This window comes from Salvia miltiorrhiza, chromosome 1, assembly GCF_028751815.1.
Source record: "Salvia miltiorrhiza cultivar Shanhuang (shh) chromosome 1, IMPLAD_Smil_shh, whole genome shotgun sequence".
In the NCBI taxonomy this organism is placed as follows: Eukaryota; Viridiplantae; Streptophyta; class Magnoliopsida; order Lamiales; family Lamiaceae; genus Salvia; species Salvia miltiorrhiza.
The window spans coordinates 64,612,803-64,684,687 of record NC_080387.1 but is presented as its reverse complement, the minus strand read 5'-3'; the positions used below and the strand labels follow the sequence as shown (position 1 = coordinate 64,684,687).

Below are 71,885 nucleotides of genomic sequence, written 5' to 3'. Positions count from 1 at the left end.
TATGCCAAAGGTTTTCAAAGCCACTGTTGCAAGTAGGGCACTCACCGCCCACCGTAATCCCTCGAGAGAACAGATTCTCTTTAGATGGCAGATTGTTCCTAGCAGCACATCACAGGAAGTGTCGAACCTTGGGAGGGACATAAATTTTCCATAAACCATTCCAATTCCCATCCAAGCTATGGGAGACATCAAGAGTGAGTGAGCTCGCAAGATTGTAAGCCGATTTCACAGTATACACAACCAGAATCTGGCCGAACACCGACGGAATATTCCGTCGGTAAGAATCAAAATTCCGTCGGTAAATGGAGATACCGACGAATTACCGATGGATTTCACCCGTCGTGAAAATGTTCGTCGGTAAATGATTTACCGACGGATTTTTTCTGTCCGTCGGTAAGTCTCCGGCGCCGGCGTTGGCCGTGGTAGGTGGCGCGTTTACCGACGGAAAATTCCGTCGGTAAATTATTTTTAATTTTTAAATTTTATTTTTTTTATTTTTTTTATTTTTTTTATTTTTTTATCAACCTATCTTCGTATTCTACAAGTATTTCGTATTTTTAATGTATTTTGAACTTAATTGCATATGATTTGGCCAACTTCCCAGTGGGTCACCCATCTTACTAGTGCTCTGAGTCAAGCACGCTTAACCTTGAAGTTTCTTTCGAGTGGTCGCCAGTAGAGAACACGCGTATTATTGATATAACTAGCACCTATTAATTCATTTAAACTCTATTTCAATATACAATATCATTTATTCATAACCTTAGAATATGTCGAGATGATATCTAAGACTTGTGGTGCCGGCGAAAAAATGACGGTAAATATATGATCGAATTTAAGATAATAAAAAAATTAATATTATCGTTTATTAAAAAGAGAAAATATTATTGCTAAAAATAACTATCAATTTTAAAATATTTTCTATAATTTAAAAATAATAATAATATAGAAAATTAATTTAAAATAATTTAAAATAAAAAAATAAATAATAAATAATAAAAAAATATAAATAAATAAAATAATAAAAAAATAATTTACCGACGGACTTTATCCGTCGGTACTAATTTTAAAAATAATTTAAAATAAATAAAAAAAATAAAAAAATAAAAAAACAATAAAAATACAAATAATAATATTTATTGAAATTACCGACGGAATATTCCGTCGGTAATCCGTCGGTAAAACATAAAAATAATCCGTCGGCGATGTTGCCGGATGACGGTCCGTCGGGGATCCGTCGGTATCTACCGACGGAAAATAGTCCGTCGGTGATTTCCATCGGTGTTCGACCAGTTTTCTTGTAGTGATAGTTCCCGTTATCAGAGTAATGCTAGACCAAAGTATCCTTACCTGCATTAGGGAGAAGATGAATGCTGATAATATTGTGAAAATCTTCTTCACTGACCACAGATTTAATAAAATCAAAATCCCAGCTGTGAGAATCTGGAAACATCATCTCCTGAACTTTTAAACCAGCATAACTAGGAGGACAGGGGGTGGAGACACGAAAAGAGCCCTCCTTACGCAGCCATGGATCTTGGAACACACGAACTTGGGCACCGTCACCAATGCGCCAACGGACACCACGTCTCACAAGGTCCTGCGCTGAACAATTGCTACGCCAAGAGAAACTTGGACTGTGACCAACTTTGGCATTAAGAAAATCAGAGTTGGGGAAATACTTCGCCTTTAGCACACGGTAAACAAGAGCACCTGGGTCATGAATGAGTTGCCAGCCTGTTTTGCCAAGAAAAGCGATGTTCAGCAACTGCAAGCTACGAAAACCCAAACCTCCGAGATTCTTATCCACACATAAACGCTCCCACCTCATCCAATTAATCCCCTTACCTGCACCATCTTTATTACCCCACCAAAAAGTGTTTAAGAGCCGCTCCATCTCATCAGTTAAGCTTGTGGGAAGGGCGAAGATCGCCATGCAGAACGAGGGTATAGATAAAAAATGTAGACTATATATAGAAACTAGTTATTTAATCATAACCTTATTTATAGGGAGGCCAATTCAGCCGTCCGAATTTCGTCATTTGGTCTGATGATGTAATAGTTTAGAAGTCAAATTTTTTATTTCGATTCACAATTATTGTTCATCGTGATTTAATATGATTGTCCCCCTTCCACTCAAAAAAAATTATAACCCTTATTTATTGGCCATGCAAGTAGATAGAAAACAGATACTACTAATATTATGTATATTATATATATCGGGATTGCATAAACTTTATATCGAACTTAAATTGAGGGATGGAGACTTCCATTCACTTTGAGTTTGAGCGTTGTGCCATTTGTTTGTCGTTTATAGATCCACATTTAACCTAATTAACCCTGTTTTCAGCTACTCTCGTTCTTTACATTTGGATCTTCAATTTCCACCTGAAATAGGGGCTGTTTGGTTTTCCATTCAAAAATCAGTGAAATAAAAGACAAAAGCAAGAATCAACTTAATTACACTTTATATACATTAGAGTACTGTGACATGCCAAAAGTCAACACGGAAATCTCTCCATATGTCTTCTATTTTCTTTTATTTTTCATTGAAGAAATAAGTTGGTGAAATAATTATGCGGGATATTGGGAAGAAAATAAAAGTACATACTGGGCACGTTTGTTTACCAAAAAAATAATGTGAATTGGGAATATTATTTTTATGAAAATGATTATGTGGAAAATAAATTCTATTAATAGATTCATTTTCTAGTGTTAGGAAATAACAAAAACGATTATTAGGATTTTAAATTTTTATCATTAAATAAAAATAATTAATAAATATGTATAAGAATCCGCATCAAAAAAAGATGTATAACAATTAAATCGTAATTTATTATTCATAATAAATTTCTTTAATCAATTTTTTTAGTAACAACAATGTCATTATTAAGGTTAATTATATGATTTATAATTCTAAAATTAAATTCAGATTTTCTTATATAATAATAATAATAATATACAAAATAAAGTATGATTCATAGTTCTAAAATTAAATTAAGATTTGTTTATAATAATAATAATAATAATAATAATAATAATAATAATAATAATAATAATAATAATAATAATAATAAAAATAATACCTACTAAATAAAAATTATAGTTTCCATTTTATAAAATAATACAAATAATATTGAATATATACGTAAATAAGAATTTTGAAAATGACATCGAGAAAAAAAAAAGAATTCTGAAAATGGGGAAAAAGAATACCTAAGAAAAATTAGGGAATAAGAATCATGAAAAATTCATTTAAAAAAAATTCCTGAAAAATTGCACTACTTTCTTGTTTTCAGGATTTTTATTAAATTTTCTATTTGATAAAAACTTAACCAAATACCAGAATTTACAACGAAACGCAGTTAAATTGGTAAGACGCTTTCCCTTTTATCCAACAAGTCGGGGGTTCGAGTCATCAAGAGGGGAAATAAAGAACCATTATTAATTCTTTTTTATGAAAAAAAAATAGAATTTAATATTTTAAAATCAGATTAATTTGCCAAACAAACAAACAGTCCGTAGTACTTATGTTATTCATTGATAATTAGAAATAATTCTCCACTCTAGCTGCTGCAATTTCTGGAATTTAATGTTACGATACATGACATGTTATGAGAGAAGGAAAAGAAATTCATATAAAACCAAGCCCACGGGTCATATATAGACACGCGTACAAATCAGAATTAGACAAATGTGGAAGCTTATTAATGACATGTGTAGTGTAGATTGAATACCCCACGCCACGCACATGAATTAATAAAAAATAAAAAATGTATGTAAGCAGTCATGTGACCAAAGAGTATTTAAGGATCATCTCATGTGGGCGTAGGAATTAGTTGCCTAATCCTAATCTTAGAACATTAATATTTGGCAACATGTATGATGCTCTCATTTAATTTGTGGGCACCTCTTTTCTCAAACTAGTGATATGTACCATAAAATTATAATTCTTCTGAAATAATGCTACAGTACTGGCAAATAATTGCAATATGGTAACAATTAAATGAGAGGATAGGAACGATATGAATCAATAATGAATTGTGGCATAGGTAGTCGCAACAAGCTTTTTAAATTGTGATTGTATATATGAAAATATCTGTTTGTTGAATTTACTGGATAATCACAAATGAATGCCAACCAAATTTCTCCAACACTCTATCCCAATCCCATCTCCAAGTTACAAAAAGTTGCGGTAACTGGTAAGGTTACCTAACTCAAAAATTAGAAATGAGGGAAGAGTTCTTTTCCTTATTTCTGTTCCACGCAATAGACTATTTATAGGTTGTACACTTGTGTGTATGTATAACTATTGATCTTTAATTAATACTTATGATTATCACAAAAGAAGTATTATTATAATATATAAAAATTAAGTATATATTATCATATATAATTAGGTAATTTCATAAAATTTTCATTATTAATTATATGTATAAATAATCATTATTGTTTATACAAAAAATAAGTATGGTAACTAAATTACTACTAAAAATAAAATTTCTATGAAAATACATAATCAATTGTTTAAAATAGATAGTACAATCAATAGGTTGAAAGATCGAGTCACCTCGATGTACATACGAGTGTAGTGTGTGACTTGAAAATGATAAAAATTTACACGCATGGCGTCATCGAGCCTACATATTCATTTTTCAAACCTTACCCTCCACATAGTGAAATTATATTTTTCACTGTAATTTTGGGGATTCAAAAATATGTCCTACATAAAAACAAACAAGTGGACATAATTGGAGGGACTGCCAACAAAGATTGAAATCAATATTGTACACTGATACAATAAATGGTCCTTTACTCATCAATAGCAGTCATGAACTTTAGCAGTGAATAATGTTGCCTCGACAAAAATTGAGATTAATCAATTTTTTTGTAAATTTATTGAGCATTCCCTGCCCTTAGAATGGAAGGTAATTTAAGTTCCATCAGTTTGTACATTGCTCACTCACTCCATTTCTATTTTCTAACTATGAAAAACTTTGTAAGCAGTAGTAATATTAGTAATTACTTTCACTCCATCACTTTAAATTTATTTCGCTAACGAAATGTTTAAACTAATATACCAGCTGATATTAAGCTTACCTCGTATAATGATTCAAATTATGGTAATTAACGAAGACATCGAATATGTTAAATCCTATGCTTTGTGGATTATTAAATAGTTAACGTGGTTTATCTATAATATTTGCTATGCATTGCATAATGGTTGAGGATTGTTCTATATATGCATAAATAAACTAAGCATGTTTCAAAGCAAATATTTTTCTATATACGTAGGTTGAACATGGCTCCCATCTAGACACAAGAAAAATATATCTTTATCAAAATAGCATGTAAAATATATACGGGAAAGACAAATTAAATGAAAAATTGAATTAATGATTTTATTTTTTTTATATATCACGAATTATTAATTTTAACATGATTTTTTTTTCTTTTTGTATTAATCCCACGTCACTGCCTCTAACACTATAACAAGTGAACACTTTCACGACCCTCTATCTATGTGAATTTTTATTTGAATAGGCGGCACAAACTTTTTTTCAAGTACAAAGAGCAGAAGTCCATTAACAAACAAAATTGCAGGAAAAAGTGCTACTTTGAGGGTCCATTCAAACTTCCAGCAACTCTCACATTGACCCCAAATCTTTCCAAAAGTTTTCACTTTTACCTAGCTTTGACTTTCAGCATAAGCCAGTTTTGTCTTTCCCACAAAGGGGCTTTCATCGAATCAAATGACAGAAAGGAATAGAATCGAAGCACTGAAACTAGAATTGATTACATGGCAAAACAATCTACGCTAATGAGTTTTAAAATAATAAATTCGGTAATAGTGTCAAAGTGCGCTGTTTCAGTTCACAAGAAAAAGGTTTTGTATCAATTGTTTACTGCTCGAGATTAAATAAATAAATTTGGATTTAGGAGACTTAAATGTGCATTGGGTTCATGAGATGGGGTTCATTTTTTCCAAGTCAACCCAGCTCTAGTTTTTTGCATTATTTTAGTAGGGTGGCATTGGATTTGAGTAGCATTTTAATTTTCTTGGGGTTAATTAGATCCAATATTAATGGGGTGCTGTTGTTCGATTTATTGTAGCCAATTCAAATCTTTACCTTCTCTGCGACACATTTATTTCTCTTTCATCAATTTTTCTTGGCTCTCTGTAAATTTGACCTTGCAGGTTCCTCTTTCTAGTTAAAAGATAAACTGGGATTTCCTGATTTTTTTATCTGAGAGGCTGCTTATATCTCACTGCATTCATATCCACTCCCATTTCCTCTTCCTTTCAAACCCTCTCAAATGTTTGTGGGAACTAAAAATCCTCCTATATACAATGTGGGTTTAGCATAAAGTTTCAATCTTTGTCAAAATATCTCAAGAAACATGAGGTGGGAAAGCAAAGAAAAATCGTTTGTTTCTCCCTCCCAACAGCCATACTTTATGTTTGTGTCTCCTCCACCCCCTCTGCCAGCCTCACAGTCAGATGGGTTCAACTTGAACAACAAGGTGAGTCCGAGTATGCTGCTGATAATCATAATCTTAGCAATCATCTTCTTCATTTCTGGGTTGCTACATCTTCTTGTAAGATTTCTGTTGAGGCCTCCAAATAGGGATCCTGATGAAATGGACGATGTGACCGCGCTTCAAGGGCAGTTGCAGCAGCTCTTCAATCTGCACGATGCCGGTGTGGATCAGTCATTCATTGATACTCTCCCTGTTTTCGATTACAATGCGATTATAGGAGTGAAGGATCCGTTTGATTGCGCTGTGTGTCTGTGTGAATTTGAGGCCGATGATAAGCTTAGGCTGCTTCCGAAATGCAGCCACGCCTTTCACATGGACTGCATCGACACATGGCTGCTGTCTCACTCCACTTGCCCTATTTGTAGGGCCAGTTTGCTTCAAGATTTCCCCTTGAACAACACCCGATCTCCCATAGTTCTCGTTCTTGAATCTGGGAGTGAGAGCTCTAGAGAGATCGTTTCTGACAGAGAGGCCTCGGTCGCACGTGTCAACTCCCATTTGAGCGATGGTCTGTTTCCACGTGCGGAGATAGTGTCTGGTGAGATTGAAGCAAATGAGGAAGATCGTAGTAAGAAAGTTGTGTCGGTGAAGCTGGGGAAATTCAAGAATGTTGAGGGTGGAGGTGAAGGGAGCAGTGATGGGACTTTTGATGCGAGAAGATGCTTCTCAATGGGCTCCTTTGCTTATGTAATGGATGAGAAATCGTTGCTGCAGGTTCCGATTAGGACGCCTATGAAGAAGCCACCAAGCAAGAAGCCGCCGCTGCCGCTCACGCCGGGCCACCGCCCGGCCATGTCGGAATGCGGATGTGATTCGAGGCGGGAATTCAATGATTTCGAAGCGTTTAAGGTTCTTGAGATTCAAAGTGGCGATGATGCTAAGTCCATTGGTAGTAGAAGCAACAAGGAGAGCTTCTCGGTGTCCAAAATTTGGCTAAGGGGGAGGAAGGATGTGCCTAATGCGGCCGCGGTGGAGGCGTCAAGGCGGGCTGTTTCGTTCCGGTTTCCTGTTGCGGTGGCGGGCGATGAGATGAAGGGGAGGCGGGTGGCGTCGGAGATGGGGATAAGTAGGTGGGGAGGTGGAGGGAGTGAGGATGAAGAAGTAGGGAGCTGCAACAGTTTGGATTCTCAGACAACAAATCCTCCATCATTTGCTAGGAGGACTCTTCTCTGGCTTATGGGAAGGCCTAATAAGGTTGTCCATTCATCGTATTCCACCGATGTTTAGCCTTAGCTTCCCTTCTTCTTTCATATTTTAGTAATTGGTAGTGAATTAGGCAAACTGGATCATCAGTACAGAGGCTTCATTTTGTGGGGAGATTTCACTGCAGCACTTGTTAAGCACAATTTTTTTGGCTTTTCTTTTAACAAAATCTTCGAAATTGTTTCTACATGTATGATAATTTTATTGGGGGATATAACAAAGTTTGGTTCTTGTTCTGTCATTCAGTCTCAGATCTTGTGTGTAGTGAGCTGGGTTTTCTGTTGTATTGATATTTGATGAGTATATGACTATATGAGTAATTAATTTACCACTAATTTCTGGCAATATATTCAATGATTCTGCTCCCAAACTTGCCTTGCTGTACGCATGTGAGCATTTAAAGTTGCATTGCGAAAACTGTACCTAGTTAGTTTGGAGCATTTATTCTCACCCATTTATTTGATTTGAACACTCAGTTGTCTTACCCTTCTTTTTCATTGATTTGAAAAAAATCCCTAATTCTTTTCTTTTTGATAAATTAATAAAAATTCCACCAAATTCTTCCAAGGTTTGGTAATTGTGTGCATCAAGTCTAAATTTATATGTCAAAATTTGGTAGTTAATTAGAAATTTGGAATAAAATATGCAGTTGAAGGGGGAAATATTTGGCGTGAAAGCAGTTGATTGCTAAGTCGGTGGATGAATTTCAAGTTTAGGTGTGTTGGGAGTTGAAAACAAATCGGTCCAGCTGCAACAATGGCTACTGCTAATTCTTGATTATTGGATTCTAAGATCTCATTATTCATATTTTTACTTTTGAATTAACTAAAAGTACTTGTTTTGCTTGGCATTTATTTCTATATGGCCTTCAACAAGTGTGATGTCGAATGTAACATCATATGTTGGGTTATGAATATCAATTGGAAACAAACTCCCGTGGATCCTATTTGTTAGATAAGTTCTACACAAATTATCTTATAAAGGTATGTTCCACAAATTTATCAGGAAAAAAAATAAGAATAACAAAAAATTAAGAAATAACAAATATTTCATCTGTCTCATAAAAATATGCATAGTTTACATTTTTCGTCCGTTCCATAAAAACATGCATAGTTTATTTATAGTAAAAATTCTCTCACTAAACATCACAATGTGGAACCATTTCTCCACTCACTATATTTTACAGGATTTCTTAAAACTCTTGTCGTCCCATATTATGCATATTTTTGTGGGACAGATGGAATATTCAATGGTCCTTCTTGTGTCAGAAACGATTACAGAACCACTTGCAGGCTGCAGAAACGATTATGAGACCACTCATAAGTGCACCACGTAGTATCAGCTAAAAAATACTCTCTCCGTCTACGAAGATTGTGTGTTTTCCTTTTTTAAAAACATCCTTTATACTTTAAACCTCATTCACACTCAATATTTACAAAATATTCACCCTTTACTTACAATTTGGTAGACCCAATACTACCATTGAACACTAAAATCATATATCTTCCAATTTTTTCATTAAAACCCGTGCCCTCCACTCAACCACATACTCTTTGTGGACGGGAAGAGTACTTTTATCTTCTTCTTTAAGTTTGAGTATCAAGTGTCAGCGTTTCCAGCTTGCATAGAATCTCACATTTCTTTTGATTATCTTCTTCTTCTTCTTCGATTCTCTTTACTTTATCTTCAACTCTGCTTTCTCGAGCGCTTATAGTAGATCCGGATCAAGGGCCTTCAATTCAATTTCTTATATTTTTCTTTTTTGTCTTCTTTTAGCTTAATTTTTTATTTGAATGAACTCGACACTGTTGAATATCTCGAGTTTTTTTTTGTTGGGTGGACCTCCATCACCTTCATTGGCTTGCACTCGAGTATTTAGGCTTATCTTGTACTCCCTCAAGTCTCACATTTTAGTTTTCATTTGAGAATGACATAAGTTATAATAAAGTGGTTGAGTGTTTTGAGTGGAAAAAAGATTCCGCCTTTATGAAAGTGTTAAAGTAATTAAAGTGGAGAATTAGTCTTACCTACTTTTACTAAAAAGAAAAATAAATACAAAATTGTGTGAGACTAAAATATAGGATGAAGAGAGAAAATATATAAGGTGTGCTAATACCATCCTTATCATGTTTTTCTATTACGTTATCCCAACTGATCTCATATATGATACGAGACAAGTAGCATGCAAGTATTTAGGAAAATTTAATTATTTAAATCTTTCTTTAATTTAAATTTATTGTGTTTTAATTATATTGATAACTATAATTTTGGTTCATTATATCCAATTACGGTGTATAATTATTTTTACTCCCTCCGTCCATGAAAGAACTTCCTATCTTTATTTTTTGGGACGTCCACAAAAAAACTTCCTACCTATTTTTGGACTATACCCCACCACTCATAATTACTCTTACTTTCATTTTTTCACAACTCTCAATAGTAATTATAACAGTTTTTCATCACTCCCAATACACTCAACAATTTTTTCTCCACTCTCAATACACATAACACTCTTTTTCTTAAAACATGTGTCACTCCCTCCTAAGAAGTTCTTTCATGGACGGATGGAGTAATTTTTAACTCGTATTTTTATTTAATAATTGATTACTGAAATTGAATATTCCATAATAAGGTACATACTCTTTGAAGCTTCAATGTGTAATAATAAAAGTTAAACTTTTTAAACTAACAATATATATTTATTGAGAGTCATTATATTATTATAATTTTTATTTTTATAACACATATTATTAAAATAATAATTTAATAATCGAATCTCACACAAACAAAAGATTTGAACCATGTTTAGTGCCCACTATATTTTGTTCAATTTACAAAATTGGAGACAACAATGCACACGATCCAAAAAGAGTTTCTTCTGTCAAATAGTAAATGTGAGAATGTATGATTTCCACGATTGATCTTAAATATCATGTGACGCTACACATATCACAACTGAGACCAAAATTTCCATTCAATAAATCAGTTGCGAATTGCGATTCTGTTACTACTAAAAATTAAATCGAAAAGGCAAAAATACGGATGACTAAATGGACATACTTGTTTAACCATGGCTACATGGAGTTATTAGATGATGTGTCACAGTGTCAGAAGACTAAATAAATATACAATTAAACATGAAGAGAAAAAAAATCACAATTTATAAGACGTAACGTAATAATCTCCAAATCTAACGGTAACCCATTTGAAAATACAATAAATCTATGCAGGAGATTTAAGAGGAAAAAATATTTATTGGGATAGATTATAATTGATTGGGGGAAAGTATGGAAATGTGGTCACAAGCTCATTAAATGAAATAAATAAAAGTAGTTGCGTAAGTGCGTAGAGATTTTGGAGGGACGCTACCGTCACGGGTATTAATGTTATACGTATGAGTGTCACCCAATCCTACCTCATTTTGTTTTGTCCCCACTTTTACCTTCCAATCTACGTACATCTTCATATTTTATTGTCCTAACTTGGATTTCCTCACCTCTTTATATTATGGTTTTATATCGTATTATTATTTGGGTCAACGTACTCCTTCCCACAAATGGACCTCTACTGCCATCACAACAATTTCAATACTCGTTTAGTTATTCTGGCCCAATATATATTGTCAAAGCCCAGCCCAACTTTTGGTCCAATCCTTGCTATGCATATGTCAACTTCTCAAATTAATTAACTAATTAATTTTGCAGAATCCCATTGCCAAAAGAGTGAAAATTTAAATTGCCCCTCATATGCCGCAAAAATGATATTGCTAATAAATTCGTCTATCTGTTCAATAATTTATTGTTTATTATTATAATTATTTATATGAAAAAAGAATAGTTGAAAGAAATAATCGAAAACAAATAAAATTACAAATGTGTCATTGAATTTCGATTTAAATGCTTAGATATCCAAATATTAATCTGACTTACAAATTTTGATGTGTAGATATAATAAGTGCACCTCTTATTTACATTTAGCCAGGTCACATAATGATTTGCGTTTACCTTTTCAAATCAATTTTGTTTCTAGCCCATATAATATAAGACTGCTATGTTCTAGTCGTAAAAGGCGTCGTTATCTGTAGTTTTTATTAATTTCGAGATTGCATTCAAATTGGCGTTTACTGGCAGCCCTTAATTTTCGGGGGAATCGATCCAAATAATATGATCCAAGAAAAATTAGGAAAAACAAAACCGTCGCTATTGTCGCAAGGGTTTCCACGCCTTACTCGTTGGCTGCTACATGCAATTGGTCGCGCCGTCAGATACATTGTCTTGTCTTTATTTTGCTGGCTAATTGAACCACGACAGATATTTCACATTATAAGAAATCGCATCCGACACAGATGGTGATTATTTTCATCCGTAATTTTTGACGGATTACTAACGTTCCGCTTGTATTGTGCGAATCCGACGTCACCATCGACAAATGGCGGTTGTTCCCGATGGTACCGTATAATTGTTCATTCAAAAAATTCATGTAGCTATTGATTTCACAAGATCAGAGTGAAGCATCCCCAATCTCAAAAAACACATATATTTTGACTCTCTAAATTAAATTGGGATTGATAACTGGGCATGAAAAAGTAGGGCTATTTTGTTTTCTAAATTAGCAAATTAAACGATCGAATAGCTGTTGCTGAGGCCGTCAGTGATCATCGACAATCGAAAGAGACTGTCAACGTGCGGGTGAAGTTCGTCTAAAGTCTATCAGTGTCTTACTTTACCGACGAAATTGTTGGGTTTACTGACATATATTTTCGGTGCTATTCGATCAAAATAGTGTTATTGTTCAAAATAGTAATTTATGTCGTATTTTAATCATCATATTTCCGTCACGATTATTTTAAAAAATTCATTACAGTTGCAACATACTAGAAGCGATTTGTAAAATTTAATACTCAAACAATAGGAACCAATCAAAGCTGACTCGATTTAACTTGTCCATTGTTGGACATTAGATATGAGATACTCCATTGAAAAGCATTTTTCTATTTTAAAACTGGAATTTGAGATCTTCAATTGAATTGGTTGTTGGATTTCCAAACACTCCAAATTTTTTGTTGTATTCGCATGTAATGTTCGAGAAAAGCAGAAGGCAAAAGGTTATTGGTTTGCTTTGATATTATTTAATAAATGCTCCATGTTGGTTTTTTTTATTATTATAAATTAACAGTATTAAATAAAGAAATTTAAAGACCACAAGGGATTCGAATCAAAGACCTTTAACTTTAAGCATTAACCATTTATCGCTTGGCCAACACACGCACACAATACTCCATATTGTTTCTCTCTCACATTAGTGGTAAGAAACTTTAATTAGGTTGTTTACGTAACTTTCTGCATCTCAATTACTATATACGAGTAAAACTTATTTATTCACTACCATACATGTTATTGCACTTACTCCGATACGATTATACATCATACATGTCATTGATGACTTGCTGAACAGTGCATGCATGCATTCCTCAATGATCTGTAGCGTTTAGTAGTGATTAATTTAATCAAGATTGTGGAACTATCAAGGTGACTAGATTTTAGTTTGTCCCCTTCTTTATTTTGTTTGTTATTAGTAAACGAACAAACAATATCTGGCGCCGCACATATTCAGACTTCAATAAAGTTACTATGATCTTCACAATATATTGCTCATTAGACTTGTCAGGTTGCCATCATTTTATTCAGTTTACATCATAATTATTTAATGCATTTAAAAAAATTATGGTTTTGAATTCGACTCTTGAAATACTCCTCATACGTACATTCGGTATTAATCATGAAATGGTTTCAGGGTGTTTGACTATGCTTATTTAAAGAGCTTATAAATTCTTGAAGCATATAAGATGTTTCAAGAGCTTATAAGATGTAGTTATTAGTAGCTTATAAGTTGTCAAATTGTTTGGGTAATTTAACTTATAAGGTACTTCAAGAGTTCAATTTTTAGTTAGTGATAGAAAATTTTTGTTAAAAAGAGAAAATCGGAAAAAAATGAAATTAAAATGATATATAATGAAAATAAAAAATTATAGTTGAATTATTTTTATAAAATGCATGTTGCTTATAAGATAATGAGAAAATAAGTTGGGGTAGAGGAACTTATTTTTTTGGGAGCTTATAAGCTCTTAGAGTTTATTAATTTTTGGAGGCCAAACACTTTGAAGGAGCTTATAAGCACCTAAACAGCTTATAAGCTGTTTTAAAGAGCTTATAAGCTCAGCCAAACACCCTCTCAATATGTTCGAATTCATTTTATTCAAGTTTCCAAATTGGGAATGTAATTATCGGTCTGAACTTGACTTGGAAATTTAGCGGTCAACAAAGTTTCATTAGGCTGCGTTTACTTTGATGGGTAAATTAATCTATGAAAAATGATGGATAACAAAAATTTATGTCTTTAAATGTCTCATTTCTTTTCCAATATTTGACACAAAAGCAATTTTCCTTCCTTATTTTCACTTCAAGGATGAGTAGTGAAAATAAGGAAGGAAAAATGGTTGATGTGTGTATTTTGATTGTTCATACTTTTGAATTATTTTATACTTTAATCAAATTTAATATACACAATTAGATGATTTTTGGTGCAGGATTCGAAGAGCTAGCTGTGAACGGAGTCGAATAGAAGAAGGACGGAAGAAACGAGTTTTTGTGAAAATTCTAATGATCTCAATTTTATGGAGGATGAAAGCTATTGAAACTAGCTATGGGGTGCATGAGCTTTAAAGATAAAAGGAGATTCTGAATTAGTTTATTTGATAAATAGATAAGCATATTTGATTATTACTTTATTAATTAGTGGGCTAGGCTGTGATTTGATTTTATAAAATGGCCCATGAACTAAAGGCTTGGGTTGGGAGATGTGAGGTACTCCCTCCGTCCTATATGGATAGGTAGGCTGATTGGGATTTTCACAAATATTAAGAAAAATCATTGGAAATGAAAATATATAAGTAAGTTTTCTAATATGCTCATATTTATTATTTAATGATGTATTAAAGTGGGAGTAAATTAAAGAATTAAATAAGGATATAATAGTAAATGAGTAAAAAAATATTACTTTTTATGGAAACAAGCCTATATAAATGAGACATTCAAAAAAGAAAAACAAGCCTAAGCATATGGGACAGAGGGAGTATTTGAGAGCAGTAGGTTTTGGGAGCAAGGAATCAATTTAGGGAATTAGCTTGGGACGAGGAGGAATAATTAATATAGTTTATAGTTTTTTATTTCTCTTTTCTTATTCAGCAAAAAAATGAAGGAGACTTGGTTCTTGCTTGCGTTTAATTGTTTTTCGTAGTTTAGAATTTGAATTGAGAGTTTGAAGGCTTCGATTGATAGTATATAATTGCTCAATCGAAGTTGGAGTTTCGGTGACAATTTCTGTTTTACTTCAGTTCGTTATTTAGTAATTATATTTACTTTATTTGATTTTATTGTATTTTATTTGAATAGTAATGAAGCACTAGTCTAAAATTTGTGAGACCTAATTGTGTGTTTAATTGATTTAATTGAATTTTGATTTGTTCCCTAAATAGAGAGTTTTAATCTGATTTTCTTGAGCCTGCAGATCACTTTAGGTTAATTTAGATTAGTGTCAATTAATTCCCCCAATCCGTAATTGTTGGAATCGGACTAATTAGTGGCGAAGCTATCGTATTAGTAATATGGAATAAATTGGTAGACGAATAATTACTTGCGTTTCTTGGGTAATTTATCTAAATCGAATTCTTTCATCTTAATGCTATTGAAACATTATTTCTTAATTATTGACAAGTTCCTTAATTATATTTAAGCCAAAAAACAATAAATTTCATAATTTACCGGAGTACGTATTTCATCGTCGTTGTGTTATGATATATAAAGTTAACTAACGGAGCTTACAAAGTTTGGATCGATGGTCAACAATAAAAGATTATATATTCCGATGATCTAGTGCACAAAGCACACCAATAAAAAGAGTAAAAGAAAGAAATTAAAGCTGAAAGAGATTAGAGATGTATAACCTAAAAATATATGAGAATTAAAATAGTAAATTTAATATCTCCCAAATTAGAAATTATTAAACATTAATTACTATGCTTTTGTAGCCGCTACCTTTAGCAGCTATCAGTTGTGTGTGTCTCTATTTAAAAAAAAAAAAAAACTGTGACTAACTTCTTTTAACACATACGATGAGTGCCAAAGATATGAGGACAACAATAATTAGGATTATTTTGTTGGTGTATCCACTACTCCCTCCCTCCACAAAAACTCTTTCTATTTTGTTTTTAATTTAAAATTAATCTCACTAACTATCACTCTTAAAATTCTCATATATTTACACATTTTGTGACTAATTAATCCACATAATGAAACCCATTAGAGTTTAAATTTATTTAAGGCCATTATCTTAGGGCTATTTGCAAAAATAGGCCACTATTTTTCGGACTTGCAAAAATAGGCCAATTATTTTAGTTTTTGGTATTTTTAGGCAACATGTGTACCCAATCAGGCTATTTTGGGCCATATTTTTACCCCAAAAGTGGCCTATAAATGCCAAAAACTAAAATAATTGGCCTATCTTTGCAAGTCCAAAAAATAGTGGCCTATTTTTGCAAATAGCCCTAAGATAATGGCCTTAAATAATTTTAAACTCAACCCATTAACTATCACAATTTTTCTAATTTGTAGTTCATTAACCAAATATACAATTAACTTTTCTTAAAACTCTATCCACTTCATCAAGGAAGAGTTTTCGTGGACGTAGAGACTAGAGAGTACTTCCCTTGTCCCCCAAATAATTTTCTATATTTCTTTTTTGCGACGTCTCTCAAATAACTTCTTATCCATTTTGGGACATTCACCACTAAAAATATTTTATCTATTTTTACTTTTCAACATTTCATCATTCTCAATACTAATTTTAATAAGATTTTCATCACTTTTAATACTAATTATAATATTTTTTCTCCACTACCAATACACTTAACTTTTTCTTAAAATTTGTGTCTTCCCGTAGTAGAAAGTTATTTGGGGGATGGAGGGAGTATTTGTTTTGAGATCCAGATGTGACGAGTGTTAAAGCAAAGATTATTTCTATCTTAATATATATAATTTGTATACATGAAAAAACGCAAGGAAATATTCATATAATATTGTTCTACATTATATGAATTGAGCTTGATAGTCCATTCGCATTACGAAAGTGTTTGAACAAATTAAATTTCTTTTTAATTTTCAGGAAAACGTCGGAAGAAACACGAAATAATATATGGTGTCGCTTTACTGCGATGGGATAATTGTAATTTAATTAGTTCTGGACTTCATCTATAAAAAGGGCCGGTATCGTTATTCATGTTTCTTCACACAGGTAACGCTGAGATATCTTGAATCCGAAAGAAAAAATGTTTAACGCCGGTGGAGTTGTGATGATGGTGGCGGCGGCTGCGCTAGTGGCGGCTTCAGTTGCAAATGCCGAGCAAGGAACTGCTACTTTCTACACCGCTCCTTATGTTCGTGAGTATTTCCAACAATTAATTAAAAAGTTGGTTGATCAATTTCATATGAGTATTTTGTAGGTATAATATTGAAAGTATAGCCTAAAACAATTAACGGTAAAGTTGTTTGATGCAAGCTTAGCCTCATCCTGCCATGGCTACTCGAACGACGGGGTGATGATCGCGGCGGCGAGTGACGCCATCTGGGACAAAAGAGCGGCGTGCGACAGAAAGTATAAAGTTAGATGCAGTGGCGCTACTAACAAAGGCGACCCCCACCCTTGCACCGGCCGAACCGTCGTCGTTAAAATTGTGGACTACTGCCCAGCCGGCTGCCGCGGCACCATCGATCTCTCTCAAGAAGCATTTGCCATTATTGCCAATCCCGACGCCGGCAAAGTCAACATTCAGTTTTATCAGTAAGTCTACCTCCATCTATTTCACATGATACAAAATCTCACTGTTTTTCTAACTTATTTGGTTTGGTGTGCTGCTTAATTCTTTCTTTTCAGGGTTTGAAATGTTTACCCATGGGAAGATGTACTAAGAGGCTCTTGGGTTGTTGGAGCTACGAATAAAATAGAAATAGAAATACGTGATGTCAAAAATATGCATGTCTGTGCATGGAATTAGCTATCTGTGGCGTGACTTATGTTGTGTATTTCTGTGATTCGAATCTCACGTAGATGCCATTTCTAAGATTTTAATTATTAGCCCATGTTTTATGTATTATATTTATACTACATGACCACCCGAGTGCTGTATTGGACAATTGTGAAGAACCTAATAATTACACGGCTTCATTAATAGAAAATTATTTTTAATCTGATCGAATATATAGGATAAAATATGAACAGTAGTCATTGGACTAAATTTAAAAGAAAATAAATTATTACCTTATTTTCCTTTTCATTTCGATAATAAATTATTATATATCTTGGTTTTCTTATAGTGAAGGAAATTTACGTAAATTAGAAACTATAAATTAAACTTATCGTAATCAAAATATGACACATCCAAACTTGTCATAACGATGACATCGCACGCAAGGAGTGTTACAAAAGTAAATTTTATTTTCCAACTATACCCGATATTTTACAAGTTGCATCGTTTATTCTTGCATATATCATTATCATCAATATGCCACTGTAACCGGACAAATAATTTATTATCACTAATAAATTACAAGTACACAACATGACTGGTAACTAGAAAATCCAAATGGGTCTTGTCTAAAGCCAACCGGAATATTGTCGATTCCAAAAATCTCTTCAGGAAACCGCCTCCCTTATTCAAACCAACAGCTACATACATCGCCCTGAAATTGAAAAGCTTATTTTTCTTTGTGAAATTGGAGTTTGTGAATATAACTCGGTGGTCCCACTTACACTCTGCAAATTACAACATCATGAAAATGAATTGTGTCAGCACCACGCTATATTTTTTTCAAATTCATCAAATAATATTGCAACTCATGGATGAAAACAAAAATAAGGACAAGTCCACAAAAACTAGACAAGTAAAAAAATAAAAATAAATAAACGATCACCATCATGCACCTGCAACGAGACAAATTAAATTAGGCAAACAAATTAAAACTACGTAGCTAGTTAGACTGGACAATTCATTGCTGCATGCAGTCAAATTGCACGCCCAATCCAAAGAAATACATAAACTTAGGAGTCTCTTAGAATCAAATTGTTTTATATATAAGTAATATTGAAATATTTGTGAGTTACCGGACATAGTTAATACGAATGACGCCAGCATCAAGATTGCCAATCTTCCGAAAGGCTTGTTTGGAGAGGTCAAGCTGATCATGTGCGCAGTCAGGGCAGAGATCAACGATCTTCACCGTCACATGACCACTCCGGCATGGTTTGTCGCCGTGGTTGGTGCCGCCCGTGCACCGTATTTTGTACCTATGCCCACAAGCTTTCCCATTATCGTATAATCTAGGGTTTGCTGCAGCTATCATCGTGCCTTCTTGCTTGCTTTCATAGCATGCCGATTCTAAAAATATTTTTTAAACTAAATTTAGTTATATTAATTAATGAGCAAATTGAAAGGGAGCAAGTGAGCAACTTACGAGAATAGTCGGTGTAGAATGTGGCTTTTCCAGATTTGGCAGCGACCATGAAAATAAGGCTCGAGGCCATTGTCAACACGATAACAATACGAGCAATTGCCATTTATATATTTGTTAAGTGCTTAAGGAAAACAAACAGAATTTGGAAGGAAAATCTGAGTTGTAATGTATCAGAATTTGTTGTGCGTGCTAAGTAGTAAAGAGAAATGGCCTATATATAGGCGATGGGTGGAGGGAATATCTTTGTTAATATCCTTGAGCATTTCATTATTTTCTTGTCTCCACTAGTCCACTATTAATTAAATGAACTTTGTTACTTTATATGATAATTACGTTATTCATTAATTCTAAGAAAAGATAATATTAATTGGGTAAATTTTTTGATGAAATATTACATGGAGTTCGAGGGTTTTTTAGGACAGTAACTTAGATTGATTTGGAAATTAGGACAATAACTTTCGGACTTGTAAAAATAGGACACTAATTTTTTTTAAGAGTAAAATATGACACTAATTAATAAGTGTTGCATCCGCAGGACATTTTTCGGCCAATTATCGGCCGAGAAATGTCCTATTTTTACGACGCTTATTAATTAGTGTCCTATTTTTACTCTAAAAAAAATTAGTGTTCTATTTTTACAAGTCCGAAAATTATTGTCCTAATTTCCAAATCAATCTAAGTTACTGTCCTAAAAAATCCTCTGACTCATATTACATGCCTCCGTAACTCCAAAATACATAAGGAAGAAATAATATTTCATGCGCATAATAAAAATTGATATACATGTATAATCAACTTGGAACCTGTAAAGATGATCAAATATAGTATTGAGAGAATCAAATAGAAACTTTTTTCCCATTGAAACTAGGAACCAATTTAAAGGTCTTGGTCTACAGTAGTTGTTATATATGAATCATTGATCATACTAATATATATAATGCATTATTCAATGTGTAAATCAATTATGGATATGGTCATCGATCTATTTAGCCAAGATATATGCATTAGATTGATTCTAATTTTTAAACTAGAGACGGTTCCTATAATCCTATCAGAACCAATACATGATGATACAATTAAACGTTTGATCTTTGTTATGTCAATACTACTTCCTTCATTAATCCAATCGACCTGATCTATTGCTTTTCAGCACGATTATTTAGGAGAGTAAATGTGTGTGTGTCCATATATATTTAATGTAATGTAAATTGATTATTCAAAAATGAAACATTCCAAGTTAAATAGGATATGTAATGTAAGTATTGTATGATTAAGGTGACTACTTATTGTAGCAAACGCTAATCCTTGAACAACAAACGAAATGGAGTACTTTGTAGGCTTTGATATCACCAAAGTATGCGTACCTTACAAGAATACACACACAATTGGAAGCGTTTTCCTAAATTTGTATGGTAAAAATACGATGCTAAAATTTGTCGTGAAAAAATAGTTTCCACTATTAGTCTTCGGTTCTCACGGTTTAGTTAATTAAATCATGTCACGAATATGTTTGCATCATCAATCGCACTCCGATCCACATAGTTTATCTGAGTTACGTTGTAAATAATAATCAGATGTCCAACTCTGTAGCAATTTTATTGGGCCATCAAAATTCTCGCTTAACACTTTATTATCGGACAATGCCAGACAATTATTATTTTATTTCAACGATACGATAAATTAATATCTGGATTCCATCATTTATTCGATGCATAATTCCAAAACGTCATACTGTAATATTTATTTCAGGCTATTGCATAGAACTCTGTAATTAAAATAGAAAGTCTGGTAAAATTATTTCGCTCGAAACTCCTATAATTCTTCTTGATTGAAGATTCTCGCGCGCGATCACATGTATAATCAACTTAATTAAACCCTGTAAAAAAAAAAAATCAAAAATAGTATTTTAATCAATAAATCGATCAACATGTATCTTAATGAAATTGACATCCGGCCGGTACGTATATGTTCAGCTATAAAACATTGTTGATTTTTAACTGAGAATATAATTTTGTAAATAGTCTAAATTAATATAATTAACAAATTGTCTAGTAATCAAATGCATTTGATTGTGTCTGGTAATGTCCAAAAGAGAAAATAAGATTATCTGCTTCAGACTAGCATTTTAAAAGGCCCAACATGTGTACCCATTTAGATTCATTATGTGAAAGCCCATAAAATTAAAATAGTAGGAAATTTCTAACTCCAAAAATAGGGTTGGATTTGAATAAAAATGAATCCGGAGGGACAATTAAATTAATTCCTTAATCATTTTTAGTGAACGTGCATGCCAACATTAATTAGATAATTATAAAAAATAGAAGATGGAAAAAGATTAATTTAAAAGAGTGCAGGTGTAAATTAAGTTGGTATCTTACTGATAATAATCAATCTTGATAATCCCAGCAACGGGGTTAGCAATAGTTGCGAAGGCCTCTCTAGAGAGATCTAGGGTTCCGCCGCATCCGGGGCAGTGATCGACGATCTTGACCACGACGCTCTGCCCCGTGCACGGATGCGGAACTGGATTTGTTGGTCCGGTGCATGTAACGTTGAATACTTTGCCACAAATAGCCCCATTTCCCCATAGAGGATCACTAGCTGCAGCTATCATAACTCCATTGTCTTTGTTCCCATAACATGCCGAAGCTGCAACCAACAAATTAATGTCACGCAAATCTCTCATATCATCACTTTTGGCTTGCAATTATTAAGGTTAATTCAAATTTGTACAAGTAAAAACATACGAACATATTGTGTGTAGAAAGTGGCTGTTCCTGGTGTAGCCAAAGCCATTGATAATAAACAAGCAAATACGCCAAAACTAATTGTGAGCCTCAATTGGAACTCCATTTTTTTTAAGTGAGATTCGTTAAACTCTTCTCCAAAAAATGTTGTTCTTCGCTACTTACAGAATTTTACATCCTCATTTTATAGTTGAAATGTGTTGAGTGAAAACCCAATCCAAAATCGAATTGTATGTGTGTTCTTGCAAACTGGAGCAATAAGATTATGACAACATCATACATTATGCGAAACAGCGAAAATGTTGTTTAACCAATAATAATTTATTTAATTGAGATTTGAGATTTAGGAACATTAATTCTCGATCAGACTTGGTAATTAATCAGTTACTGTCGTCTCTCACATTCAACTCGACATATATAGTGGCAGCAGGAAATAGAAGGCTCGTGTACGCACAAAAGGAATTAATATAATCGCATTATGCATTGGTGATGATGATATTAATTTGACAGCGTAATTGTAGCTAGGCACGAAATATATAAAACAATATATTCATTATATTACGACAACTGATGTAAATTGTTTTATTAGCTAGAATAATGTTTTTGTTTTCCTAAAACAACCAATATTAAATACTTTCTATATAGTCCTCCAAATTTTAGATATGGTTGCAAATCGGAAATTCAAACCAAAATAAACATGCTTAAGTGATGAGTCGGAGATTCACTACAAAAAAAGTGCAATTCGCGACAAAAATTTCGGTCATCGTTAATTACAATTAACGATGGATCCGTTCTGTCGTTATTTTTTTCATGACAAATTCAATTAATAATGGAATTTTTCATGTTTAAATTTAATGATGGAATTTTTGTGGTTAATTCGACGTCTTATTTTTTAAATTTTTATTTTATTAATTTAAACTGTAGGGATTTTATTTTCAATTTTTAAAACATATTTTGTATTCAATCGTATACATAATATACTTTGGTAAACCCATCTTGATAGTGCTTTATTTCGAAGTGCGATTAACCTTGGAATTTCTTTCAAGTGGTCATCAATGTAGTAGATACAAATGATTGATATATTAGCACACCTATCAATTCATTTAAACTCTCTTTTAATGTACAATCTTATATATGCATATATCCTTAAAATATGTTGAGATGTATATCTAAAACTTATTAATTTTTAATAACGATAGATTTTAAAATAATAAAAAAAAATAATGATTTATTTTAAAATAATAAAAAATTAATATTATCGATATTTTTTTATAAAAAATTAATTTTCAACAAATTTTAAATTTCTGAGAAAACTATATGTAAAAATTTTCGTCTAGAAGATTCTAATCGACAACTTTTCATAAATGAAATAAATCTAGAGGTACTTCGTTAAGAATTGGAAGATTATTTTGGTTCACTAGAAAAAGGGATTGTGCGGTATGGTTATATGTGATGTGGCCATCCACAACTAATTAGTCTGATATTTGAGTTCCTCGATATGGTTATATGTGATGATGCCGCACAGCTGCATCGAGCTTCAATTTTTTGTGCCTTTTTAATAAATTTCAATTTATCTTTTTATTTGTTTAAGATGCTTGAATTTCTTGTCAATGCAATTTTTTTTTCTCTTTTTGTAAGTTCTTGTGGGATTGATTGTTTTCTTCTTCTCTTTTAAAGGAATGGTTGGTGTGGAATTGTGGATTTTTTGTTCTCTTTCTGTTTGTCTAATTAGAGACCCATTTTGGAATTGTGGAATTGATTTTGGACCAGTGGAGAATTGATTTTGGAATTTTGAAATTGATCACAATATATCGTGGAATTTTTTGAGAATTGATTTTGGAGTTGTGGAAATTTTGGACCAGTGGAGAATTGATTTTGGAATTTTGAAATTGATCGCAATATATTGTGAATTTTTTGAGAATTGATTTTGGAGTTGTGGAATTGATCGCAATTGTGGAATTTTGGTTTGCGAAGTATTGATGCAATTGTGAGAACTTTTATTTTGGAGCCATGACGGCGCAATAGCTAAAAAATTGTTGATTTTCTTTTAATGTTGTGGTATATTTGTTTGCTGTAAATTTTAATAAGGTTATATTTGTAAGTTTCACAACATAATCTAAATTTTAAATTAAGGCATGAAACATGAATTTTGTATTATCTGGATTTCATATTTAAGATATAAAACACATGACCAATCATTTTTTTTATTAATATAATTTATCTTGACTTAAATTATCTCATAGAATTAAATCACCACCTTTTTAATTTTTACAATTCTTTTTCCCTAATTATTTTTTTCAGTCATCGAAGTGTTGTCAAGAACATGCAATTTTACATGTTCTTTAACTTGTTGTAGCATTTTTTTTTATCAGAAAAAGCAAAGTTAAATAACTGAAAAGGTGCAAGAAGTACCAAGAAAGTCAATACAGGCAGCAACCAGGCTGAGAGAAAAGCCAACACAACAAGGAAAACACAAGGGCAGGAGCCACCAACACAACACGTTACATCAACTCAAGATCCCTTCAAGGCGAGAGCCAGGATTTGAGATCCAAAGCAGGCGCCTCCAAAGCAAGCGAGAGCCAGGATTTGTTGTAGCATTTACCTTGACAATTTTGGCATGTCATTCTTAGCCATATTCGCGATAATTTGGTTTAAACTCTCACTTGGAAAATAATTTGGGGGGGGGGGGGGGGAAGGGGGAGGACGGAATTGCAAAAATTGAAAAGGTGGTGATTTAATTTGTCACATTATAATTACAATTTCAAAATAGTTCTTGATTTATTTGTCAAAGCCCCTTTTAATTTTATGTATTTAATGTGAATTATGAAAAAATATTACTTCATGAAATAGTAGATTAAATTAAGTTAATTGTAATTACAACTAAATTAAATATCACACAAATGTATACTTATTAGAATATTATCATTATTTTACAATACAAACACGAATAATTTATTTTAAATATTGTACTCATTTTTTTCATGAAAAATTTGTCATAGTTTCCTTCTTTGTCCGTCTACGAAAAATTTGCCAGCTACATTTGTAGTAATATGATCCACACAACTCATATTATTAACCTTTTATTTTTCATTTAAAGTGAGATTCGTACCCCACTCACAATACTATCAACCACTTTATTAAAATTTGTACAATCCACAATAAGATAATTTTTTTGTGGACATAGAGAATATATTTGTATATTTATATAATAATTATATATTAAAAATATAACCAATCACTTATTCATAAGATTAAAACAAAAAAATAAAATAAAAAATATATTATGTATATATGTATATATATATAAGTAAAAATATGTTAAAAAAATTTATCGATCAAATAATTAAATATATGAGTTTAAGCTATTTAAATTATATAATGATAAAATACGATTTCCATGAATAATTTAATTTTAAATTTAAATTTTTGAAAGAGTAAAAGTTTTACTAGTATTTTTTTCAAATGTAATTTTACCGGACACCATTTCTATGAATATCGAACGAACATGGGTTTCTTCAACTTCATTTGTTTCTTCGGTCAACTTCCACTGAAACTTTGTGTGGGTCCCAATCAATTATCATTTCATTAAAATTCTGTGGATTTTTTTGGCACGGCTGCGGCAAACGTAAAAATCACGTGTCAATGAATCTGAGATCAAATTAAAATCCCCTACGTTTTGTGATCTTAATTTCTTCTACATGTTTTTGTTTTTTAATTAATATACATGATAAATCATAAATTCTGAATCATAAATATTACGATGCGAATATTTTATAAACTCCCAATATAATATGAAAAAAAAAAAAGAATAATCACATGTGTATACGTGTATACGCACAAATACTAAAAGAGAATTTGTCTATATACACGAAAATGTTGTGGTTATAGTTTTTCCCATAAACAAAATGGCGACGACCGATTTTTAGCAATAATAAAACCACTCGTACTTTTTAAAACGAAAAAGGTTTTTTTTTTTTTTTACTCTGATAACATTCTAAACAAATTTCTTGATTAAATAATGGAGTGATTTTCTTTTAATATTCCTTCCATTATAAATTCCTCCATCTAGATATTTTCACCTTGTGAACGACACATATTTTAAGAAATTGGTGGATAGTAATTAATAGTAGTGAATATTATTGTGAGTGAAGTTTGTGAATCCTAGCTACTACTCCCTCTGTCCCAATAATCTTGTCTCACTTTCCTTTTTGATTTGTCCCAATAATCTTGTCCCATTTCCTTTTTTGGCAAATTTTAGATACTAATTAATTCTTTCTTTTGGAGGTCAAATACTAATTAATTCTAATTAAACCTATCGGTGCCCCCTCCCCCCAAACAATTAAACCCACCCCCCAGCAAACAATTCCCCCATTTCCCCATCGTTCATCCCGCCTCCCCCTTCCCCCATCGTTTCTCCGGCGCTGCACCCGACGTTCCTCCGGCGCCACCTCCCCTTCCTTCCCCCATCGTTCTTCCGGCGCCGCACCCATCGTTCCTCTGGCGCCACCTCCCCTTCCTTCCCCCATCGTTTCTCCGGCGCAGCCTCCTTCCCCATCGTTCCTCCGGCGCCGTCTCCTTCCCCATCCTTCCTCCGGCGCCGCACCCGTTTGCACAGATCTAAGCCTCCCCTCTGTAAATCCACCTTCTCTCTTCTCTGTTTTTTTTTCTCCAGAAATTAAGGCTCGCCTAATACATCTGAGGACGAAGATCTGTGAATTGAGGCTATTTGCACAGATCTAGGGCGGATGTATTGGTGGACGACCCACTTCCTTACCTTTTTCTAATATAAGGAATTGGAAGAGACATGGTTCAGTATGGCAGTGCAAGGGACCGATTGGGGCTCTTAGCCGAGGAAGGAGAAGAGGAGAGAGAGAAGGAGTTGTCGGCCCTCCACTGCCCGCAGCGACGGCGATTCACTGGAGGAGGAGCTAGGGCACGAAATTGTGAGTGAGTTTTGAGCCTTGCGTCTTCTTCACACGAATTGGGAGATATGAAGATAATCTCGCCGGCCCTTAGCAGTGCCGAGGCCGAGAAGACCGGCGACTCGCCGGAGTTCCAGTGTGATGCGGCGGCTCTGGGAATTCGCGTGGTGATTGATTGAGAACTGAATTTGTTTTGTTTTCGTTGAGTTCGGCATTGGTTGTTGCATTTTCTGTTCTTGATTACAGAAGATGATGAAAAATTTGCAGAATGAATTGTTGAAATTTGTTGAGGAGGATGAAGATTTTGTTGAAATTTGCAGAATTTTGTTGTATTTTCTGTTCTTGCCGATTTTGTTGAAATTTGCAGATTTTTTGTTGTTTAATTTACTCAATTCAGTTTTGCTAATTTTACAAGAATGATTAGGCCTTATTTACTTTTTCTTAACCATGTGGGGCCTTACACTTTACAACACTAATTCAACACTCCTTAGTCTCTGTGCCCAAAAGAAATGGGACATGATTATTGGGACGGAGGGAGTATTATAGATAAAAATATAAATGATATTGTGGACAGACCAAAATGACAAAAATAAAAACGATATCGTGGACGGAGGGAGTATTAATTTGAAGTGGATCATGTAGACCTCACTCCCTTATAATACTCCCTCTGTCTTACAAGAGTGTTCATCAATTTTAGTGGCATGAGTTTTAATAAAATGTTAGATGAGTGTATTGGGAATTGAAAAAGTGATTCACTTTATTATAAAATAAGAGTAAGAAATAAGGAGTTAGTGGTGGAGGTAGTGTCCAAAAATAGCAAATGCACACTCTTGTGGGACGTTCCAAAATAAAAATAAGGGCATATTCTTATGGGATGAAGGGAGTAGTATATAAATTCAAATTTGAATCACACAATATGTGTATGTTAGTATACAAATTCAAATATGAACAACACAATGTGTGTATATGGCGCACCAGGAGCGTGACACGTTGCAGAGACCTTCCAAGACCTTCAAGACAAAATACACTCATGGGTGTAAAATATGAATAAATTTTCGAAAATAAAAAAAGTTAATTATATATTTTTTGTCATTTTTTTTCGCACGCCCCCACCATAATTATGCATATAGTTGAATACAAATATGCATATCATTATGCGATCTGGCATGTGATAAGAGGCGAGAGACACCTGACGGATCACATAGTCTCATGCATATTTTTATGTAACACTATGTATATATATGTTTACATTTATGCATATTTGTGTTCAATTATATGCGTAATTATTGTGCAGGCAGTTGTGCAAAAAAAAAAAAAAAATACTCCCTCTAATAATTTTATTGATAATATTAATTAATCATTCCCCGTCACTTTCGACGGGCTATACGAACACTAGCTAGTTTTCTGAGCAACCATGTTTGATTTCATTCACAGTAATTATTTTAATGTTAATTCTTTCTTTATATATATAATATTTAAATAAAATTTTACTTCATAATTATAAATCCATCATGGGGACACTACAAAAAAATATCGCAATTAACGACGGAATTTTCCGTCGCTAAAATACTATTTTCCGCCGTTAATTATAATTATTGACAGATTAACAACGGATCTGTTCCGAAAGTAAATCTTTTGTGGCTAACTCAATTAAGACGGAAATTTCCGTCGTTAATTCGACGATTTTTTTAATTTTTTTAATTTTTATTTTTTAATTATTTTTTACTACTATTTATTATTATTTTAGTTTTATTTTTTATTTTATAAATTTCAATTGAATGAATTTTATTTTCAATTTTGTAATGTATTTTGTAGTCAATCGTATACACTTTGGTATACATCCCAGTGGGTCACCCATCTTGATAGTGCTCTTGTACAAGTACGATTAACTTTAAAGTTTCTTTCGAGTAATTACCAGTATAGAAAAGGCATACAATTGTTATAAATAGTACCTATAAATTCATTTAAATTCACTTTCAATATACAATTTCATTTATGCATAACCTTAAAATATGTTGACATGTATAACTAAAACTCGTTAATTTTAATAATGATCGATTTCAAATTAATTATAAATTTTAAAATAAACAAAAAAATATTATTAAATTACAAAAAAATCGTTTTAACATTAAAAAATACAAAAAATAAGAGAAAAAAAAATGAAAATAAAAATAAATTTATTTTTAAAATAAATAGGAAAATAAAAAGTATTTTTTTAAAATATATAAATATACAATTAACGACAGATTAAGGACGGAAATAATAAAAATATATATTATTTAAATTAAAAATTATTATAAAAATAATTATATAATTAAAATTTTATAAAAATATTAATTAACGACGGATTAACGACGGGAATAATAAAAATAAATTAACTTTAAATTAAAATATTAATTAATGATAGATTTACGACGAAAATAATAAAAATAATTTAATTCTAAATTAAAATATTAATTAATGACGGATTAACGACGGAAATAATAAAAATAAAATTAACTTTAAATTAAAATACTCCAGTTAACGACGCATTAACAACGGAATTAAATTCCGTCATTAATCCGTCGTTAAAGCCGCTTTTTTAACTACAGATCCATTTCCGTCGTTAATTCCGCCTTTAATTGTGAGTTTTTTTGTAGTGGGATGTAGCTCAACACTATAAATCCATCACAGGTAATATTTTTCTAGGCAGGGATCATAAGTACAAGGTAGAAACTAAATCAAAGATAAAGAGAAATGTATTTAGCAATAATAATAATAATAATAATAATAATAATAATAATAATAATAATAATAATAGTAGTAGTAGTAGTAGTCAATCAAGAAAGAAACTATAGATTATTTGACTATTTACATTAGATAAAACCAAGTCATGGGTCGGACCCGCACAGCTTAGACTACATGCATCGGCTATAGTGCATAAACTTGTATAAATAGAGCCACATTTCCAACCAAATATGCAAGAGAAGCAAGCTTAAATCTTCTGTGAGATTATATTATATTATATACATACAACCTAAATTAAAAATGGGTTTGGCAAGAATGATTATGTTGGCAGTTGCTGCAGCTAGCATGATTTCCATGGCATCTGCCATCGCTGGAACCGCCACTTACTACAGCCCCATCGTCCGTAAGATATATATATATCACACTTCTCTCTCTCTCTCTCTCTCTCTCTCTCTTGTTTGATCGATGAATATATGACGTCTAGCTAATTATATATTGTATAACAGCATCATCATGCTACGGGTATGAAGACAAAGGCACGATGGTAGCAGCTGCAAATCCTGCGCTCTTCAACAACCGTGCAGCCTGTGGGCAGAGATACACAGTCCGGTGCACCGGAGCCACAAACCAAGGCGTGCCGCAGCCGTGCCGCAACGGCCCCATCACCGTCACCATCGTTGATCTCTGCCCTGGTTGCGCCGCCAACCAGATTGATCTCTCCGAGCAAGCTTTCAACGCTATTGCTGACCCTAACGCTGGAAGAATCCTCATCGACTATAACCGGTCAGATCACTAACTATCTTATTCTTTTAATCATTTAATTTGTTTGCGTTACTTCAAATTAATATCCATTCTCGCATGTGATTTTGCAGTGTTTGATCAGAGTTGAAGAATGCTCATTTCAAGTATCCAAGAATAAGATCTGATATGTATACATCATTTCCTTTCTAAAGTAACTATATATAACTTCGTGTCTCTCTCTCTCATTTTCAATTCCTTGTTGAATATGGGGATCGCCTTTGAAAGATGAGGACAACATGTACTGGTCTCTATATTTTAAATAAAGATTATTAACTCTGTTTACTTGTGTAACTTACTTTTGTCATTCTAATCTCCAATATTATACTCTAATTTACAGGAGTATTATTCAATAATTCGGATGGAACAAATACCTATGAATACCTGGTCGAAAATTCAAATTCATATATAACGATCGATACTAAACATGACTCGTTATTAGTCGTTGTTCTATATTTGGGTCGTTGTTCTATATTAATCCTTACGTACGTCCTTTTTTTGAAAGGTTTTAATACATAAAAAAGTAAACGTTTAATAATAATGTGCTTAATTTCTTAAGTTCAACAAACTTTAATACCAAAAAAAAAACCATTACCATTTAGGTCGACGGCTGGTCTTGGGTGCGACCATCGCACACTATGCGACGGGTCCGCCCCTGACTCGAAACCCTGAATCATAAATTATTACATTTGTTTATAATAATTGTTACTTTTAATAAGCATGAGATATACATGCGAACAAATGTATACTTATATAAATATAAGTATTTACCTTCATTTAATATGAAGTATTATATTTTCTAAACCCTAAATTCTGTAAACTAAACCATAAACCCTGTAAACTAAACCTTAAACTTGAACGCTAAATCCTAATAGGAGTATTTACTTTTAATAAGCATAAGATATACATTTGGTTGCACAAATGTATACTTTTGTTAATATAAATATTTATGAGGCATTTGCAAAAATGCCCTTTTCTTATAAACACTTATAAAAATGCCCTTTTTCACTTATGAAAAAGGCATTTTTACAAGTGTTTATAAGAAAAGGGCATTTTTGCCTATTAACACAATATTTATCTTCATTCAATATAAAACATTATACATATCAATAATTACTTTTTGTTACGATAATAATTATTTGATCAAATAATAATGTAATTATTTATGCTTATTAAAAGTAATCATTGTTATAATAAAAAGTAATATTTGATATGGAGAATTGTAATATTTCAAAAATATTCCGTCCACGAAATATTGCCCTAGTTACCCATTTTTCCTTGTCCACAAAGTAATGCCCTACTCTGCTTTTTGTACCACTAAACCCTTTTTTCTTTCATTTATTTACCATCAATTGCCACTAATGGACCCACCATACAACAACTTCTTTCATTTTTATATATATTCTACCTTATTACATTTTATTACTAGTGGACCCACCACACAACACCTTTAACACTTTAGTCAACTACCTTTATCACTTTAGTCAACTATCCTTATATTTCACTCACAACCACTTTATCAGCTTTCTTAAAACCTGTGCCGAACAGTAAATGGGGCAATACTTTGTGGACGGAGGGAGATTATTGTTATAATAAAAATTAATTATTATTATTATAAAGAAATATAATATTTTTCAAACATTACATTTTTCACAATATTGATATGAACTACTTATATTAACATAAATATACATTTATGCGAACAAATGTATATATTATACTTATTAACAATAACAATTATTATAAACAAATGTAATAATTGGGAGCTCGGGTCAAATCCACGCGGGTCAGGGTTCCGGGTCAGAAGCGCGGGTTTGGGGTGCGGGTCAACCCATCGCACGACTGTGCGACCCCCGCACCCAATAATTGGTGTTAGGTCGAATATGTTCTCCTGATTATTGTTATAAGAAAACAATTACAAGTTCTGGAGTTAACGTTTTCGATTATCTGCAATCATCACAAGACATCAAAATAAGAGGTGTTTGGCTGAGCTTATAACCTCTTTAAAATAGCTTATAAACTATTTAATTAAGAGCTCTTTAAAATAATTCTAATTATAAGCTCCTTCAAAATGTTTTGACAAAATAAATTCCTAAAGAGCATATAAGTTGAACTATTTCTTCATTTACAATACAATTATTTTTATTAAAACACATACGATTTCTTTTAGAATTATTTTTTATGGATAAAAATGAAATAATAAATATAATTATTTTCAATGGTTACTATGCCCATTATCTTATATAGCATCCACCAACCTGTTAATCAATTTAACTTGTTTACAATTATTTTATCTAACAAAATAAGTGTCATCAGTAATGAAAAATCGCATATTAAAGAAATAGGTTTTTTTTATCCTTTTCACCCCATGATTATTACATTACAATTTTGAGAAAAATAAATAGTTATTATTATTATTATTATTATTATTATTATTATTATTATTATTATTATTATTATTATTATTATTATTATTATTATTATTACCCCCGTCACAACTTTTAGTATTCATATTTTCATTTTTCAATGTTCCACAGTTTTTAATCAATTTCAATTTTTAGTAAAAGTAGATGAGACTCTTACTCCAACTTTAATTATTTTAACTCTCACATAAAAGGTGAGACTCTTATTCCACTGATCACAATACATTCAACTACTTTAATAAAACTCGTGTCACTCTCAATTGGATACTAAAAAGGGAAAAGGTGCAGATCCACCATTCTAGTGGTAGCTCTTATAGCATATAGCTCCCCTTACTCACTGTATGTGCAAATAGGCCTCCGAACTCTTAAAAATCGCTCAAATACACCCTTTTGACTAACCGACGTTTTTCTTCCGTTAGTCAACCTTTATTTTTTATTTTTTAATTAAAATGTGGGGCCCACCGATTAGCATTCAGGCCGCTGCACCTCTTCACTTCCCTCACCTCTCTCCACAATCTCTATTTATAGCACAATTTCTTCACCGGCCAAGTCCCCGGAACCCTATTTTCTCTCACTTTGCTGGTGCGGGTAAATTTAGCTGAGGACAATTTCTTCGGCCCGATTTCCCCGGGCTTTAGTAATCTGACCCGTTTAGGCATGCTCTACTTGCAGAGGCAGGGGGCAAGGAAAATGGCCAATCAGTGGCTCTTCGTCGGAGGAGCAACTGCGACGGTCGGAGATACGAGAGAAAGGGGGGACCGGAGGCGGCGCGTTCGCCGGTATAGAGTCAGTGGATGGGGACTTGGGTTTAAGCTGAACTTCGAAAGAGAGAGAGAGGGAGATGGAGGCGTGGCCAGCGGCCGTGTCTCTGCCGGAGGCGGCGACGTCGTGCTCGTTGGATTTCGGTGAGTTCTGAGGGAGGCGCGCGGCGGCGTGGTATCGCCGGCGGCCGCTGCTGCAGCGCGTAGGTCCCACATTTTAATAAAAAAAATAAAAAAAGGTTGACTAACGGAAGAAAAACGTCTGTTAGTCAAAATGGTGTATTTGAGCGATTTTTAAGACTTCGAGGGCCTATTTGCTTACACAGTGAATAAGAAGAACTATACGCTATAAGGGCTACCACTAGAAGGGTGGATCTGCACCTTTTCCCTACTAAAAATGGGGACGGAGAGAGTATCATACAAGAATTCCACACTAATCACAATTCTAAATAAGTTTAAATTCTTCAAAATTACTTAATAATAATAATAATAATAATAATAATAATAATAATAATAATAATAATAATAATAATAATATATACCTATTATGAAAGAGCCTTATTTTATAAAATTTGATTTGCCTATTATATCTCTCATATATACTTATAAATTTAAGGTCAATTGTGTAATTTATTATATTATAAATACAATAAATCTAAAAAAATATTATAATTTATGCTTTATATTTTAATAAATAGTAGTATCCATCAGAACTCTTAATCCGCATAACTGCATAAGTTAGCTACTTTTATTCTGTAATTCTAAATCTTAGAATACAAAAGATTTATTTATTAGTTTTATTAGAAGTTTAAATTACTAGAATCCTTGGAATTAAAATTAAATATGTAAAGATGAATGAAACCTAGAAAATAAATGTATATCAATCTTCTTTTCTATTTGATCATTTTTTTTTCTAATAACGACAAATTAGGTGATACTTAATTAATTCTTTATATTAAATTAAGTTGTCTTTTTCAATTTAATGAATTTTATAATGTATATTCAAACGTTATTCAAGAATTGGTTCAAAAAATATATTAAAATGATAAATTTTACTATAAAATGAAATAAAATATAAATTTACACTCATAGAAAATTATTTATTAAAATATTTTTTTTATGTGTGAATACATGTGATCTCTGCTAGTATATTAAAGGAAACAAATTCTTTAATCATATTCTTTTTTATTTACACAACCAGATTTTTTAGTTGAACTTTCGCAGGCTTAGCCACTTAGGTATTAATTAACAATCCAGTCCTGCGAAGTAATGTACGTACGTAGGTAGAATAAGATGTGATCAAGCCTTGCTTATTATGTCTACAACTAGAATTTTCAACGTATCATTTTTACCAAAATTAATTGAGCACGTACGCGCATCGCATCAATTTCTCATCAACTTCTTAACTCCATCCGTTTCTATTTTCAACACATTCACCTAATTAAATTCTGTGTAATTGATTATAATCGATTGTTATTGAAATTCTATGTTGAATTTTCTGGTACGACTGCGAAAGATCTTTTTCAGTTACTGTACAAATTAGACTTTTTTTCCGGCACGACTGCGGCAGATTTTTATTACCCAAACAAACAAACTTATCGAGAAGAGTCATTCAATTCCCAGACTAATATTAACGTGCGCCGACTGCTAACCAAATTCTACGTAACCAATCTCCCTCATCTATAAATAGACGTCCCACATTTCCAACCAAAAATGTAAAGAAGCTTAAATCCTCAACTATAACCAAAATCAAAAATGGGTTTGGCAAGAATGATTATGTTGGCAGTTGCTGCAGCTAGCATGATTTCCATGGCATCTGCCATCGCTGGAACCGCCACTTACTACAGCCCCATCGTCCGTAAGATATATATGAATCTTGATTAATTGATGAATGATGTCATCTAATCTTATCTAATGTAATTATATATGATGAACATGAATAACAGCATCGTCATGCTACGGGTTTGAAGACAGAGGCACGATGGTAGCAGCTGCAAATCCTGCGCTCTTCAACAACCGTGCAGCCTGTGGGCAGAGATACACAGTCCGGTGCACCGGACCCACAAACCAAGGCGTGCCGCAGCCATGCCGCAACGGCCCCATCACCGTCACCATCGTTGATCTCTGCCCTGGTTGCGCCGCCGACCAGATTGATCTCTCCGAGCAAGCTTTCAACGCTATTGCTGACCCTAACGCTGGAAGAATCCTCATCGACTATAACCCGTCAGATCACTAACTATCTTCTTTTCTCTCTTATTTTGCGTTGTTTACTGATTCCCCTATGTAATTTTGCAGGGCCCCTTGATTGCTTATTTCGGAGCTCAAGGATCATCATTTTCGATTATATATATATATGCAACAATAAGATCTAATTTATCTATAGATCATTTCATTTCCTTAATATGTACTACAACTTCTTGTTGAATAAATGGCAAGGATATATATGTACGTAACTAGGTACACAAACTGACCTCTGGAAGATATGATGTACTAGTCTCTTTTTAATTATTTCAAATAAAGCTAGCTTATATATCTTTCTTTACTTGTGAGATTTAGGTTAATTTGTCATTCTTTCCAATATTACTCGACATGATCATTATTCAATAATTTGGATGGAACATGCTATGAATACCTAGTCCTCGGAAAGTCCAAACTCAACGATCGTTCATCTACTAATAGACACTCACTTTGCATGATTGATAAAACTCACGATCGATCTAATATTTTTATCTTTAATACTAAGATTATTTCTTCAATTACCTTGAGATATCCCAAAAATAAATTCATCAAAGTAAATAAGGGATTAACATTACCATTTTTATCTTTCAAAGCTAATTATCAATGTTTATATGTATTTTAATTTTGTGGTATAGTAGATGGATTGAGTGTAGTGGCGAAATATCATTCCCTTTTAAGCTGAATCAGTCATACAAAATTTTGTGGAGAATAGTTTGTTAATTATGCAGATAATGGGCTGAATAATAAAAGGATTAACAGACAAAGACTTATAGTCAAAAGTTTAAAGATAGAAAAAATATTGGTTGAATAGCTTGATCATGTTTATTTTGGCACCAAGCACTAAGAAATCACCCATGTTCTTATCCTCAAATTCTCAACAATATAACATCTTGCTCTCCATGACCTCTATAAATAGTGGAGAAAGCCACTGCATTCGGTACCAAATTCACAGAGCCAAAACACAAGTGCTAAGTAGCAGGACTGTTAAGATGTATTGCTCAAATTAACCAACATCTAGTTTATCTTACCTTAAGTTGGAGACTCGCTAGACTAATTCATAGTGTTTGTTTTGTCTGTGACATTAATATTAGCTTAAGTAAAGTCTAGTTGTTGCTAGCAATTACAATAGGCCGGATTAGAAGAAATTTCTTTTCTTATCGGATTAATTACTTAATTAGAGGGATTATATATATTATAAGTAGGTCGTGTAATTCATTGTAAAAAGGAATTTTTTATAGTGAATTCACAACGGTAATTAATTAATATTGCAATATAAAATTATTTCATTGTGCGTGCTTTTATTTTTCGTTGCTTTCCTATTTTCATAAGTAGTTTTTGGATTCATTTTTCAAACAATTATTCCAACATCCTTTGTTTCGCTTGTGCAACAACTTACAAATATAATATTGACACATAAAAAATTATGGCACACTGAACATTCAAATAAGTATGGTGGCGAAGATCAATACCTCTAATGTTGAATCAGTCTGTACAATATTTCAGTTGTATACTAGTTTTGATTATTTGATAATTTCAAATTTTAAATAAATATTAAATTTTAAAAAATTGTCTTTAAAATCAGGTTCTAATAATTGGCTGATGGACAATGTGGTCGTTGGCATCTATGATAATGGTCTAAAACCGATTTGATATATAGAATAGGACCTGATTTTTTTGGACCTACGATAGAATTAAATCGTGGTGGTATATAAGAAAAGAAATTTATTGGTGTGGTATATAAAAAGAAATCAATCTCTAGGCTATTTAAAACAATGGGCGTCTCTGGGATTTTTGAGCACCTTTTTTTTAGGGGACCTATAATATCACCGTCTACGATATATATTTGTACCATTCGATAGTGGCCAATGCCCATTTTGGATTAACTTTTTTTAGCAGTGACACCGAAAATTTTAAAAAATGGGCTCTTTATTGACAAAAATCAAATTTTGATTTGAGTTTTTCGGTGAGCGAATTATCATATAGATTGAGGTGTTTACTTGGTTTTCTATGATGTATTATACAATTTGCGTTATTCCCAAATCTATTAACTTTGAGTTGGACCTAGTAGCATGTTTTGAAATTTGAATATATATATATAGTGAAGGGTTCAACAGAGAAGCTAAATATTATGGAGAATATATATATATATATATATATATATATATATATATATATATATATATAGGAGATGGCTACAGTGAAAACACTTCTTAAAATATAAATATAAATGTTTTTTAATGTACGAATTTTATCCAATATGGTTACGAATTCATCCAACATGGTTACGAATTGTGAAAAATAAATTTTTGCTACATTTGGGATTCGAACCCAGGACCATTTATTCATCCAACAAGATTACGAATCAACCGTAGATCTTGATGATCTAAGGGCTGAAAATTGTTTATATTTTATATTTTAAGAAGTATTTTTATTTTAGCTCTCCCCTATATATATATATATAGGTATATATATAAAGAGGTATATATTCGATATCTCCTGCTGGAAAGCTAGTCAAACTATACGACTCGTAAATTTTTTTTTTCTTTCTTAAAAGTAGCTACTTCTTGATAAACAGATATGTAGTGCAAAAAAAAATTTAGCCATAGCTAGTCAAAATATATAAGTTGGTATTATATTGATATATGACTTTGCCTTAAACAAAGCATGCAGTCGTGCGCAGTTACGCACTGCCTCATATATATATATATAGAAAGTTGTTATCCAGTGGAGTTGACAATCCCTGGTCTTCAACAATCATAATTATCATTCGCAGTTACACACGAACATAGTCTTCAACAATTATATTACTTGGTGTGAGAGCGATGATCTAGTGGTAGAAAGTTAATGTCCAAGATTCGAGGTTTTGAATTCGAGTTTTTCGTTGTGTGATTTTTAAAAAAATTATTTATTGAAAACAATTACTTCTTCCGTCCCACTTCAAATGGCCCTAAGTTTTTCAGCACGGAGATTAAGGACTGTGTGATAAAGGTATAAAGTGGTGGTGACAATCCAAAAAATAGTGTTAAATAATTCTAAATTTGGATTGAGTCCTTTGAAGTGGGACAATCCAAAATAGAAATAGGGTCATTTAAGAGAGTAAAATACTTGGGCTGCACAAAGGAAAATTAACAAAACTTCAAATCATTCGAACTCATAATTAATTTTCAAATCCAAAGCTCAAACTCAAGGGACCAAATGTTCCCCTATAAAAAGATCACACTATAATCCAAACCCCTCAAACTCATCATCTCCGAATCATGAAGATTCAGAGGATTTCTTCTCTAGCTTTGGTTCTTGGCTTCATATTTTTGTGCTCATCTACTTGTGGTGAAGGGCACAACCATTTTCTTGAATGTCTCTCACAAATATCCCACAACTATTCCTCCATTTCAAATATCGTCTACACCCCTCGCGATTCTTCTTACATTTCCATTCTGCAATTTTCCATAAAAAACCTACGATTCATGTCGGAATCCACCTCCAAACCACAAGTAATCATAACCCCTCAACTCGAATCCCAAATCCCACCGATCATACACTGTGCCAAGAAGACAAACCTCGAAATCAGAACTCGAAGCGGCGGACATGATTTCGAAGGACTATCTTACGTTGCACAAGTCCCCTTTCTCGTCATCGATTTAATCAACCTCGGTGAGATCACAGTCGATGCTGTCGAGAAAACCGCATGGGTCCAAGCCGGCGCCACCATCGGCGCTTTATATTACAAGATAGCCGAGAAAAGCCCGGTTCTCGGATTTCCGGCCGGCAGCTGTTTAACCCTTGGCGTTGGTGGGCACTTTAGCGGCGGAGGCTACGGCACGCTGCTGAGGAAACACGGCCTCGCTGCTGATCAAGTCGTCGATGCAAGAATAATCGACGTTCGAGGTCGGCTTCTTGACAGGAAGTCGATGGGCGAGGATCTGTTTTGGGCCATAAGAGGCGGCGGAGGCGCCAGCTTCGGTGTGATTCTTGCATGGAAGGTGCGATTGGTTGATGTTCCTGAAAAACTCACTGTTTTTAGAATACAAAGGAGTTTGGAGCAGAATGCGACTCAACTCGTCCACCGCTGGCAATACGTGGCGCCGAGATTGGACAGAGATTTGTTCATCGGAGTGTTAGTAGGTCCCGCCCAAAACGAGAGGAAGAAGACGACGATACGTGCTAATTTCTTCTCCGTTTTCCTGGGCGGGATGGACAGGTTACTCGGGTTGATGCAAGAAAGTTTTCCTGAGCTAGGGTTAGTAAGAGAAGACTGCGCCGAGATGAGTTGGATTCAGTCCACCCTATATATCGCCGGATTCCCCATCGAATCACGTCAAGTTCTGCTCAACAGGAGCGATCTCAGGCTAAGAAACTTCAAATCAAAGTCAGATTATGTGCAGAAACCGATACCCGAATTCGGGCTTGAAGGCATATGGCGACAGATGTTCGAACCAGAAGCGGCGGCGGCGCTGGTCCTCTTGTCGCCGTACGGCGGAAGAATGGCGGAGATTTCTGAATCCGCTCTTCCGTTTCCACATAGGGGTGGCAATCTGTTCGAGATTGCTCCGGTTGTGTACTGGAATGAAGATGAAGGTCGAGATTCGGATAGGTATATAAGTTGGATCAGACGGCTTGAGAGTTACTTGACTCCTTATGTTTCGACTTCTCCGAGGGCCGCTTACCTCAATTACAGAGATCTTGATCTTGGTGTTAATGATAATGAAGGGAAGACGAGTTACGCCCGAGCTAGGATTTGGGGTGTTAGATATTTCAATAACAATTTTGATCGGCTTGTTCAAGTCAAAACCCTAGTTGATCCCAATAATTTTTTCAGGAATGAGCAAAGCATCCCACCACTGCACTACTCCAGAAAGTCAGAGAATGGAGACTAGTATTTATATTCATCTGTCCATTTGGAACAAGTCAAACATTTTGTCACTTATTTTAGAAATAAACAGATGAAAGTTGGCTAAAGAAATGCGCCATTTACATATTGTTTGCAAATGAAGGGGAAACAGGGAATAATTAGGTGTACAAATAATTGCAGTGGAGAAAATGAATATGTTTCGCTGACTTCATCTAAAAGAAATCGCTGGAGCTTGTTCTCCAAGGAATAAAGCCATGTCTTCTCCACTCAAATATTGGGATATATATGTCCAAATTAAAATCCCATGATTTAACTAAACAGATGGATTCATATTAGAGATTGCCAGAAATTAAGCCTGCAACACAAAGTGGCCATGGAACTCTCTCACATTTTCGGTTTCTTGAAAATAGTGAAGGAATCCATCAATCTCGTCCCAAGAAATGGGAGAATCATGGCCTCAATCACCCTACTTTCACTGCTCCTGCCATCACTTCTTCACTTGCTACTCCTTTACTGGGTGAAATTCCTGACAAAGAAGATGGACGAGGCTATCATGGTATCATTGTGGTCCAATCTTGGATTGACCCCAAATCAAATAATCACATTTTTCTCTGCCCTTCTTATAGCAGCAGTAATCGGTTGGCTCACCGCTATCGGCAAAATTTCCTCCTTCTCCGTGCCAGCGGTGATATTAGTAACGGCCATGTCGTATACGGGCAAGAAAGCATCAGTGGCAGATCTGTTAGCAAGAATCAACAGAGAACGTGCTAGGCAACACAGTGGTTCCAGTTCGTCGGGAAAGGCTTTGGTTGTTGCGGCGGTGGCTACTTATGTCATGAACATGGACCACAACGCTATTACCGGTACCGCTACCATTGTTGGTTGCATCATAATTTTCTTTTACCTGCGTTATGTGTCGGTCGTTGGGTTCTTGGCCACTATTGTTGCGGTGGTGGAGGAGAGGCGCGAGGCGGTAATGGAGAAAGCTGAAGAGCTTGTTGTAGGTCATAGACTGCAGGGGTTCATGCTCAACCTGTTGGTCGTCTTTCCGATTTGGAATGTTTTTCTGGCTTACCGGATGTATTTAGATAAAGGCTGGTACCTTAATATAGCGACGCACGGACTGCTCCTTCTCAACAGTTCGTTTCTGGGAAATATCTTCTTCAGCGTATCGTATACAGTGTTGTATTTTCGGTGTAAGAAGCACCATGGTCAAGAGATTGATGCTCTACTAGATAAAGAATAATGATGTTTTTCATTCCCTTGTTTTTTTAATTTGTTTCTTTATTTGTTCTAATTAATTGCAAACTGTCCAATTAATCCTATATATGTTGTACTGCTCTCAGCTCCCCCCTGAATCAAATTTCTGGAAAAAGTTTAAGATCAATGTTTAACTCATTTGTAGTGCTTGTTAATTATTGTCAATGACCCCATGAAGAGAAAGTCTTGATGAGTAAATTAATTTAAATAAATGCCAGCCAACAGGAATATGAATCTCACATGCCAGAATGTGCTTCAATAATTTGGAAGGTCAACCAATAGTTTAAGAATATGAGTTAATTAGATCAGCATGGCCTAACACTATTACAGCTTTTTTCATTATGATCTTTGAGCATATTTATATTAAGCTTTCACTACCATTTTTAACAAAAAGATGATTAAAGTGGAGCTTAACCCATAAAATGTTACTTTTACGTTTGTTTCGTGATGGCTTACAGAATTGTGAGTATTTGATTGCATTTTGCTATGGTTTATTACATTGACTTGAGAGAGAAATGAGGGTCAAATCAAATGATTGTTTTCACGTGTATGATTTAAACTTGAGAAACTAAAAGATAAACAGGTGAAAACAGGGGCGAGGACTTGCTACTATAAAAAAACATGTGTGTGTGTGTGGGATTGTTTGATGGAAGCTCTTTGGAGGTTTCACCAGCATGCATGATACAAAAAGAAAAATCATTTAATCTGGTGCTTGGATTTGACTTCGTATGTAATGCAACTGAAACTGTCAAAAGAAATAGATCATTGCTCTGGGTAATCACATGGTAAGAAAGAAGCAGACAGCTTTTTGCTGGTTTGGAATTCAATTAGTCAAAAGAAATACCATAGTCAACTTGAGAAAAAATATTGGAGATTTTCATCTGTATCCGAACAATGAAGGCGCCTCGACTCATTTTCATTTGTTGTTAAGAAAATACAAATGAGAAACCTATAAGTTTATTTAATGCTAAAGAGAAGATGTTCTATTCTTAAGTCGTGAATTTTTTAATGAAAATTATGGAGTGCACGCAACATCGACTTTGAAAATTTCAACTTTAAATTGCGAGAAGGGTTTCATAGTTGAAAGTTATATTAGTGTTTAATAGACTAAGTCCATATACCATAAATTCATTGAGACTAATCATACAAAACCAATCAACATATTACTAAGTCAACACTATTATCATTTAAGGCACACGTCAATACTAGCTCCATAAATTACCAATATATGATCAAATAGCTTGGACACTTTTCTCATTATCTCAGATTTGTGAAACCATGGAATCCTCTCAAATTTTTGGCTTCTTGAAAATCTTGAGTGAATCCATCAAACTCACTCTCAAAAATATAAAACTGATAGCATCAATCACAGCACTTTCTCTTTTCCTCACATGGATCCTCTTGTTTGTATTCAGTTTCTTCTACCAATCCGCCTTGGCTTACATACGCACTACTATCGTGAATAACAGCCCCGCCATCTCCTTCCTACTCTTCACGCTTCTTTTGGCAGTGGAACTGGCATTCTTGTTCGCCTTCATCGCAATCGCCCAGGCGTCCGGAATCGCAACCGTGATAACAACAGCCACGTCGTACACCGACGGCAGCAGAAAACTATCATTACAAGATGTATTTTCCAGTTTGAAAACGAAATGGAGAAGCTCCCTGAGGAACCAATTCCGGCTATCTCAGAGTCCGAATCGCTTCTTGGAGATGGCCGCAGTGGCGGTGGGTGTTGTTGTAGTGATATTGTATCTGAATCCCATTACAATTGCGATTGTGGGTATCGTTGGGGTTGGCATCTTTGTTTATCAGCTCTATGCGTCGGTTGTTTGGGGCCTATCCCTTGTTATTCCGGTGGTGGAAGAGGGCTGCAGTGAGGCATCGGAAGCGGTGGCCAGAGCCGAAAAACTTGTTGAGGGGCAGAGACTGGATGGTTTCATGGTGAACTTGTTGTTTAACATTGTGTGGTTGATTATTTTGTTGAGTTTCTGGATGATCGCGGGTAACATCGATCTCTACACCTACGGGCTGTTCCACTTCAGCAGTGTTTTAGTGATAAGGATATCTGTGAGTGTATTGTACACGGTCTACTATTTCCGCTGCAAAGACTACCACGCCGACAAGAATTTCCATTACACTACGCTCACAAATGATATTCCTTAATTTAATTGCATCAATTTCATGTTTCTTCTTGCAATTTATTGTTTCCATTTCTTATATTGTACTACTACGTACTCCATATTTAATGATTTAATGAACAAAAATTTAAACAAATTCCAATCAAGAGGAATATATCATCTCCAAATATATATGAATGTGCTTTGGAAGCTGGAGTACTGATGATTCAAAAACAATTTCGATCAGGTATATATGTATATAGGTTGGATCTAAAGGCTTCAAATTTACTTGACTCCTTATGTTTCGAATTCTCCAATGGGCTGGATACTTCAATTTCAGAGATCTTGATCCCGGAGTTAACGAGAACCGGCTAGGTTTGGACCGGGGCGACAAAGAAATAGCACTATAGTTTTTTTTTTTTTTTTTACAGAAATAGTATTGTAGTTAATGCAAGTTAATGTGGATCAAGGCTTTCTTTAATTTGAATTCAGGAGCATTTACTTCAAAGAATTAACTTGACTCAAGTTAATTCTTTGAAGTGTCTTATGAAAAAAAAGTACATATATCAAGGAAGTTGGAGTATTACCTTTGTACCCATATTTATTATTTTCAAAGTGTAATAAATTTATTCTCAAATTTTGAAATAAGACACTTAAAAAGGGTAAAGTAGGAACTTTGTCATTTTTTTATTCTCAAATTTTGAAATAGGACACTTAAAAAGGAACAATAAATTTATCTTAATAGGACACTTAAAAAAAAGGAGGGAGTATATAAATAAAAATAATAAATGTCAATCATTATTTTTCAAGATAGATTGTAGAGATATTTCAAGGTTCGTAATAATTTCTATTATTTTAAATAAATTTTATTTATTTATATTTCATACGGAGAGTTGAATTGGAGGATATATATATTACTTTATTAGTCTACAAAAAATAGTCATGTTTTGCTGAATATCCACAAAAATTAGCCTTTTTTTTATTTTTTAAAACTATTTATAACATCATGGGTCATATCTCCACTAACAATACAATTAAGGGAAAAGGTGCAGATGCACCCTTGTAGTGGTAGCCCCTATAGCGTATAGCTTTCCTTACTCACTGTGTGTGCAAATAGGCCCCCAAAGTTCGAAAAATCGATCAATTAAATTCCTTTGACTAATAGCTATTAGTCAAACGTTAGTCAATTTTTTTTAACCCCCAATTTCTTTCTTCTTTCAATTTCTACCCCCAATTAGGGGTGAGCATTCGGTTATATGTAGGGCTTGGAATCGGGTCGGGTTCGGGTACCCTACCCGAAAAAATCGGGTACCCGAACCCGAAAATCCCCTAAACCCTATACCTGAGTCGGATATTCGGGTACCCTAAATTACCCGATCTGCAACTTTCAAATCTGTACATATTTAAAAAAAAAAGAGGAAGAAGAAGAAGCAGCAGCGCCGGCGAGGGGCGAGGGGCGAGGGGCGAGGGTCGCGACTGGCGAGGGTCGCGACGGCGAGGGACGAGGGTCGAGGGTCGCGAGGGGCGAGGGTCGCGGGTCGCGAGGGGCGAGGGTCGCGACGGCGAGGGGCGCGACTGGCGCTGCTGGGATTGGGAATTTGGAACTTGGGAAATGGGATTCAAGGGAAGGGAAGGATTGGATTTCAATTCAAAAAAAAGAGGAAGAAGAAGAAGCAGCAGCGCCGGCGAGGGGCGAGGGTCTCGGATCTGGGGGCAAGGGTCGCGACGGCGAGGGGCGAGGGGCGAAGGTCGCGACTGGCGCTGCCGCGCTGCTGGGATTGGGAATTTGGAACTTGGGAAATGGGATTCAAGGGAAGGGAAGGATTGGATTACAGCTGGCAGCTACAGCAGCTTAATTAAATACCCGATAGGCAGGGAATTGGGATTGGATTACAGCTTAATTCGGGTATTTCGGGTATACCCGATACCCGATCGGGTATACCCGATACCCGATCGGGTATACCCGATACCCGATTTTCTAACACCCTAAATACCCGATCCCGAACCCGAACCCGATTTTTTCGGGTATAGGGTACCCGATACCCGATTTTTTCGGGTCGGGTAATCGGGTACCCGATACCCGATCCCGAACTTCCCAGCCCTAAGTTATATGGTTCGGTTTTTGCTAAAATCAAACCAAACCATATTTTAGTTCGGTTTTAAAAAAAACCGAACCGAAACGAATTAACCGAACAAATCGAATCGAATTAAGTGAAATTTTTATAATTAAAACCGAACCGAACCGAAAAACTGAATTAATCCGAAGAAAACCGAAAAAACCGAAATTTTTGAAAAAAAAACCGAAAATTTTAAAAAAAACTATAAAATTAAAAAAATATTAGAAGTTAGATATTATAAAACTATAATTAAAATATTATATATATATATATATATTATAAATATAATTCGGTTTTTCGGTTTTGTTCGGTTTAAAAAAATCCGAACCAAACCGAATTGAAAAACCGAAATTTTATAAAAAAAAAATAGAACCGAACCGAAAAACCGAAAAAACCAAACCATATTTTAAAATTTCGGTTTGGATCGGTTCGGTTATTCGGTTTCAGATTTTTTGCTCACCCCTACCCCCAATTTCTATCCCCAATTCCAATTAAGCCATCGTCGACATCTCCATCGACGCCGCCAGTAGCCTCTTCCTCAATCCGGCGCCGCCACCACCGAGGTGCAAGAAGTGCGCCGCTGCGTCGGAAGTACATATATACTTGCTGCAAATTCAAAGGCATTTTCTCCGTCAAGGTTAATTATATGTGAATGAATAAGCAGAGGCAAAGAAAATGATATGTGGTATACCTGTATAACCCAAAGGCTCAGAACAGTCTCAAAGCAGAACAATCCAAAACCAATGAAGTAGAAAACCTGAGAATGTCAAAATATTGTAAGTCGCAACTCCAAAACTGCATTCTACCATTATAATGGATCCAACTTACCCCAACCAGAACATGGTCGCTTATGAGATCTATGGCCAACAAGACACCTCTGCACAACACACCGTCTAGCTCAAATGCGAATTATGTAGATACAGGGTTCTTGATGGAAAGAACAAACAACTTACGCAAAGATTTTCCTTTGAAAACAATAGGGAGCGCAATTGCAGCAACGATGCAAAATCCGATGTGAAGCTATTGTCGCATAAGATATCATCAAGATCGTATATACAATTTGAGGATAGAGTCTGCATTGAGCCTTTTAAGGAACTTACCAAGTAAAATAGGAAGAACCATCCAAACTTGAGAGCACTTCCTTTCCTGAAATGCACAGAAAAGTTGAATGAATTGCATAATGGAGCAGCAGCTAATCAATTCTGTTACCTCTAACTTTTAGGAATTTACCATATTACAATAAATAATATTCACATTTTCACGCTGCTGATCTCAGTTGGTGGCGGCGGCGATTGCGGCGCCGGATTGAGGAAGAGGCTACCGGCGGCATCGATGGAGATGTCGGCGAGGGCTTAATTGGAATTGGGGATAGAAATTGGGGGTAGAAATTGAAAGAAGAAATAAATTGGGGGTTAAAAAAATTGACTACCGTTTGACTAACAGCTGTTAGTCAAAGGGGTTTAATTGATCGATTTTTCGGACTTTGGGGACCTATTTGCATACACAGTGAGTAAGGGGGGAGCTATACGCTATAGGGGCTACCACTACAAGGGTGCATCTGCACCTTTTCCCTACAATTAATTATCATTGTAAACACTATTTTTTAAGTGAAACTCTTTCTCCATTCACAATGCAATAATCATTTTTATTAAAAACTTATACTATCTCTTACTAAGACTATTTTTTGTGAACGGGGGTAGTATAACATAGTCTTGTATTACAAATTTGATTTTAGTGTAATTTAATATATTATGCATATAATAATTTAAAATCATATTATGATTTATGTTTTATATTTTAATATTTATTTAAGTAGTACATCCATATAAGTTAGATGTTTTATTCTGTAAAAAATTTAATAATTTAGAAATTTGGTCCAAAGGATTTATATAATACTAGTATTATTAGAAATTTGATTTTACTAGAATCCTTGAAATTAAAATTAATTATGTAAAGATGAAACTTAGAAAATAAACAAGAATTTTATATTAATTTATTTTTATTGTGTTTTTTTTTCTAACGATGATAAAATTAGGTATGCTTAATTATTTAAAAATTATTTTTATATTAAAGTTAGATGAATTTTTTTCAGTTTTATGAATTTTATAATATTATAATTTTAAAAAAGTATCTAATAATTAGTTAGTTCAAAAAATATACTCCCTTTATTCACAAAGATAGATCCTAAAGGAGAGCGGCACGGGTTTTCAGAAAAGTTAATTATTTATTAAGTGAGTGATGAAATTGCCCCACAAATTAAAAAGGTAGAGAGAGTTAGTAAGAGAAAGGGCCCCACAAACTAAAAAGTGGTGGGTCCATTAATGACCAAAAATGGTTAGGACATATTTTTCTGGACAGACGAAACTGACAAATTAGAACATATTTTCGTGGATTGAGAGAGTATTAAAATAGTAAATATTATTATAAATTGAAATGATATATAAATTGGGTTAATTGCATATAAATTACCGAACTTTCAACAAATTGTCATTTTGCACATGAACTTTAAAATCTTTATTAAAATTAGTACTCAACTATTAATTTCTTCTCATTTTGCATATTAATTTGCCCATTTTTCATCGAGGTGACATGGCATAAATATACTCGTTTGACATGAATATGCTTGTGTAGCATAAATATGATCGTGTGAAAAAATAGAATTGACATTGTAATGTATAGTTGGATGAAAACGACGTCATTTTAGACCTAAAGTTTGCCAGAAAATGAACAAAATGTACAAACTGAGAAGAAATTAATAGTTGAGTAATTTTAATAAAAATTTTAAAGTTTATTTGCAAAACGAGAATTAGTTGAAAGTTCAGTAATTTATATGTAATTAATCCATATAAACTTACACTCATAAAATATTATTTATTAAAATAACTTTTTTTTACGTGCTAATACACGTCATCTCTATTAGTGAGTATAAAAATATTTAAATATATATCTTATAAATTATTAAAAATATAAACACTCTTTATTAATGAGACCTAACTCAAGTGACAAAGGTGAGGTATTAAAAAACTTTCCTTTTATGAGAGGTCCTGGCCCCCATCTCTTCATTTCATTTTATTAATAATAGTTCATTTTATGTGGAAACGAAAATTAAAGGGGAAGTATTTATAATGTAAAGTAAATAGGAGCCATTTATAAAATGAGGTGTAAAGTGAATTTATAGTGTAAAATAAGTGTTATTTTTAAATTAGACTTTTATAAGTGGGATACGAAAAATGAAAAATGGACTATTATCAATGAGTCCTACGGATAATAAACCAAAGTGTGTTTGATTAGGTCAACTCAAAGACTTTTTCGCTAACCAGAAACGAAACGACTCTATAAATTGCCAATACATATCATATTCATATCACAGTATCTCACAGACACCATGGAATTCTCTCAAATTTTTGGCTTCTTGAAAATTTTCAGCGAATCCATCAAACTTATTTTGAAAAATGTAAGATTGATAGCATCAATCACCGCATTTTCTCTGCTCCTCTCATCCATCCTCTTTCTGCTATTCAGTTTCTTGTACGACTCCGCCATGCCTTACATCGTGAATTCCAGCTCCGGCATCTGCTTCCTTCTCTTGACGCTTTTTTTCACAGTGGAACTCGCTTTCTTGTTCGCCTTCATCACAATCGCCCAGGCGTCCGGAATCGCAACCGTGATAACAGCAGCCACGTCGTACACCACCGACGGCAGCAGCAAATTATCATTACAAGATGTATTTTCCATTGTGAGAAGGAAATGGAGAAACCCCTTGAGAAACCAATTCCGGCTATCACGCAGTCCGAATCGTTTCTTGGGGATGGTCGCGGTGACTGCTGTTGTAGTGATATTGTATCTGAATCCCATTACAATTGGGATTGTGGGTATCGTTGTGGTTCTTTACGAGCTCTATGCCTCGTTTGGTTGGGCCCTATCCCATGTTATTCCGGTGCTGGAAGAGGGCTGCAGTGAGGTGGCGGAAGCGGTGGCCAGAGCCGAAAAACTTGTTGAGGGGCAGAGAGTCGATGGATTGATGGTGAACTTGTTGTTTAACATTGTGTGGTTGATTGTTTTCTTGAGTTGGTGGATGATGGTGGGTAGCATCGATCCAACGGAGTACGTGCTGTTCCTCATCAGCAGTGTTTTAGTGATAAGGATATCTAAGAGCGTAGTGCACACGCTCTACTATTTCCGCTGCAAAGACTCCACGCTCATAAATGATATTCCGTAATGCAATTAGTTGTATTTGTGTCCACTTCTTAATTATGTTGTTTTACTACTCCATATTCAATGAGTTTATGAACAATCAGTAAATTTAAACAAATTACAAACAACAGGAATATATGATCATCTCCAAATATATATGCCAGCGCATGCGCTTCAATAATTTGGAAGATCAGCTCATGATTCAGAAACAATTTCGATCAGGTAGGTTGGATCTAAAGGTTTCAATGCCCTTAATAGCTTCTATTATATTAAGCTACTTTTATGTGATTCATATTCATTATTTATCAAGATATATTGTCAAGAAATTCAAGGCCCCTAATAACTTCTACTCATTTTAAGCTAATTTTATTTGATTCATGCATATTTCATAAAAAAGAGTTGAATTGAAGGATCCATAGTATTCTATACCCTATTATAAAATAGTCTTATTTTACAAAATTTAATTTACCTATTATATCCCTCATATATACTTAATTTAAGGTCAATAGTGTAATTTAATATATTATACATATAATAAAATTTAAAACATATTATACTAGTTTATATTTTATATTTTAATAATTATTTAAGTAGTAGTATCCATTAGAACTCTTCATCCATATAAGTTAGTATTTTTTTATTCTATAAATCTAATAATTTAGAATTCCGGTCAAAGGATTTATATAATAGTTTTATTAGAAGTTTAACATTGCTAGAATCCTTTAAATTAAAATTAATTATGCAAAAAATGAAACTTAGAAAATAAACATGAATTTCATATAAATATGCTTTTATTTTTTGTCTCGTCTTTTTTGTCCTAACTATGAAAAAATTAGGTTATGCTTAATTAATTAAAATAAATTTTTATATTAAATTTAGATGAGTTTTTTTAATTTTATAATATTAAAATTCAAAAAAATTATCCAAGAATTGATTAGTTCAAAATATATATTAAAATAATAAATAGTACTATAAAATGAAATGATATATAAATTTACACATATAAAAAAAATTATTTGTTAAAATAATTTATTTTTACGTGCGAATACAAGTCATTCCTTTTAATGAGTATAAAAATATTTAAAATATACATATTTTATCAATCACTAAAAGTAAACACTCTTTAAAATAATTTTGTCGTAGTGAGTTGCATGCATAGGGACATTCACATTGGAGTTTTTCCTAACGCATTAGTGTTTTTTCGTCTTATTGATAATAATTCATTTTAATTTTTTGAGTATGAGAAATAAAATGAAAGTGTTTAAAGTGTAAAGTAAATAGAGAGTAAATGTTATTTTTGGATCTGATCGTTATTAATAAGAAAGACGAAAAAAGAAAAATGAGCTATTATGGATGGGAGTGAGGGAGTATTATTCTTGGTCTTAGGGAAGCTTCTAATATAAAAAATAAAACAAAGTGGGTTTTACTAAGAGGGTGTTTGGCTGAGCTTATAAGTTCCTCAAAACATCTTATAAGCTGTTTAGGAACTTATAAGTTCATCTAAAGTGTTTGGCAAAATAAGCTCTCAAATAGCTTATAAGTTCCAAAAATAAGCTCCGAGAGCTTATAAGCTCCCAAAAAATAAGTTCATCTACCCTAGCTTATTTTTTTATAATCTCATATGCAACAATCATTTTATAAATATTTTTAACTATAATTTATTATTTTCATTATATATCATTCAGCTTCATCTTTCTTCGATTTTTTCTCTCTAACAAAAAATTCTCTCTCTAGCTTATAAGCTCAAGTATCCAAATACTTTGACAACTTATAAGCTCTTAAAAATTACATCTTATAAGCTCTTGAAACATCTTATAAGCTCCAAGAATAAGCTCTTTAAAATAAACTTAGCCAAACACTAAGTTAACTCGCCCTATTATCATTTGAGGCTATTCAAGGATCCGCTCATGTAACACCCGGCATTTTCACTACAGTTTATATTATTAATATTATTTTCTATTTTCTATTATCTAAAAGAAGAAAGAGAAGTAGAATCATAGAGATGAGACGAGACATTTTTATATTATCCTGAGTTTTTAATTCAGTGATTAATTGCATAATTTGAATAGTTAAGTATTCTTGCATTCTTTATTATTTTCATTCTTGGAAGCAAGCTTATAATTCCTAGTTAAAGGGATTATTCTATTATTTTCATAGATGAGAATGGTGATAAATAAGAAATATTATTAGTCGACTTATCGCTCGACTAATCGAAGTGACGGATGTTATTTAATTATTTATCTATGAGCTTTTTATTTTAATAGTGATGATTTAATATTAAGTCATGAATTTGAGATAGCAAGAATTTTATTTTAGCAAATTCATTTCCTAATTTTAGGAATGAATTTATTTGGGATTTTATCTCACAAGAAATTTGAGTTAAAGTAACCTTTGAAGTTTTATTTATTTATTTTAAAATTTTCTATTTCACTTGTGTCTATGGATTTTGGTTTGATATATGCACAAGGAGTAATATGGAGTGGATCGCATGATATGAATTGGAGTGGATTTTATAACATTTTCCTTAAAACTTTATTAATAAAATAGCATGTATATCTAATTTTTGGATTAGAACAAGAAAAAGCTTATGGGAGAAGTCATTACTTTCTTTATCCTTATCTTCCCTACGACTTTCCCTTTCATGCGTATAATCTCCATTCTTCTTTTTTTTTTTTTGAAGGTATAATCTCCATTCTTCTTTTACTTCAAGAAAACATGAAAACCTACTTTTCATTTTAGTTCCTTGCTCAGACGCTATTTTCTCCCACTTGTTCTTTCATTTCTTTTGTTGTTTCCTCACCAAGCTTTCGGAACAATTGAATCCTCTTATAATCATCCAAGAGTACAGGTAAGAATTTTTATAGTCAAGTATTCTATTCACAATAGAAATTAGAGAAAACAGCAATTCTCTTACCTGCTCTGTTTGTTTTGTTTCGAAAGTGGGGGCTGGAAGGATAGGCTTCATATTCATATTTTATCTTAATTTCTCTATGCTTTCAATTAGAGACTGATTAGAATTTAGTGATAGGATGAAGACAATCAAAGCTAGATAAAACCCCCAATTGTCGATTCCCTCAAGAACCCTAGAATTCCATCTTCTTTATTTCCATCAATTGGCTGCGTATATATATATTTATATGTTCGTGAGGGAATCATTGAGATTTATTTGAGTTTTTATTTGCAAGAAATCATAATTTTCTAATAGTTTAGTTTCAATGGATTTGGGAATTCTTGATATAAGATAGCTACATGTTTGATGCTTGTGTAATTGTACTCTTTGAGTTGTAAAATGAGATTATACGATAGTAATTGGGGGATATCAAGCATGCTACTATATGTTGATGTGTTAAACATGAATTAAGTTTAAGCTAAAGCATGCTAATGTGTATTAGGATGATGTATTTGAGATCCTATAGCTTTTATTTGAGAAAAATATGAGTGATATGTCAATGAGCATTGCTGTCAGTTTTCGGGTTGGACAGAACAGTATGTTTCGGGGTACTTTTGATGATGTTTTCGTAGTCCAAATAACTTGAAATTTTACTGTAATAACTTCATCATGTGTAGTCGTTCTCTGCAAAATTTCAGCTAAATCCGAGACCATTAGATATGCCAAATTATTTTCTGAAATGTACTGCACGAAGCAGCGAAGTTCAGTGGCAGATTCTGCCTTTTGTGTTATAACTTCTCATACACTCGATGTATTGTATTTTTGTAACTTTCTAATAAAAATAGACTCTGAGAGATTTCTAAAAATGTAAAGTTTGTATTTTTCTTTAAAGAGGATGATTTTATATGATATTTCAAAGTTGAGATTCATATATGATTACATATTTGAGATTTCTTACTTGAGCAAGTTATTAATAGAACTATGCTAAGTGATTGATGTTTAGTTATTAAGCTAATCTATATAGAATGCATTAGTTTACTCTTAAGCTTTTCTCAATTTGAGATATCCCAAGAGATGTGATGTTACTATTTGCTTTTAGTTAAGTCCATATAAGTAGAATATTCAGATTAGAGGATGCAACTTTCAAGTGATAGAAGTTTCATTCAAGATTTACTTTCTATTTACTTATTATCCAATCTTACGTGGGAACCTCATTATAGTGAAGGTTCGAGTGGCAGTGTAGAATGAACAAGCAAAGACTTCTACTTCATTAAGTATATCAGGTGGGCTTACTAACTCAAGAAGTAAAGATGCATACTTTATTATATAAAGTTTGAGTGTATGCATTTATTTTTCAATTATTGACTTGCCAATATTTGAGATTTGTATGATACCATCTACATAGAAGAACGAATTCGGGTCCTGAGCGAGTCAGGATTTGTGTACACAGAGTTGACAGTTAACCTTTGTGTTAGCTTGTCATCGTGTTTGAGAAGGAGGCCTACTTCTCAACACTTAAAGTTATATGATGCGTAGATATGGCACATACATGTTAATGTCTGCAGACGTATATGATGTTATGATGATTATAGAGAAGTTTTACAGTTTTGCACGCACAGGTTATTTAAATAAAACTCCTGTGTGATGTTTGAGATGGCAAGTTCAATATATAGCTCTAAGAGCAAGCTTTAAAGTTATTTCGGCATGACCACTGAGTGCTTTTTGGTACTCAGCCCTGCGTATGTTTCTAAATATGCAGGTTAAGCTGTGATGCATATGGTAGCAAGCAGAGCAAAGTCTTTGATGTATATGTCTTAAACCAGGCTTAGGATTCCATGTCTTCATACATGTAATCCACATGAATTATTCCGCTGCAACACTTAGTCTATTCTACTTTATTGAGGTGTTGTACATATTTTAAAACAATAGCTTTGAGAATTATGTCACTTGAAAGTTAGACAACTTGTCGTTGTGTATTGTAAGTTGTCTACTCATGAGTTTTAAAAGTGATTGCTTATGATTATCCAATATTAAGTAATTCATCGTTAAAGCGTGTTCATTATTATTATTGAAACCTCTTTTCTTTTGCATTTTCTTTCTCCCTTTACCCAGTCACACTTTTCCCCGGCTTAACTATACACTATATTAGGCCGGGCTGTGACAGCTCACCAGAAATGAATCTATAAATTGGCAATACAAATCATATCACAGTATCTCACAGAAACCATGGAATTCTCTCAAATTTTTGGCTTCTTAAAAATTTTCAGCGAATCCATCAAACTTAGGGGGGTGTATTAGTTCAAGATTTATCTAGATTTTAAAAGTCCGTAGATTTTAAAAGTCTATAGAATTCTCACGGATTCTTCATGATTTTGAATGAATTCTTGGTTGGATTTTTAATGAATTGGCAAGAATTTGACGTGATATTTTCGGACTTGAAATCCACAAACTCAGCGAGCGCGGGAATTGAACGAGCGATAGACAAGCACCTAGCGACCGCTGGACCCTAGCGGTCGCTGGATACCCAGCGAGCAACTGTTTGAATTGAATTTCTATTTTCAGTTTTTGAAATGGGATTAGTCGTTTTGTGATTTGGCATTCATTAATTTGCTGGAGCATTAAAGTTGAAGAAACAGTTGCGTAGGGGCAAGCTTCAATAAAATTATTCTACTTTGTGCAGACTATTGTTGTATTAATAGCCATCAAATGTTTGTCTTATGTCATAGTATTTAAGAAACAAATCAAGTAATAAAGTTTAACAACACTCAGCCAGCGAGCGTTGGATTGTTGCATGTTACACTCAAGATTTGAATTTTCGTGGTTCGAGCTCGGATTTGTTCATGTGTATTTTTTGAATGAAATCCATGGAAATCAGTTCAATGTTAAAATCTATAGATTTTTAAATACACCCAAATTTTCATAGACTTTTAAAAGTCTTGAACGAATACACCCAGATTTTTATAGACTTTTAAAAGTCTTGAAGGAATACACCCAAATTTTAAAAGTCTGCACAAATCTATTAAAATCCTGAAGGGATTATTTTAAAAAATGTAAAAGCCCTAGCATCAATCACCGCACTTTCTCATTCTCCTCTCATCCATCCTCTTTCTGCTATTCACTTTCTTGTACCAATCATCTACTCCCCACCTATCATAATATTCACGCCTTTATTTTCAAAAGAATAAAAAAAAATCAAAATTCGGCAATTTTTACATTATTTTTTTTAATTGAGGCCCCCATTACCTATCTCACTAAAGCCGGGCTCGAAGAATGGTGCTGGGCTTTGAACCTTTCAGTGGGGCAGCGGCTAGGCGGTGCTCTCGAACTGAGCCGGAGATGTTCTAATTGACTGTATCAACCCTAGGCCTACATCATTTAATTTAGACTATGCGTCCAAGACTTTTCCGGTCAACAAAACTCATTCCACAAACTCCCAACACACATAAACTACCTTCAACACTATCCACACATATATCTCAGATCTTATCGCACACTATCCAAACCTCAGAAACCATGGAATCCTCTCAAATTTTGGGCTTCTTCAAAATCTTGAGCCAATCCATCAAACTTGTTCTCAAAAATGCAATACTGATAGCATCACTCACCACACTCTCTATTACCCTCGTATCGATCGTCTTCTTGCTATTCAGTTTCTCCTACCAAACCGTCTCGAGTTACATGTTCAATGCCATCACCCACTCCAGCTCCGCCATCTCCTTCCTCCAAATCATAATCTGTCTCGCGCTTACTTTCGCAATCGCATTCTGTTAGAAAATGGAGGTGATTATATAGAGGTTTGAGTGTGGTGAGTGATTGTAGTGAAGTGGTGTAGAGAATATTGTGAGTGTAGTGTGTGTAGAGGATAGAGAGAATGATTTTAGAGTGGAGCTCTTGTCTCCAAAGAACTTAGATATTATTAGATAGAGTGATGTTTTTAAGATGTTTGAGATTGTTGAGATTGGTTACAAATGGCTCACAAGAGCTCTATTTATAGGTGTGGGAAGATCTCTCTAGATCCCACTACACTAACTTGTATCTAGAATTCTCTACTAGCATCCACTTAAGGAATTATCTAGATACTATATAGAAAATATCTAATCTCTAGAATACTCATTCTTGTCCTAGTATTATTTAGAATACTCTAGATTAATCTAGCTAGTGGTGAATTCTCTAGATTATGCATAGCATATTCTTACTTAGAATATTCTAGATAAATGCATCACACTTCAATACTCCTCCTTGATGCATTTATCGGTTACTCCAAGCATTCTTCGTAGAAACTGGAATCTGTCCCTTGGTAGTGCTTTTGTGAAGATGTCCGCCAACTGCTCTTCTGTTGGACAATACTTCATCTCGATAAGTTTCTTTGCTTCAACATCTCTCAAGAAGTGATACTTGATGTCGATGTGCTTGGTGCGATTGTGCTGAACTGGATTCTTAGCCATTGCTATAGCTGACTTGTTATCGCAGTAGATCTCTGTCGATGAGTCTTGCGGTTCGCCCATATCCGCTAGTATTCTTCTAAGCCATATAGCTTGACATGCTGCTTCGGCTGCTGCAACATACTCAGCTTCTGCTGTTGATAGAGCAACTGAGTCTTGCTTCTTTGATCCCCAAGAAAAAATTCCTGAGCCAAGCTTGAAAGCATAGCCTGATGTGCTTTTCTTGTCATCTTGAGATCCAGCCCAATCGCTATCGCTATATCCACTTATCTGTGAGTCAGACTTTGGTTTGTACCAGATACCATAGTTGAGCGTACCTTGCAGGTATCTGAGAAGTCTCTTTGCTGCTCCATAGTGGGTCTCCTTCGGACTTTCCATGAATCTGGATAGAAGGCTTGTTGCATACTTGATGTCAGGCCTTGTTGCCGTCAAATATAGTAAACTCCCAATCAAACTTCGATAGTTTGTAGAATCCGTCGGTTTTGACCCATCTTCTTTCTTCAACTTCTCATTTGGAATGAGAGGTGTAACCACTGGCTTGCAGTCTTGCATCTTGAACTTCTTGAGCATATCTTCAATATACTTCTTTTGTGATAGGAAGATGCCTTCTTCCTCTTGACTTATCTCCATTCCGAGAAAATAGTGCATTAATCCTAAGTCCGTCATCTCAAAGGTGCTCATCATGTCTCTCTTGAAATCCTCGATCAATTTTGTGTTATTTCCTGTGACAATTAAGTCATCAACATAAAGAGAGACAATCAGGATGTCCGTACCTTGAGTTTTGATGTATAGAGTTGCTTCGTTCTTGCTCCTCCTGAATCCTTGACCGGTGAAATATCCGTCTATTTTGCTGTACCAGGCTCGTGGCGCTTGTTTGAGCCCATAGAGTGCTTTCTTGAGACGAAGAACTTTGCCTTCTTGCTTTGTGAATCCTTCTGGCTGCTCCACATATATCTTGTCTGTTAGATCTCCATTGAGAAATGCCGACTTAACATCAAGTTGATAGATTTTCCATCTCTTTTGAGCCGCCAGAGCTATGAGTGCTCGAATTGTGTCCATCCGTGCCACTGGAGCAAACGTTTCTGTGTAGTCGACTCCTGGTATTTGAGCATATCCTTTTGCGACAAGTCTTGCCTTATGCTTCTGGATCGAACCATCAGGATTCAGCTTTGTCTTGAACACCCATTTGACTCCAATGACTTCCTTGTCACTTGGAAGATCCACCAACTCCCAAGTATCATTCTTTTCTATCATTTTTATCTCCTCCTCCATTGCTTTAATCCAAACTTTCTCTTTGGATGCTTCTGCATAGTTACTTGGCTCCAAAGAACAAAAGTTGCATGTCTCATATATATCAGTGGATTCATATAAATCTGCTAGAGTTCTTACCCGAAAAGGTGGAAAGTCTGGTGAGGAGTCTGAGTCGGATCCACTTGAGGTATTGGCTTCTGAAGAGGACCTTGGTGGGCTTTGTTGATCTTGTTCTCCATGTTCTGTGACTTCTTTTAGGAGTGTAGTTGTTGTCCGCCTTTCAACACTTTCTGTCTCCCAATTCCAGGAGGCTTGTTCGTCAAATTCCACGTCTCGACTTGTCACCAGCTTCTTGGTCTCAAGATTGTAGATTCTATACCCCTTGGATTTAGAGCTGTAGCCGAGGAAGATTCCCTTTTCCGTCTTGTCCTCCAGTTTGTGTCTTTTTACTGAGGAAATGTGGATGTAGCAGATACTTCCAAAGACCCTCAAATGTTTGGCTGAAGGCTTTTGTCCTGACCAAGCTTCGATCGGCGTCTTGTTTAGCACGGCCTTTGTTGGACATCGGTTGAGTAGGTAGACCGATGTATATACTGCCTCTGCCCAGAACTTCTTTGGCAATCCTTTCTCCGCCAGCATGGATCTCGCCATCTCCATGACTGTTCGATTCTTTCTTTCCGACACGCCGTTTTGTTGTGGAGTGTAGGCCACCGTTAGTTGATGCTCCACACCTTCATCTTCACAGAACTTGTCGAACTCTTTTGAGTTGTATTCGGTACCTCGATCGCTTCTCAGTTTCTTTATTTTGCGACCACTTTGGTTCTCCACAAAGTTCTTAAATCTCTTGAAGATTCTAAAGACTTCTGATTTTTCTTGGAGGAAATATACCCAAGTCATTCTAGAGTAGTCATCAATAAAGAGTATGAAGTACCTGTTTTGGTTTACTGAAGGTGTGCGCATTGGACCTGACAAACATGGTTTTCGTACCTCAATTCCACATGTTTTGTTGTCATTTCCCTTCATGTTTTGCTTGTGAATGCTTGTTTGTGCCCGAATATTTAGTTTTATGAAGATTTGATATCTTGGTGTAGTTTTGGAGTAATTTCAGGAACCATCAATGATTAATTGGAGGATTTTGAAGATATGAGATTGAAGTACGTCTCGAGAGGAATCCGTGAGCGCAAACGGCGACCAAATCCGAGTCCGGACGAGGGAGAACGGAGCAAAACGAGCGGCCTGCGCAATACGCCCAGTACCCCGCGGTCACCACCCGCGGCCGCGGGGTGGGACCGCGGGTCAGCTGCCCCGACTCCAGTAGACACCCGCGGTCACCACCCGCGGCCGCGGGGCGGGACCGCGGGTCCCCTGACTCTCCCCCACGTTTGCCGGCCGCGGGCGCGGGCCAGGACCGCGGGAAAAGGGCGGAGCCTCCCCAAGTGGGCCCCAGTCGGGTTTTTCACCCCTTAAACCCCTTTCTCCCCCTTTTCCTCACATTATTCATCTTCCCCAACCTCATACTCACCCATTTCCATCTTCCCCAATTCATTCACACCAAACCCTAGCCTCCATTACCACATCTTTTTACCAAGATTGAAGGCATTGAAGAGGAGAGAAGATTGAAGAAAGCTCATTAATAGGATTTGTCACTTCTTACTCTCTCTTTCATTTATGTATTTCTTTGATTTTGGTTTGTTGTTTGTGAACATGTTTGGATAAAATGCCCCATTGGTTTGGGGATTAGGCTAGTTGATTATGTGATGGATTGATTATTATGCTTAATATATGTCTTGATTATTTCCTTGTTATTATCTTTTCAAGCCCTAGCTTTAATTCTTGTATGGATTGTTGGCCACTTTCTCTGCATTTCTAATTTGTGATTTGAATCGGGAGAGGATAATCACAATAGATTAGGAGCTTGAAACATATTGACTCAATAAACCGGGAGGTTGAGAGTTGGGTGAGAGTTTACCGATCCTTTGTGCTTTTGGGAGTTATAGGTTAGAAGTTGACCGGGGACGGCAACTATGACCCGTAATCTACCGTTTTAGTCGTCCGGGAGGGGGCTAGAACTAGTGGGGAGATCACTCTAGATAAATAGGAATATCAAGACTAATATTGAGCTAATTTGAAGTCCATTGCTAATCCATCGATGCCTAATCCCTAAACCACCTTCATCACTTAATTAATCCACTTTGTTTGATTGTTCTTATTTTGTCTTTGAATTTGTTAGTTAATCAAACCACTCACCTCCTTGTTTAGTCTAAATAGCTCTAGCATAATGAATTAGGATAATCACTAGATTGAACTACTAATCCTTGTGGGATACGACCTTGCTTCCATATATTACAACTACCCGTATACTTGCGGCGTGGTGAAAATATTAGCGAACAAGTTTTTGGCGCCGTTGCCGGGGATTAGTTTAGTTTGATTGTTTGTGATATTTTGAATCATTGTGCTTAACTACTTTAGACATTTTACTTGATTTATTTTTGTTTTCTATCTTAAGATGTTTGTTTTGACTCGTTGTTTTGTTGGTTGGTAGGGTGATGAAAAAGAAAATTGTTACACAACACCAAAAATATTAAATGGATGATGGAAGGAATGAGTTGGTTGAGCAACTCGAACTACAATTGGCGATGATGCAACTTAAGTTGCGAGTTTTAGAAGCAAAAAGAAATTGTAGGCAACCATTTATTCAAGAAGCCTTCCAACCCACACCTTCTTATGACGAGTATTATGACATGGGGTGCAATGCCATGGAGTGGCAATCACCATTGGAGTATGAGGACCATTTCAATAGTTGGAATTATGAAAATTCTTATTTCACTAAAGAAAGCTTTCAAGGGGGAAATCGGTACTATCAAGAGGAGAAACCGAATGTTAGAGACGATCTTCTACAATGCTTCATAGCTACACAAGCTTGGATAGAAAAAAGTATAGCAAACTCGGATGTTATGCTAGAAGAGCAAAGAAGGTCTTTGGCTACCACTATGGAAAATCAAAAGCGAATTGATGATGTGTGCATGGCCATTAGCCTACAAAATGGAACCTTGTATGAGGAACCAATGCCAATGCTAAGTGAAGAGCCTCAAGAAGTTGAAGAAGATGAGGATCAATTCTCCAAATTCCTTGAAGTCGAGAGCCCAACTTTTCCAATGCAACCTCTACAATTCCAAAAAGATGAAGACTTCACAAGCTTTAAAGAATGCAAAGTCAAAAATTTTGTCGATCCTTACCTCGACACGGACGATTCTATGAAGGCTTGCTTCTTTCACTTTTATTTATCTTCATCTTTTGATTTTCACTTTGATTTGTCTAATAAAGAATTGTTTGAGTGTGGTGGTACTCTAGATGGTGAACGAGATTATCATGACGCCCGGGATGTCTCAAGAATTGCAAAGCCACCATATTTTTGGGTCGCGGTGGATGGAGCATGCAAATTTGATGAGAAATGGCCACCGCCTAAGCCTCCACCTCGTTTGTGAGTACGAGACAAGTAACCATTTTCTCCTTCATCCAAACTTATTTCTCCTTTGTGTGAAATAAGTTTGGGGGGAGGGTGAAGATGGGTTACTTATCTCATTTATCCGTTGTTTATTTATTTAGTTAGTTTAGTTATGTTACAATAATTAGTTTTGTCTATGTTTTTTTTAGCTTTTCCTTGTCTTTTATTTTTGAGCTTGATTGTTGAAACACATGAGTTGGATGAAATGTGTGTTGAGCTTATGATATGAATGTTGCTTTTGAAAAGAAATTGTTGTGTTTCACTTGTTGATTTTGCATGTAGAGTTTGAACTTGTGACAAATGAGCTAAATATTTTACCTCCAAGAACTTGCAAATAAAATGAGCTTGTGAGAATTGAGCCCTTGATTGTCATCCAATTACAATCTCATTTTGTTCTTGAGTGTAAATCGATTGAGCATGTATGTTGGTCTCTAGAACTTGCCATGAGTCCTCTCTTGAAAATAAAAGTAGATGTGTTGTTAATATTGAAGTGATTTAAGGCCATCTTTGTTAGCCACTTGACCCCAATTGTGCCAAATTCTCATATGATCCTAGTTTACCCCTTTTGTGCCTTGTAGCCTTTCTTTGAATGAACCAATGATAAAGGGGTAGAACTTAGAGTGTTAGTGGTTGCTTTGATGAAGAAAAAAGTTTGGGAAATGATTGAAATTGCTTATCAAGCTTTGATTGTGTGAAAATCACTAATCCCCTATGAGCTCAAAAAGAAAAGGAAATGAAAATGAATGTGAATAAAAGAGCATAAAGGGGAGTGATTTGCCTTTTGAATCATAGCCATGATAGATATCACTAAGGATGAAAAGATGAAATGTAGGGATTTTGGTTTATGTTTGATAAGAGAAATAGTAAAGTCGATTTGTTCATTATGATTATTTGATCGTGGGATGAGTCACTTTGCCTAAAAACACCTCACCTCACCAAAGAGCCCTCATTACAACCCAATGAAAGCCCTTGTTGATCATTATTTATAACACATTGAAGTATAGAGAGTTAGGATAAATGGCAAGCTTATGGTAGATTGTATACTTTGTTTCAATTTGAGTGCAAACACGTCCATTCTAAACACTTGAGAGTTGAGTGCGCCATTGAAACATCCACTTTCTTAAGATTCAAGCTTGGAGGTTATAATATTGAACTCATTATCACTTGTGACTTCTTGGAATGCATTTCTACTTGTGATGCACTTTTGAAAGATTTTTTGTAAAATTTGAAGCCCTTGAAATGACACCAATTCATGCTCACATGTTTGTTTACTTTTATTTCTCTTCTCTTCGTCGTTTGGGGACAAACAACACTTTAAGTTTGGGGGGTTGACAAACATGGTTTTCGTACCTCAATTCCACATGTTTTGTTGTCATTTCCCTTCATGTTTTGCTTGTGAATGCTTGTTTGTGCCCGAATATTTAGTTTTATGAAGATTTGATATCTTGGTGTAGTTTTGGAGTAATTTCAGGAACCATCAATGATTAATTGGAGGATTTTGAAGATATGAGATTGAAGTACGTCTCGAGAGGAATCCGTGAGCGCAAACGGCGACCAAATCCGAGTCCGGACGAGGGAGAACGGAGCAAAACGAGCGGCCTGCGCAATACGCCCAGTACCCCGCGGTCACCACCCGCGGCCGCGGGGTGGGACCGCGGGTCAGCTGCCCCGACTCCAGTAGACACCCGCGGTCACCACCCGCGGCCGCGGGGCGGGACCGCGGGTCCCCTGACTCTCCCCCACGTTTGCCGGCCGCGGGCGCGGGCCAGGACCGCGGGAAAAGGGCGGAGCCTCCCCAAGTGGGCCCCAGTCGGGTTTTTCACCCCTTAAACCCCTTTCTCCCCCTTTTCCTCACATTATTCATCTTCCCCAACCTCATACTCACCCATTTCCATCTTCCCCAATTCATTCACACCAAACCCTAGCCTCCATTACCACATCTTTTTACCAAGATTGAAGGCATTGAAGAGGAGAGAAGATTGAAGAAAGCTCATTAATAGGATTTGTCACTTCTTACTCTCTCTTTCATTTATGTATTTCTTTGATTTTGGTTTGTTGTTTGTGAACATGTTTGGATAAAATGCCCCATTGGTTTGGGGATTAGGCTAGTTGATTATGTGATGGATTGATTATTATGCTTAATATATGTCTTGATTATTTCCTTGTTATTATCTTTTCAAGCCCTAGCTTTAATTCTTGTATGGATTGTTGGCCACTTTCTCTGCATTTCTAATTTGTGATTTGAATCGGGAGAGGATAATCACAATAGATTAGGAGCTTGAAACATATTGACTCAATAAACCGGGAGGTTGAGAGTTGGGTGAGAGTTTACCGATCCTTTGTGCTTTTGGGAGTTATAGGTTAGAAGTTGACCGGGGACGGCAACTATGACCCGTAATCTACCGTTTTAGTCGTCCGGGAGGGGGCTAGAACTAGTGGGGAGATCACTCTAGATAAATAGGAATATCAAGACTAATATTGAGCTAATTTGAAGTCCATTGCTAATCCATCGATGCCTAATCCCTAAACCACCTTCATCACTTAATTAATCCACTTTGTTTGATTGTTCTTATTTTGTCTTTGAATTTGTTAGTTAATCAAACCACTCACCTCCTTGTTTAGTCTAAATAGCTCTAGCATAATGAATTAGGATAATCACTAGATTGAACTACTAATCCTTGTGGGATACGACCTTGCTTCCATATATTACAACTACCCGTATACTTGCGGCGTGGTGAAAATATTAGCGAACAGGACCGCAAACGTCGGTGTGGACAAGCTCTAGTATCTCCTTGGCTCGCCATGTTTTCTCCGTTGGAAATGGTTGTCTGTGTTGCTTTCCGATCATGCATCCTTCGCATACACCTTCTCTTTCATTTAGAAGAGGCATATCTCTCATCATATTTTTCTGATGAAGTAGCCTCAAGGCATTTAGGTTGAAATGCCCAAATCTCCGGTGCCATAGACTCGTATCGTCGAGTTGAGCCACCATTGCCTTTTGTGGATATTGCCATTGAATGGGAAAGTTTCTATTTTTTCCCATTTTTACTACTGCAATATCTTGGTTATTTTTCTTGTCGTAAATTCGACAAGAATCTTTCTCAAAGTGGAGGGCATATCCATTTTCCATCATTTGGCCAACACTTAGTAGACTTTGTGCAAGACGAGGTACTAGGAGAACATTTCTAATAAATCGCGTACCTTTATTAGTTTCTATGGCAATTGTACCTTTCCCTTTCGTCTCCACCAGTTCTCCATTGCCCATCTTCACCTTCGTCTTGACTGAAGTATCTAACTCACGGAAGATGGTCTCGTTGGATGTCATGTGGTTGCTGCATCCGCTATCGATGTACCATTCTTCTTCTCGTGCTTCCGTTGCCGAGTGACATGCATAGAACATGTACTCCTTCTCATTTTGATTTTCTGAATAGTTGGCTTGATGATTTCTTCTATCTCTGCAATCTTTTTCCACATGCCCGAACCTTTTGCAGTTTTTGCACTGTGGCTTTCCTCGATGATAGCAATCCTTCTCCAAGTGATTTGTCTTCTTGCAAATTCCGCATGGTGGAAAATTTGCCTTGCTCTCCTTGTTGCTGGAGCTTCCTTCCTTGTGATTGCTTTTAAAATTTCCGCCGCTCCTTGACTTATTGCCTCTAACGTTGAGCTTGGACTGAAAGGCACTCTCAAGTGAACTTTCATGTCGCCTACTCAATCGTTGCTCGTGTGCTTCCAAGGAACCCATTAGCTCCGCGACAGGCATTTTTGACAAATCTTTTGATTCTTCAATCGCCGCCACTACTGGATCATACTTCTCGGTAAGGCTGATTAAGACCTTCTGTACGATCCTTTCATCGGAGACGTTCTCTCCGTATGACCGCATTTGATTGATTATTTCCATTATTCTTGAGAAATAATCTTTTGCGGCTTCTGAATCTTTCATTTTAAGATTCTCTAGTTCTCGCCTTAAACTTTGCAGTTTAATGGTTCGAACTTTAACATTTCCTTGGAACTCCTCCTTAAGGATATCCCAAGCTTCTTTTGCAGTAGTGGCTCGAATAATTCTTGCCATGATAGAATCACTAACAGATTGTTGGAGAAGATAAAGAGCTTTAGCATTTTGTTGCTTTAATTTCTTACGTACCTCGAATGAGGATGTCTTGTCGATATCTTCTCCCGGCATGGTGATTCCTTCTTCAATGACATCCCAAAGATCATGGGATTCAAGGCAAGTCTTCATACGAACACTCCAATAGTCATAGTTTTCTCCATTGAATATTGGAGTCGTGATGGAGAGACTTGACGACGCCATAACGCCCGCTTATGATCGAACAAGCTCTGATGCCACTTGTTAGAAAATGGAGGTGATTATATAGAGGTTTGAGTGTGGTGAGTGATTGTAGTGAAGTGGTGTAGAGAATATTGTGAGTGTAGTGTGTGTAGAGGATAGAGAGAATGATTTTAGAGTGGAGCTCTTGTCTCCAAAGAACTTAGATATTATTAGATAGAGTGATGTTTTTAAGATGTTTGAGATTGTTGAGATTGGTTACAAATGGCTCACAAGAGCTCTATTTATAGGTGTGGGAAGATCTCTCTAGATCCCACTACACTAACTTGTATCTAGAATTCTCTACTAGCATCCACTTAAGGAATTATCTAGATACTATATAGAAAATATCTAATCTCTAGAATACTCATTCTTGTCCTAGTATTATTTAGAATACTCTAGATTAATCTAGCTAGTGGTGAATTCTCTAGATTATGCATAGCATATTCTTACTTAGAATATTCTAGATAAATGCATCACACTTCAATACATTCACTTTCATGCTCTCTACCGTCGCAATCGCCCACGTGTTCGGGTTCGCAACGGTGATAGCAACGGCCGCGTCGTACACCGACGGCTCCAAATTATCATTGCCAGATCTATTTTCCACCGTTAGAAAAAAATGGACAAGTCCATTCAGATTCAGGAAGAACATCCATGGATCAACTGGATCGCGAAATCCGATGCATTTTCTGGCGATTTTGGCGATGGCGGTGGCTGTTCCTGTAGTGATGTTCAATCCGAATCCCGTGACGATTACGATTGTGAGTGGTGTTGGGGTTCTGATTTTCGTTTTCCACCTCTACGCGTCGGTGGCTTTGGAGGTCGCCGCCGTTATTCGGGTTGTGGAAGAGGTGTGTGAGGCGGCGGAAGCGATAGAGAAAGCAGAAAAACTTGTTGAGGGTTTGAGAGTGCAAGGTGTGATGGTAAACGCGTTGTTTAACATTGTGGATTTGATTGTTGTGTTGAGTTTGTGGATGAGTGTGGGCGATGTAGGGAGCCTGAGCCTCAATGTAACGGTGTACGTGCTGTTATACCTCAACTGTGCTTCCGTTACGAGGATCTTTGTGAATGTAGCCTACACGGTCTACTATTTCCGGTGCAAAGAGTATCAAATGCAACTATTTGGGAATCTCAATCACACTGCACTGCTTCATCATATTCCTTAATTCATTTTGTTTAGCCTCTACTTTATTTGTAATTTGAGATTTTACATATATGATGTACAAGTTGTAACTTGTAAGTTTGTTGTATTCCCAAAACTTGGTGGTCATTGTCCTACGACGCCAATGGAAGACTCGCTATAAAAAGACCATACTCTTTCCCTTTTGAAATACTACGCATTTTTTGTCATTCTTGGAACCATATTTTTGGATACTATTTCATCATAAATTCTTTCATTTTCCACCTTATTTAATTAATTTTTCAATAAGTTTACTACACATCATTTATCACAAACTCCTTATTTTTTATTTTCACATGTATCTAATCAATCATGAAAAGTAAAGAGAACGGTTACCTTTGAGAATTAACCTAGATAGATAAAAATAGTATTCTATATTATGTTAATTCATGGTTTACTAAGATGAGTTGAAACTTTATAATGTTTCAATATCCTTGACAATTTCTATCATTTGTGATAATTTTGCTTGATTCATATAATTTTGAAAGACTTGGGATTGGAGAAGTCCTAATAATATGGGTGGACACGATTTATTTAAACAACAAATCAAATTAGATCAATTAAACTGTATGAAATTGAAATCCTAGTTAATAATTATAAATTTTAACTAAAACATATAAAATTGAAATTGAAGAAAAAAAAAGACGCGATAGAATAAAAAAAAGGGTTAAGGTGCAGATAGGCCCCTTAAGTGGGAGCCCTTAGAGCGTTTTACTCCCCATACTAACTGTGTGTGCAATTTAACCCCTAAAGTTCAAAAAATCCCTTTCTTCTCCAATCCTCTTTCGATTAAGCTGTTGGGGGTCTCCGGCTCCGATCGTCATCAGAATGGCCGGCGCTGCCGCCAGCCCCAACGACAGGCACCACCCCAACGGCTGGAGCTTCTGCGTCCCGTAGTTGATCATGTTCGCTGTGAAAATATGAAGAAGGGGGTACACCCCGACGCCCTACTCGTTTCCCTCACCACCACCACCACCACCACCACTGTTTTCCACCATTACCGTTTTCCCTCACCTCAACCACCACAAAAATCTCCACCACCGCCAAGCAACAGAACAGCAGTAAAATGTGAAGAAAGGAGTGCACCACCCTGTAAATCTTTGCCCAACGACTGGGGAGTTTTGGTCTTTGAGAGAGCGGAGGGAGGAAGGGCACGGCGGCGACTTGTCGCTGCTGCAGTCGCCGTTCAAAGAAATTGGGGGGATCTGTGCGGTAAGAGGCGAGAGAGAGAAACCGACGGAGGCAGCGGTGCTTCTCCGTCGCCAAGGGGGGGATCGAGGAAGCGACGGAGGCCACGGCGGCTGTCGTTGCCAAGGAGGAGGGTTGCTGGGGTATCCGGTCTGAGAAGCGACCCGAGAGGGAGATGAGGGATGAGGCGGTGGTGGCTGGATTTTGTTGCTGCTGCCGTCGACTGCTAAGTCGAGACGAGAGGGAGGGCCGATGTTCGCCGGAGGTCGAAGGAGAAGTGGTGGCGCTCGCCGCTCGAAGGGAGGCGCCGCCGCTGACGTTTTGGTGAGAGTGAGAAAAGTGTTCTGCGAGAGAGAGAGAGAGATGCAGCGGGTGTGTGAGGAGAAAGAAGGAGGTGACATCAACAAGGCCCCACAATTTGAATTAAAATAAAAAATAAAAAAAAGTTACTAACGTTGACTAACGGCGTCAGGTCAGAGGGGCCAATTTGTGCGATTTTTTGAACTTTAGAGGTTAAATTGCACACACAGTTAGTATGGGGAGTAAAACGCTCTAAGGGCTCCCATTTAAGGGGCCTATCTGCACCTTAACCCTAAAAAAAAAGCAAGTCATATTAGTAAACTTATATACCAGCGCATGATATATAAATAGTATCAAAATGCCATTGTCACCTTGCTTGATCATTACTAACTTTTCATGAAATCATTAATTTAATTTTGGATATACCGTAAATTACAATTTACCTTACTATACATTCGTGATTAATTGCCAAGTTCCCAACTAATCCAGAGTATATAATTATGTTCAACTACGGAGCAACCCAAATTATTTATTGGGCCCAGCATGCTACTTGAGATCTGAGAATGAACTTGTCCATTGGACCTTGAGAAAGAAAGCCCGAAACAAAAACCTAACCCAAACACCCAATGGAAAATAATTTCTTATTTTTAGGAAACAAATTTTGGGAAGTTTTTTGTACAATTGGATTTGGGAATATGTAAACCTCTAAATAAAAACAACAATAATTTGAGGGTTAAGGTTCTGAATCGACTTGAATTTCGTTGTTACAAACTTCACTTCATGTAATTGTCAATATAAGTAATACTCCTATTCAATAATTAGAGTAATCAAGTCGTGTGTTCGGATTGGTAATAGAAGAACTCGTGTGTCTACAAGTACCACTTTTGAATTCTGCATCTTTTACAACAGAATTTGTAACACATTTCCTTTTAATAAAACACCTCCATAGAATTGTGAGCTTTTATTATTGCAGCCATCTTTTCTACTTTAATTTGCTAAAGGTTTCAAGTTCGTTTTGTTTTGTTGTTGGGCTTTTGCTTTATTAAAGAAAGTCGGCCACCATTTTCCTCTTGTATAATCAAAAACTTTATCATCCAAACTTTTTGCTTATGTTCTTTTGCTTCCAAGTGTTTCTTCCTCACTTTTAAAGTACAAGAAATTTGGGAATGAGAAAATATCTTATTATCTTTTTGAGTTAAATTAATAAAGCAAAATATAATCCAATATGCTTCTAGACTATGCGCGGATCGGAATAGCATAATGAAGAGTATATTCACACGAGATTATGTATTTTGTATTTTGTATTTTGTTACATTCCATTGTTGAACACGGATCTTTGTTCGTGTTTTATTAATAAATAGGATAAAAAATCGGGAATGGTATATATTCACTACCAAAATGTTCCAAATTAATGAATTTAAGACAAGATATATTCGTTGTTTGCTAAGTTGTATCGTATGGCAAGAACACGATGTGTTTTGGTAGATGAAGGGATTACTATAATTATTCCAACGCTGAGAATGACATCACAAGTGCCAAAAATAGTACAAGTTGACCATTTCGAGAGAATCGCATGTACGACTTATGCTTATTTTTTGAAGTTTGAAGATCAGATGTTCACTACCACCCTCGAATTCTATCACCAACAGATTTGTACCTTATTCTTACTCAGCAACTCGATCGGATAAATAATCTTATCGTGTAAACTTTTTTCATTTTCAACTCCAGATAGCTTTGAATTATTAAAGCATGTAGTCCTTGTCCAATCGCAAATGTTTTACTTTTATCTTGCCATCCATTATAAAAGCAATAGAAGTGGAGATAGACCCCCAATATATACTACCTCTACACTACATACGACAAAATTACCTAGTTTTTCAATCTTTGAATTGCACTCCTTATTTTATTTTATTTTATTAACAAATTCAGTTTATTCTATAATGGCCCCAATCAAATATTCATCTCGGATTGAAATCAAAAGATCAATTGCCAAGATCCAAGGTCACATGTCAGGTTATGGGTATATTGTGTATAGTTGGGACGGGACAATAGTGATATGCGTGGACTTCATGCCCGCTCACTTGTACACATAGTTATTACAACTAATTTATATACAAATACGTTAATTATTAATTCATCAATGTGGAATAAACATTAAACACTTCAATATATATCCACATTATCTGACACAATTCGACTTTCAAGTGACTATTTTTTACTATTAGTTATTATTCTCACTCATCAAAATTCAGTTTTGAGAGAGAAAAAAAATTAACTATACCACGATCATTTATTTGAAACCTAACCGATCATAGGCCATTTCATTCAACAAAATTAGT

General features: G+C 34.9%; 7 protein-coding genes and 2 long non-coding RNA genes across 11 annotated transcripts; 6 read left to right on the top strand and 3 right to left on the bottom strand.

Annotated features, from left to right (window-relative positions):
* Nucleotides 1–5,917: 5,917 nt before the first annotated feature.
* On the top strand, nt 5,918–7,987 carry LOC131005009 (RING-H2 finger protein ATL13-like). The gene has a single exon (XM_057931785.1). It carries the CDS (start codon nt 6,403–6,405, stop codon nt 7,768–7,770), a length of 1,368 nt encoding a protein of 455 aa, XP_057787768.1. The 5' UTR covers nt 5,918–6,402; the 3' UTR covers nt 7,771–7,987.
* Nucleotides 7,988–17,024: 9,037 nt separating this feature from the next.
* On the top strand, nt 17,025–17,964 carry LOC131005008 (EG45-like domain containing protein). Its single transcript, XM_057931784.1, has 3 exons — nt 17,025–17,240; nt 17,364–17,640; nt 17,734–17,964. Exons 1-3 carry the CDS (start codon nt 17,129–17,131, stop codon nt 17,738–17,740), a joined length of 396 nt encoding a protein of 131 aa, XP_057787767.1. The 5' UTR covers nt 17,025–17,128; the 3' UTR covers nt 17,741–17,964.
* A 349-nt stretch (nt 17,965–18,313) lies between these two features.
* On the bottom strand, nt 18,314–19,484 carry LOC131005007 (EG45-like domain containing protein). Its single transcript, XM_057931783.1, has 3 exons — nt 19,311–19,484; nt 18,961–19,234; nt 18,314–18,612 (listed from the first exon to the last, which is right to left on the bottom strand). Exons 1-3 carry the CDS (start codon nt 19,411–19,413, stop codon nt 18,606–18,608), a joined length of 384 nt encoding a protein of 127 aa, XP_057787766.1. The 5' UTR covers nt 19,414–19,484; the 3' UTR covers nt 18,314–18,605.
* Nucleotides 19,485–21,684: 2,200 nt separating this feature from the next.
* LOC131005006 (putative EG45-like domain containing protein 1) lies at nt 21,685–22,163 on the bottom strand. The gene is made up of 2 exons (XM_057931782.1): nt 22,058–22,163; nt 21,685–21,959 (listed from the first exon to the last, which is right to left on the bottom strand). The coding sequence occupies exons 1-2, from the start codon at nt 22,161–22,163 to the stop codon at nt 21,685–21,687; spliced, it is 381 nt and encodes a 126-aa protein (XP_057787765.1).
* Nucleotides 22,164–29,900: 7,737 nt separating this feature from the next.
* On the top strand, nt 29,901–30,789 carry LOC131005005 (EG45-like domain containing protein). The gene is made up of 3 exons (XM_057931781.1): nt 29,901–30,109; nt 30,213–30,489; nt 30,579–30,789. Exons 1-3 carry the CDS (start codon nt 30,007–30,009, stop codon nt 30,583–30,585), a joined length of 387 nt encoding a protein of 128 aa, XP_057787764.1. The 5' UTR covers nt 29,901–30,006; the 3' UTR covers nt 30,586–30,789.
* Nucleotides 30,790–35,290: 4,501 nt separating this feature from the next.
* Nucleotides 35,291–36,218, top strand: LOC131005004 (EG45-like domain containing protein). Of its 2 annotated transcripts, XM_057931780.1 has the most exons (3): nt 35,291–35,546; nt 35,635–35,911; nt 35,984–36,218. In XM_057931780.1, the coding sequence occupies exons 1-3, from the start codon at nt 35,444–35,446 to the stop codon at nt 35,991–35,993; spliced, it is 390 nt and encodes a 129-aa protein (XP_057787763.1). In that variant the 5' UTR covers nt 35,291–35,443; the 3' UTR covers nt 35,994–36,218. The 2 variants fall into 2 exon arrangements, with proteins under 2 accessions (XP_057787763.1, XP_057787762.1); XM_057931779.1 differs by having other exon boundaries at nt 35,294–35,546; nt 35,635–36,218.
* Nucleotides 36,219–39,007: 2,789 nt separating this feature from the next.
* Nucleotides 39,008–44,319, top strand: LOC131005003 (tetrahydroberberine oxidase-like). Its single transcript, XM_057931778.1, has one exon. The coding sequence runs from the start codon at nt 39,184–39,186 to the stop codon at nt 40,798–40,800; it is 1,617 nt and encodes a 538-aa protein (XP_057787761.1). The 5' UTR covers nt 39,008–39,183; the 3' UTR covers nt 40,801–44,319.
* A 2,525-nt stretch (nt 44,320–46,844) lies between these two features.
* Nucleotides 46,845–47,146, bottom strand: LOC131005002 (uncharacterized). The gene is made up of 3 exons (XR_009095189.1): nt 47,098–47,146; nt 46,961–47,026; nt 46,845–46,875 (listed from the first exon to the last, which is right to left on the bottom strand). It is a non-coding gene; the product is annotated as an uncharacterized LOC131005002 (long non-coding RNA).
* Nucleotides 47,147–52,984: 5,838 nt separating this feature from the next.
* Nucleotides 52,985–55,403, top strand: LOC131005001 (uncharacterized). Of its 2 annotated transcripts, none has more exons than XR_009095188.1 (4): nt 52,985–53,108; nt 53,144–53,311; nt 54,574–54,636; nt 55,113–55,403. It is a non-coding gene; the product is annotated as an uncharacterized LOC131005001 (long non-coding RNA). The 2 variants fall into 2 exon arrangements; XR_009095187.1 differs by having other exon boundaries at nt 53,005–53,108; nt 54,579–54,636.
* The last annotated feature ends 16,482 nt before the right edge of the window (nt 55,404–71,885 follow it).

What these genes read in the sequence shown, in the direction of transcription:
- LOC131005008 (XM_057931784.1), top strand. Translation starts at nt 17,129, where the DNA reads ATGTTTAACGCCGGTGGAGTTGTGATGATGGTGGCGGCGGCTGCGCTA. An exon ending in CTACACCGCTCCTTATGTTC is followed by an intron (nt 17,241 to 17,363) that starts GTGAGTATTTCC and finishes ATGCAAGCTTAG; the next exon opens with CCTCATCCTGCCATGGCTAC.
- LOC131005009 (XM_057931785.1), top strand. Translation starts at nt 6,403, where the DNA reads ATGAGGTGGGAAAGCAAAGAAAAATCGTTTGTTTCTCCCTCCCAACAG.
- LOC131005003 (XM_057931778.1), top strand. Translation starts at nt 39,184, where the DNA reads ATGAAGATTCAGAGGATTTCTTCTCTAGCTTTGGTTCTTGGCTTCATA.
- LOC131005006 (XM_057931782.1), bottom strand. Translation starts at nt 22,163, where the DNA reads ATGGAGTTCCAATTGAGGCTCACAATTAGTTTTGGCGTATTTGCTTGT. An exon ending in TTTCTACACACAATATGTTC is followed by an intron (nt 21,960 to 22,057) that starts GTATGTTTTTAC and finishes TGTTGGTTGCAG; the next exon opens with CTTCGGCATGTTATGGGAAC.
- LOC131005007 (XM_057931783.1), bottom strand. Translation starts at nt 19,413, where the DNA reads ATGGCAATTGCTCGTATTGTTATCGTGTTGACAATGGCCTCGAGCCTT. An exon ending in ATTCTACACCGACTATTCTC is followed by an intron (nt 19,235 to 19,310) that starts GTAAGTTGCTCA and finishes AAATATTTTTAG; the next exon opens with AATCGGCATGCTATGAAAGC.
- LOC131005004 (XM_057931779.1), top strand. Translation starts at nt 35,444, where the DNA reads ATGGGTTTGGCAAGAATGATTATGTTGGCAGTTGCTGCAGCTAGCATG. An exon ending in TTACTACAGCCCCATCGTCC is followed by an intron (nt 35,547 to 35,634) that starts GTAAGATATATA and finishes CATGAATAACAG; the next exon opens with CATCGTCATGCTACGGGTTT.
- LOC131005005 (XM_057931781.1), top strand. Translation starts at nt 30,007, where the DNA reads ATGGGTTTGGCAAGAATGATTATGTTGGCAGTTGCTGCAGCTAGCATG. An exon ending in TTACTACAGCCCCATCGTCC is followed by an intron (nt 30,110 to 30,212) that starts GTAAGATATATA and finishes ATTGTATAACAG; the next exon opens with CATCATCATGCTACGGGTAT.